At 43.8% G+C, this 72,089-nt stretch overlaps 1 protein-coding gene across 1 annotated transcript; it reads left to right on the top strand.

Annotated features, from left to right (window-relative positions):
• The first annotated feature begins 31,381 nt into the window (after positions 1-31,381).
• Positions 31,382-56,791, top strand: LOC149336370 (glycine receptor subunit alpha-1-like). The gene is made up of 8 exons (XM_089554705.1): positions 31,382-31,485; positions 35,212-35,291; positions 42,711-42,778; positions 44,083-44,309; positions 46,015-46,097; positions 47,274-47,408; positions 51,079-51,461; positions 55,539-56,791. Exons 1-8 carry the CDS (start codon positions 31,424-31,426, stop codon positions 55,704-55,706), a joined length of 1,206 nt encoding a protein of 401 aa, XP_089410831.1. The 5' UTR covers positions 31,382-31,423; the 3' UTR covers positions 55,707-56,791.
• Positions 56,792-72,089: the final 15,298 nt, after the last annotated feature.

Here is a 72,089-nt window from a genome sequence, read left to right as displayed (position 1 = left end):
CTTGCTAACGATGTGAAAATTAATCTGATTAGAACAAATGCGTTTAATGGATTGTTGCTCTAGCATCAGCACATCGTGGTTTCTAGCTGCATGCACTCACTCACGCACGCACGCACGAACACACACACACGCGCGCACACGCGCACACGCACACACGCGCACGCACACACGCACACACACACACACACACACACACACACACACACACACACACACACACACACACACACACACACACACACACACACACACAAACACACACACACACTTTGGGCCGCCACAGTGTCTCAGTGGTTATGGTGCACAGATGCTGACCCGAGAAAGACGCGGGTTTGACCTGGGCTGCGGCGGTCGAATTTCAATGGAGACGAAATTCTAGTGGGCTGTGTACTGTGCGATTCCAGTGCACGTTAAAGAATTCCAAGTAGTCGAAATTTCCGGAGCCCTCCACTACGGTGTCCCCATAGCCTGAGCCGCTTACGTTAAACCCTCACAAACCCACACAAGCACGCACGCACACACACACACACACACACACACACACACACACACACACACACACACACACACACACACACACACACACACACACACACACACACACACACACACACACACACACACACACACACACACACACACACACACACACACACACACACACACACACACACACACACACACACACACACACACACACAGACACACACACACACACACACACACACGCACGCACGCACGCACACAAACACACACACACACGCGCGCACAAACGTTCTTATTCGCAGCATCGACTCGAGTAGGGTCTGCATCAGTGAAGTGAGTATAAATTTCGTCTGAAATTATTAGCGGTTAGAGAGAAGTAGGTGATCCGGTTATAAACTAATAAAAGCAAACAAAAATCGAAATTAAAGAAAATGGGCAAATAAAGAAACAAGTAAAGTCAAAAGGCGCCACAAAAAGGAAGGCGCGAAAAATTACGATGCGAGATCCTGCTTACAGAAGCAACGTTCCAAGATATGAGTGGGTTGTTCAGGCAGGGTGATAAAAGAGAGCAAATAAAATATACACACGAAGGAATCAGCTTTCTTAAGTCGAGTTTAGACTCTACGTAGGTGACATTAGCGACTGCAATCTTCGGAGACTCCGTGGTAAAATGGTGTGAGCACAAAACCTGCAGCATGTGTTGAGAGGTATTCAACTTTGCCTTGCCGCCACCAGGAGGGAAGTTCGACCGCTACAGTCAAGCCTGCACGGGAGACCTAGTGGAAGAGGGTTGCGAAAGGAAAGCAGAACCATACGAAAAACATGTAATGGTTAAGGATGAATAATACGGTTTGAAGATTGCATCACTTCCTAGTCCCAAATTAGCCTGTACGGTTTTTTTCTCATCTTGGCAGTGGGTCGGGCATGATGCACGAGGATTAACAGGGCTGAGCAGGTAAAAATTCTACGTAAATTAAGAAACTGGATTGTTTGAACTTTTCTGAAGAGATCAACTGCTCTGTAGGCTTAAGGCTCAAAAGAAGTGTTAAATTTTCGTAGTTACCGTACTGAACGGTGTTAAAATTGAAGAATGCAGTAATTTTCGCTTTATGCACTTTCTCGTTCGTTTTTGAAGCAACTTTGTCGAACTGTAATCTTAAGTGCATCAGATTCTTGTTTATGTTTGCTTATAAAAGATTTGGAAGAGACTTGGTGTCGGTGCGGTTAAATTGACCCCAATGCCAAAATGGAATGTTGCCTGTTATTTGTACTGTTGTTTACACACTGCATTCAAGAAGCTAGACAACGCTTTTTGTCTTATTTTATCGCCGTTGATGTTCTGTGGCCAAAGCCAATGATACCCGTTTAGGGCCACTTAGTATTCCCAACTGATCAGTTTCACTTACTACAGCTGTTCTTTTTTCGTGGCATTGTTGGTGCGAATTCGCGCAGACTGCAATGTTTGTCCGTAATGATTGAAAGAGCAATACACGCAACTCCGCAAACCACGTTTCAGGTGCGTCTGCTCTGCCTTCATTATATTGGTTTACTGCATTGAGTATTGATTTGAAAACCGCAAATCCCGCACATATTTTGTGGACAAGCGCTGTGATGTACAAAAGCTGCAAGGATTCAAAGACTCGGCTGTTTCATGATTCCTGCAGCCTCTACAACAAGAGAAATGACCAACAAAAAGAATACTCATGGGGATATAAAGGGTTTGGAAGGAAACATTTATGTAGGCCGTGAAAATCTGGGCTCTATTTGCAAGACAGCAGAGACTAGACTCTTTTCCAGCTGTCTCGTCTGCCTCGACGGATGCATAAACGATGCTTGCTGTCTGCGGTTCTTGCCACTGCCTTGCACTTCTGAGCACATATAGTCGGAGTCCACTTCCGGGAGCCGCTTTTCACGCGCCTTCGGCTAACTCTCTAAGTTGAAAAAAAAAAAAATGAGCATCGAGCGTGTGCTAAATGAAGGTGGCTTTATTCAAGCAGTGCAGTCTGGATTGAACAGGCTGCATTTTCCTTTTGATTGAATGGATGAAAAACGACGCTGCACTAAACAAAGTATATTAAAAAGGAAATTGGAATTATAAGGAATCGACGTTGACATTTAATGCAAGACAAATGCTCGTAAGAAGTGGTCTTTTATTGTGCATGGCTCTGCCAAAAATTTTGCAGTTTGTTCCTTGCCCATTACTTTCGCGCCGTTTAGTTTAGAGCAGGAGGCGTGCTCTTTCTCTATCTATGGGCAACTTTTAGTTTTCTTCACGAACTTCATCTAAAGCCTGCATTGCCAAAATTCAAATGTATCTTTTGAGGCGGAACCGCAGAATACGTTTTCGTCTCAAACTTTCCTTTGTTCTAAAGTTCTCGCGTAATGTAAGCGTATGAAAATACCAACGTTAAAAATTTTGTTCTAATGAAAGCCTGTCGCTTCCCCTTTAACTCAAAGTAATAATGAGTGTTATCTTAACGAAGACCTTGCGGTTTTTTGGCTTGACTTCTAATTTTTTAATATTCTGGCCAAATCCTATCTTGCCATAGAATCCACGCTGTCTTGGAAAAATCTGCAGCCAGTATCCAGCCCTAACACTCAGACCAGCATTACGATGAAACTTTCTGAACTAGCACTAGATGTAGGCCCGAGTGTATTAAGATAGGACCGGCATTCAAAACTTCCGTTGTCCTGTTTTTTGTCAACCAGAAGGCGGTCGAAATCGGCGCAAAGGCGCACCCGAAATTATCCCCGACACTGGTGAGAAGAGGGAGGGGCGCGAAGCTGCTTAGATAGCGCGAAAGAGCCACATGCGGAACCCCAGCGAGGAACAAAACGTAGGTCATTAGGGTAATGGCGAAGCTTGCGAAATTTAGGAAATAATTCAATTAACGAAGATGGAGGCTGATTTCAGGCAAGGTCACCAGCTAACTTGTTCATTTGGACTGAATTTGATAAAAACGTTGTAGCCCTAGTTCGGCTGCTGCAGATTTCACGTTCAGATATTGAGCAAACACTCAAAAACCTAAATATTCGTTATTACTTTGCTCTTAAGAAAGAATCTGCCACTGTTGAAACCGTGATTTATTGAGATAAAGTTATGAGTAGGCCATAATGAGAGGGCATGGGAGCAATCAGAGACGCGTCAAGATTAGAAAAAAGTTGGAGGGGGCATTTAAGCTCCGCCTTAAGGGTGTGACACGATAGCGCGTCGGGTTAATTCCTATATATGCCGAAAGCCAGTCTATGCTTTACATTCATAGATCCCTGGGAGTCCTCATATTCCTCCTGGCACAGTGGTGCAGCGGTTAAGCGATGCGCCACTGCGCTGCGATGGCAGGTGCTCCCAGCGGTGGGCCTAGTGCAGCCGAGGTTGCTCTTTCGGAGCGATCAATAGGCAATGTAACTACCACCTGCCGCGATGGTTAGTTTTCTTGCTATCTTAATTCTGGCCAGGTTGTGATGACGCTGCAGGCTCACGTGACCTAGGTGGGCCAACGGCCGCCCAATTGCTCTCTGGGCAACACCTTCCAGACTCATGCTCCTGATTTCTCGTTCATAACGCTGTTAACGCCGACACCGGTTTTTCGGGACAACGTGACCTTTAACACTACCACTCTAATAAAAAGAAAACTATATTCCAAGTTGCTGCAGAACACTAGGCGGTATCTTATAATGGCACAAAACGATCTTGATACGCACTGTATGTGGTGTATAGTGTGGTACTGGCGAAAGACGAAACCAAATTGTACAGTCGAACTGGGCATGTAATGACGATAACAACGATCTCACGGAAAATGGGCAATGTCTCCAAGATTCTTCAGATATATTTCATGAAGAATCGGGTGCCTCTAGATTGAAATTTAAGAATTCTTTCAGCTTATTGATTCTTACGACTCCAGAGTTAGAGTCATGCATCTTTGCATTGCAACACCTTCAGATAGCTGTAACGAAAGCGCAGAATGAGTGGGGAAGAAGAAGGAATGAGAGGAAGGACCCCATCATATATCAGATGTAATATTTGTTGTTAAAGCGGCAATAATGTAGGCTACATCTTAGCAGCTGACGTGATGGAAGCGTGCTAGATGTGAAGTAACTCGAGGAACGTCCATGAACGCAATCATTGCGAGTTTAATTCTGCAAACACTGGCGTTTGCCTGGAATTGTACAGCCTTTTTTTATTTTTCAAAACACACAGATGCTTGTGAGTTGAGAAGATTATACGCGCATGGCATCAGCAGCAAGTGAAGCGGTCGACATCTGAAGTGAGAAATTCAGTATAAGACACATGGATGTTAAGTGGCGGGTGCCGAGGGTGGTAAGGAACCGTATTGGCGAAAAGTTCCAAGACCTCCTAGTTTGTCTTTTTTTCCTCGCGGTCCACCTGGTTATACCACCTACGCCCTACATATTTTTGTACATCGAACAGAAGGTTGCATTCCACCCGCTCAATGCTTTTGAATCTGATAATAATGTCATTTGGCACCGTCCGCGGCCTGTATGAGCAAAAAAAAAATACTGGTGAAATACTGAGAGCACCATATACCTACGTGTTTTTCGAGGTAGCTCTTGAGCACCGCAAATAAATGTTTACGGTTTTGAACATGCAATGCATATTCACTACAATCATCTTGATTGTTTTTGATATATTAAGTCCTATATTCTCTACAACGAGTCCTTTTTACTAGAACATAAAAAATATTTCTGCAATATTTCGTCCTCGTTTCCCGAATTCTTCATAGACTGAGAGCAAATCTTATAATTTCTCTTCGCTTTCTTGGAGCCCCGATTTCGTTTTGCTGGTAATATTAAGAATGAATAACGTCTTTCCAACAAACGACAGATGGTCTAGCGCTCATAGGCTCGAGGAAGCCTCATTTTGATTTCCGTCACTGAAAGAGTGTTCTGTAAGGCACTTCTTATCCGCATTAAGTGCTTTCGAGGCTTTCTCTGTTTGCGATCGGTTTTGGTGAGAGCCACAGCGTGGGACCACCACTGATGAATAAAAAATGATCGCTAGAAAGCAACCGAACTACACGATAAAGCAGAAAGGGTGATCAATTTCGTTCACGCTGTGCTAGAAAGAGGAAAAGATGCCAATGTAATTAGTGTAGTAGAATATGGATGCCCGATGCTGCTTCACAAATATGTCTGGCTCATGAATGATGCACCAGCGATGTTTCCTACGTGTGCCGATAAGTTATCATCGTTCGTGAAGAAAGCCCGGAGGCAATGTAGCTGATTGATGCTGCAGTGCCTTTGCGGTCTTCACCAGGATATTTTTGCGGATTGTTGGGAGCGAAAAAGGGGCCGCCTCTGGCAAAGAATCGCTGCACTCCCGCGATCTTTTCTTGCTGAAGCGCCGGCAAGGAAATGGTCTTCGCTCTCCATTTATTAGATCGCAGAAACGTAGGTGTTGTAGCCTGCATGGCAGTTAGCAAAAGTTTCCATTGTGCTCAATTCTATTTGAAGACAGACAACCGAATCTGTTTTTCATTAGCGCTCTGGAACACACGGTGCTTACCATTATTAAAATCACAGTCACATAAGGTAATACATCGAAAAACTGATTTAGGCCATTTGTGGGTTTAGAAGCAGTGTCCTTTATGAACAGCCTCTGCTGGAACTCTGTCCTTAACAATGTAAATCACAGCAATGAGCGGAGTGAAGCGGTATCCACCATAAAAATATGTCATGCGACAAACTCCCCTGTGTCAAATAAAATTTCCTTGATTTATATCTTCAAATACGAAAGAACATTTCCTCGATTATCGGAAAAGTGATGTCAGACAATGTCATTTTTGCACATCAATAATCCCGAGATTGTTCTGTTTATTTCGTGCCAATCAGTTATCATTGTTCGTGAAAAAAGCCCGGAGGAAATCTAGACTCTTGATGTTGCAGTACCTTTGCGGCGTACTCGGGGGATTTTTTTTCCGGTGTGTACCCGGCGCTTTATGCATGAGCATACCCCGCCATCTACTCCCCCCCCCTGTGTGAACAATGTCTGACGAATGAGCAAACTATCTCGCTTGTTATCGGGGCATTCCCTCAGGATCCCCCTTTACAGGAGCTACACATCTATAATTCCGAGCAGTTGGAGGGCGCGTTGCTCAGTTCCGAGTCTGGCTGCTCAAGTCCGGGCACTTGATCGAAAGATAGGGGTCACCACAGTACAATGTTGATGATGATGATGGTGGATTTTTATGGCGCAAGGGCATCACTGGCCAAAGGGCGCCGTGGCACAAGGTATTAAGGCGAAAGCCTTTAATGGCTCATATTCCCGTCCGCCCGTCCGGCGTTACATCAAGAGCCTGGATGACGGGTGTCCACCGAGATATGTGAGACAGTTACTGCGTAATTTCTTTTTCTCAAATACACTTTCATTTCTTTTCATTACGGCCCCTCTTTCTCTTTCTTCTTTCACTGCCACTTCCTCCCTTCCTGTACGGTGTGGTTCGGGTGTCCACCGAGATGACAGAGAATATCCAGCGCCTGGATTACGGGTGTCCGCCGAGATATGCGAGATAGTTACAGCGGAATTGACTGTCCTCATATACAATTTCCATTTTCTTCATTACGCCCTCTCTTTCTTCTTTCACTCCCACTTCCTCCCTTCCTGTGCGGTCCGGTTCAGGCCTTCACCGAGGTGACAGAGAATTACTGCGCCATTTCCTTCCCTCAAAAAGCGTTGCGTTCAAGGGGCAAGGCATCGCGCCAAACGGGTGGTGGCGTTCCGTGGACTCCTTGGCAGCGCTACAACACGCTGTCGCGTTGCACTCCTAAAGGCGAAGCTTAAGCATCATTAATTAGAATTTAATTATTATTTGACCATTAATAAGTAATCAGCCATTAATTTGTAATTTCTCATTGCTTAGTAATTAGTCGTTAATTAGGTGTGACGTCATTCAGTGACGAAGTCACCAGTGCCACGGAGGCAGTCAGAGTGGCGCAGAAAACGCTTTCGCCTCTACGCACTTTAGACAAAGTGCCCCTGAATTTTTTTTTATTCCACTCAAGGGGGGGTCAATGACCCCATTTCCCAAGCATTTCACCCTAATTAAGCCGAGCACGAGACCAGAGGAAAGCTTGTACCTGTTGTTTCACCGGTGGATACCCGGCGGGATTTGGGATCGAACCCCCCTCCTCCCGCATGCGAGGAGGGTGCTCAGACCATTAGGCCACCGCTGCGGTGCAGAGGACGATGGGTCTTGGCCACTAAGTGGGGCTCTGCCCCCGCACTTGTAACCCTACACTTAAAATAATATTCTCCCCCTCCCCCTCCAACGGTTTGGTTGGTTTGGTTTGGTTGGTTTATGGGGTTTAACGTCCCAAAGCGACTAAGGCTATGAGAGACGCCGTAGTGGAGGGCTCCGGAAACCTCGACCACCTGGGGTTCTTTAACGTGCACTGACATCGCACACTACACGGGCCTCTAGAATTTCTCCTCCAAAGAAATTCAACCGCCGCGGATCGAACCCGCGTCTTTCGGGTCAGCAGCCGAGCACCATAACCACTGAGCCACCACGGCGGCACCCCCCCCCCCCCTCCAACGCTAACGAAGCAAACTATAGGAGAAAATCAGGAAATATCGTAACACTAAAAAAATTCAGGGGGCACTTTGGCTCTCTAAAGTGCTGCAAGGCGGAAGCGTTTCCTGGCGCAGTTCTTTAGTTATTTACTTTTTATTTTTCATATCTTATTTTTCTTATTTTTTATTTTTGTTTCTTTTCTTTTTAATTTTGTATTTATTTTTCATGTTATTTTTGCTTTATTTATGTTTCTTTTTTTCTTATTTTTTTATTGAAGTAGCAATGAAAGAAGAAAGAGAGGCCGTAATGAAGAAACAGAAAATTGCATTTGAGGAAAGGAAATTAACGCAGTAACTGTCTCACATACCTCGGTGGACATCCGTCAAAACGCGGACACATTTCTCGACACGGCTGCCGACACTGACGCAGACACGGCTGCCGACACGGATTGCTAACGACAGCATGAGGCATTAAAGGCTTTCGCCTTAAAACTCGTGGAACGCCTTTCAGAGGCCTCCACTGGCCTGACGGTTCTCTCTCTATGGCATAGCACCGTACAGTAAATGTAAGTGCGTTTCACTTCAACGAATACTGAAACTCCTCTTAAGCGTGAGAAATATCCCCTGAGCTGAGTGTGCAAACATGAGCTCTAGTTAAGGAAGGGAAAACTTTATTTACACTAATGGTTTTTCCTGCGGTTTGGGGGCATCTTCAGAGACGTCTTGGTTCTACCCCCAGGAGCCTTCTCTGTCGAAGTCGTCCGCCTCTAATCAGTGGTCGGTTGCCCTCAGTCCAGGGCTCTGCTGGCCACTGCCGCCCGTTGAGCTCGCTGTACCAGACCTTGTTGGTCTTCGCAGCGGTCGCTGGACAGCAGAGTCTCCCACTGCTCCGCACTCGGGTTTTGTATTTTGGGGACCACGTCTATGTTTTGGCAGGCCCATGTGATGTGGTATAGTGTAGGTTTTTCGTCGCACCAGGGACATTTGTTCGTGTATATCGTAGGGTGCATTTTGTTTAGTATATGTAGGTTTGGGAAAGAGCCGGTTTGTAATTGTCTCCAAGTGACAGCTTCCTCTCTGCTGAGAGATTTGTGCGGTGGGGGATATCGCATTCTTCTGCCTCTATAGTTTTGTAGTATGGCCGAGTATTCCCTGGGTGCTGGCGCGAGTTCCGCGGTCTCGTCGGAAGCTCGGAAAGTAATGTATCCTCGAGCTATCCTGTCGGCCTCTCGGTTCCCTGCAACCGCCGTGTGCTCCGGTACCCACACAATTTTGGGTCGGATCTTTTCGTTTTGTTCTTCTTGGTTTTTAATTCTGTTGCTCGCTGCCGCAACACCGCTACCGCAGTGCCGCTGTCTGATTACGTAATAGCAACGCTCAGTGTGTCACTATGCACAATTTTGGAAAAATGAGAACGGAAAAAAGACTTCAGCTCTAAAAGCGGACGCTGCTTTAAGATACGGGATTAGTGTGCGTAACGCACACTTTTCCGTCCTTGTTCCCTGGTATGGTGATGACATAGTAGGCTATAATTTTCATGTAGGATGGGATAGCTGCTTTTTCAAACAGATTTTTCGGAGACAAGCGCGTAGTTGAAAAGATTTAAACAGCTTGCGCAACTGCAGCATATTCACGCTGAAAAAAAACTTTCAGCGAAAAGCACTTAGAGCCAGCAAAGCATCAGTAATTTATAGGGTATTCAGTTAGCAGCTCTTTTTTCCATCTGACTCTCTGACGCATAAAGAAAGATGTGGAAATGGTCTCGCGGCGTTTAGGGACAAATGCTACGCTTTTGTCGCCGTCAGACAGCTTGAATTATTCATGCACCACCAATGCTGACAGTACAAAGCAAACTTTCTTGGTGCCTCGGCAAGTCATTTTTAACTGCTGAGACATACCCCGCCTGTCTCCTCACGTCAGGCAGCGTCAACGCGTACGTATGGGGACGCTGCCGCATGTTATGTCTTGTATCTGGCATTGGTAATGAGTGAATCTGAAGCAGGTAGGCACTGTAGTTGTTTTAGTACTACGTAAGAGCACCCGCCTGAAAACAGGGGTAACAAACGAAATTCCGCTCGCTATTGTAACACTTTGGGTTATCATTCACACCGCTTTGAAAGATTGCGGTTATGTTCTGTTAACTGCTGTTCCTTGGCTTGCATAACGAGAAACACACAGCCTCTGTTAAGGCGGAAGCCTCTAATGCCTCATTGTTGTAAACAGGAGTTTTGGACAGAAATGTCACGCTTTTCGATTGGTCGAAATGGTCCTGACGTCACAGTGCGCGAATTTCAAATGGGGCCAATTGTACTTTGGCTAGTAACCATGCAACCAATTAAAGGGATGGTATGGTTTGGTTTGGTTTATGGGGTTTAACGTCCCAAAGCGACTAAGGCTATGGGAGGCGCCGTAGTGGAGGGCTCCGGAAATTTCTACCACCTAGGGTTCTTTAACGTGCACTGACATCGCACAGTACACGGGTCTCTAGAATTTCTCCTCCAACGAAATTCAACCGCCGCGGCCGGGATCGAACCCGCGTCTTTCGGGTCAGCAGCTCAGCACCATAACCACTGAGCCACCGCGGCGGCTAAAGGGATGATATAGTGATGCTCCAAGTAAGTGGGACTGAGTTTAGTTTCTCGTCGAGTGTTACGTATGGCCGCTGTTTTGTCAGAACTGTAAGCAACGCTATAGAAGTGGTAGTACATTCGTGTGTTCGGTACGTGTGTTTCTTAATGATGCCAAAATAAGGCGTTCGAATGATTCAATTCTTGGAATGAGAATGACACTTCCACCCCTTATGTGCCTGTTCGTATTTTTTTTTCGGTTAAAGCAAGCAAGCAAAAAAACAAAAAACAAAAAGAACTACAGTGCAAATATCAAATCTAGTGGAATATGAACATATTCGCATCAAAGGTAAGCAGAACCTACCTGCCCAGCTTCAAGTTTTACATTGGTGTTCGACTCGCGCGTTTTGAGCTTCCCCAGGCTAGTTGTGTTTACTTATCTAAATTTACTAGGAATTGCTGATGCTTCATATAGATTTGGAGCAAACGGTACAACACAAGCATTAGAACTGTATTAAACAGATTTATTAACATAAATAAACGTAATGTCCTGTATTTATTAGCGAAAAAAAATTAGTGACCTTCAAAATAGTGCAACAATGTACAGCAGAAAGGCTTGCAACTCATGTACCAGGGCATACAAAACACCCGACATTCTATGGAGCATGAGACGCCTTGCAGTAAATTTCTAATTGTTTTTTTGCGTACCTTAATGTCAAACAAATGCGTACAAATTGCTTGCGCAAGTCTTAATTGACGCAACTTGCACACTTCCCTTTATTGCGCCTACCTCCATAAATATTTAGCTGTCTCTAAGCGGCTCTTCTCATTTATAAACAAACACATAACCTTCTCATTAAATGGTAATCCCTGTGCCATAGGCGCTAGGAAAAAAAAAAGAAAAACTACCCCAAAACTATCAAGGATAGTGCCCGACAACGTGGAACCAAATGCATTGTCCTAAAATATGAGGCTGTTTGATTTATTATGTTTTTCTTATTTGTTTATTTACAAAGTTTCCTTCCTACCGAAAGTCTGCACTTACCGAAAGTATGCTTAGTGGTGGCACTACCTTTGTTCGGCGTTGCCGGAAAAGAATAGATAAAAAAGCAGGCGAAGACGAGTTGAGGGCGGAAACGGGAAGCAGCGCACCAGCGAACTCATCAGTTCTAATTCCGGCCCTTCGAAACGACTGCCGGAGTAGTCTTTGTCTCTCTTCCCGTCATTCAATGCCACTTCGGCCTGAAAGCTTCCACGCCGAAACGCATAGACGAATGCGTAGGTGCGGGCTTTGGCCTGCAGAGGGCCTTCAATTGGACTGAAGGGGCCGCTGAGGAGAATGCATTATGCTGCAAAGTTTTTTTCTAGTATTTTGAAGAACAACGAAGAATCTGTGACTGGATTTCCAGCCGCGATTTGCAGCCTAAAATTGGAAAGCGGGAACAAGCCTCCTGAATTGCGATTCCCGTGGCAAACACTGATAATATTGATCTAAAGAGATATTTTCAGTGCGCTTAATAAGAAATTGCTGTGTTTTATGTACAGAAGCAACAAACAAGTACTTTAAAACTTCTGCTCTGGTTCTTCTTGTGGGCAAAGAACGAAAACTTGAGTAAACATTATCGAATTTCAGCATTTTTTGCTTATTTGACTGACATAATATAGAGTTCTTTCCCTCGAAGCAAAACAAAAGGAGCGTACATTGGATTCTTACTTGTCCCGGGGCTCAGAGGGCGCCAAGGGGGTAGCAACAGTGGCGCGTGAGCAGTTGTCATCCACAATAACAATTACACACAGACAAGATGAACATTATACTTAACGTTGCACTGTAACTAGATGTACTGTACGTAAGAAAATGGGATGATATTTGTCACTTCAGAAGTGCAGTTGCAAATATGTAATGTAACACTGCTGTGATAAATACAAACAAAGTTAAAAAAGGTTCATAAACATATTTAACGGTAAACAATGAAGACCAGTGCTCTGTTTAATATGAGAGTAAGGACAAAATAAGAAAGACCACAAGACCGCAAAAACCACACCGTACAAAATCTTGCATACATTGATATGAAATACGTGCAGTCATGCCTCAAATTTGCGAGCCGTTTTCCTTCTGGAATAAAAATTAATTTACGGTGAGAATTAAAATGAGCATAATTAGATATTCCACAGTTTCCTTCACATAACTGGAGCGAATATGATTTACTACAACAGAGGTTTGCCGTAAAAAGTAACTAGCAACACTGCTATGATATTGGCCGGAGAAGTTATTGTAGATTTCTGCTATTTTTGAGTGGACCAGAAGCCATAGCTTGGTACTGTAGGAGTTTGTAATAAGTGGTATAGCATGTTGCTTCATTAGGCCACCTGAGCTGATGTAGTGTCTGCAGGGAAAGAGTAATTGAACCGTTTTACGTTGGAGCGCTGACCATTTCTCCGTGTCAGTTTGACAACCTGTACTCATAAAAATAAGCAGTAATTGAAATATGAATGAATAGGAGTAAAATACGTTTGATTCTTGAACCTGCTGAGTACAAGATAATTAAGTCGATATATCATGCCTATAGATCGTGCTGCTTTAAGGGGAGCATTGTTTATAAGATCAGACCAGGCTAAATTATTTCGAAAGGCAACACCTAGAAATTATTGGTTTTTCACTTCTTCTAGTGTAGTCGAAGCATAGCACGGAGTGATATCTTTGCTTGTCGGCTTATTTTTGGAGCATGAAAAGAACAAATATTGTTTCCCTTCTATTTAGCTGAAGTCAGTTTAAACACAATCAGATATTTTGTTCTTGAAACCAAGAGCTTGACACTGCTTCTATTATTTAAGGTTAGTGCCACAGAAAAAAACAAACAATACTGTCGTCGGCATATAATATAATCTATTGAGTCATTGAAATGTTACCTATTATATTTATGTATAGTAAAACAACCAGAGACCAACAACAGATCCTTGTGGTTGACCGTATTTGTTGAGCAGTATGTTATATTTATAACCATGTAATACAAAAAAACTGAAATATGGAACTGAGGTAGAAGATCTAGGGCTATGCTACTCATACCATATATTTCAAGCTTCTTAATCCAAATGTGATGCTCAATAGAGTCGAACGCTTTACTGAAGCCTAAGAAGCCCCCAACTGTAAATGTTTCTCTTGAATATGAGGTCCCGTTGCTCCTACAGGGTATTGCTGGTCAGCTGCACCTACCACTGCTCTAAAGACATGTTTTGCGGTGGCAGATAGTTTAGTTACGTCCCACATCCCCACAAAACGCGGCACTGGAAGATGGCCAGGAACACTCTTCCACAAGACCGGGAAATATTTTGGCGCTTCTGCTTCAGAGGACTAATTTTTCCTGTGCGTGACCTCGCAGCTGCCTTCTACCATCTCTGGAAACAGGTACATTGGCTTCAGTTTGGTAAATATCTTGAAAAGACCACCTCTACAATAATGTCAGAAAATGGTGTGAATCCGCAGTATAAAGGAAAACTTGACGCTTTTACGATCTGCATCGTATGCGGTACGACATGCATGAAAACAGACGACAAGCGCGGGCTCGGGCTCTTGAGAGACAACACGGCTCCCGACCCGGTGTATACTATGTAGACGTAGCAGGGCCATCGCCCACGGGATTTTACTCGGCCGCTGTCGTTCACCAGGAAATGCACGTTGATGGACTCTCCTTTCGAGCCCCGAATTCAATGCGGGCCGAGGAAGTAGCGATAGCGCTTGCTGCCGCCCAGGCCAATTCGAGAATAATCATCACGGACTCCCGAAAAGCATGTGAACATTACTTGGCAGGGGAGATCTCCCCCTTAGCTGCTTGTATTCTACGACGGACTGCCACTGATCCAACACCCAAACGAATCATTTGGGCTCCTGGCCACCAGGGCTTACGAGGTAATGAGGCCGCTGACGCGGCTGCCCGAGCGCTTACTCACCGGGCTCCTCATCCCAGCTCTTCTGGCTCGGAGACTAACCAGCCGCTGCTGCGATTCAGGGAAATATTAACACATTATAGCGACAACCACCGCCTTTTCCCGGCCCCGGCAAAACGGCTGAGTAAGACGGAGGAGCGAACTTTAAGGCGCCTGCAGACAGGTACTCTACTCTGTCCTGCAATAATAAAACATTACGATCCTAACACGGATGGGCGATGCCCGAACTGTGGGGAGACCTGTGATATCTTCCACATGGTGTGGGCATGTACTCAAAATCCCCACCTTCCCCCTTCCCCTACCCCTTCCAGAGAGGCATGGGAGACTGCCCTCCTCAACTGCTCCTCGCTTGAGTCCCAAAGGGCTCTGGTGAAACGGGCGAGAGACGGGGCCTCGTCATGCGGTGTCCCGGACTAGGGACGCCGACCATGTAGCGGGGCCACTCTGTGGCTCCCAAACTCTTTTTCACAAAATAAAAGTTTTCACCACCACCACCTGTGGAAATTACGGCGTTAACACTAATAAATATAAAGGACTCTGGTGCTGCTGTGATGTCGCATGCTTCGTGCAGATATAACATTACCTGTAAAATAAATTGAGATGCAGGGATGCAGCGTTCATTTATCGTTGTTCTTATGTCGAAGTGAAGTAAAAAAAATGAAACTGCCCACACTTATTCTCGAGTGAAATATTCATGTTTTCTTTTGGAGGAAAAGAGAAATATTCCGCAACGATACAGTTGGATGTCGATTTGAAATGGCAGAGCTTAAGGCGAGTGAAAACTTTATTTGCACCAGGACGCCATTGTAGTCTGAATATATTGCACGATTATTCCGTAATGTTCAATCGGATGTTGTGAAATAGAGCTGATGAAACAGGAAACAGTGGACTCCAAAGGATTTACTTGCGATGCCGCTCCGATAAATAAACTCATCTATTACTTCTTCTATTACTTATCTATTACTTGATTTTCCTGACAGAATGCGTGTAGAAACAGATTCCAGGTTGCAAAAAGAAGAGTGAACCCGTTACTCATTTGTACCTTCATCTTGTAGGAAAAATACGTGTGCAAACTAGTAGCTGTACCAACAGAGGCAAAACAGAAAGTGTAATGTGAAGGACCAAATGAAACGCCCCACCTGGCGGTTCCTATGCATTTTCCTTCCGCTGTATACAGTAGCACAAGGTACAAGTAAGCAAACACAAGATTTCATTAAGAATTTATTTTAAATCTCTCTTCATTTTCTTTCTTTATTTCTCGGACCCCACCCGTACTTCTAATCATCTTCAATTCAAGCCGTGCAGATGAGCTATGTTTTCAACAAACCGCCTTTGTCGTCACTTGCTAGGAAATCTTTACTCTTCCATGATACGCACCTAGAGTGCATACAAAACTTCTGTGCGGTCAAAAAGCCTGGTGAAGTTCGGCAGACTTAAGCATGGGGAGAATGAAAGTAATACCCTGAATACCTTAATATCCAGATGCAGCAAATGTACCAATTCTAGACTACGTGTTACCATTTGTTAGACGTCGATATACATCATTGTTGTGTTGGTGAACGTGGGTTTCAGAAATTTGTTTGAAGTGAAGCAGCAGTCACGGTAGATTTTCAGTCTGAATACAGTAACATAAAATCCTTAAGTGGGGTACAAAAAAAGTCGGAGAGACACTGAAGATTGTTTATGTGTTAGAAGATCTAAGCCCGCCCGCTCACTTCTTGGAGGAAGTCGCCGCTCACTGCAGCATGATGTGACCCGATGTCAGGCAGCCGGCAATCCTACCTCGGCTTGGCTGCAAGCCGCCGCCGCACCGCTTCTGATCTGCGCGCTAACTTCGAGAAGGCAGTCGCCGCCGTACCGCGGCCCGCGCTCCGCCTAAAGCGCATGACGAAATACCGAATAGGTTAATGCCCAGATATGCAGCTATGTTCTTGCTCTAATTGGTAAAGACCGATACTTTAAAGACCTGGGTAAAGACCTGGGTAAAGACCTGGGTAAAGACCTGGGTAAAGACCTGGGTAAAGACCGATACTTTGCGTCGGAGTTAAGAGTGTTCCAAGATGCTGAGTACGATGCTGAGAAGTGCACAATTAAGTGCCTCCATTAATTAGGCGTGTCAAATGTAGTTAAATGTGCCTCTTATCCTGTGTGTATTCGCGAGATCTTCCCTCCCATTACACTCGTGTTCGCAAAGCACGCGTTTTCTTAAGCGAGCCATTGGCATGTATGTAACCGCTAGAGATATACGTCAGTGTACCTAAGACTAACCTAACCCCGCTCACGCATAATCGATTTCAGCCTCATCAGCGGTACTAATTAGTTAGAGTGGAACTCTGAAACTTAGCCCTTCGCGCAAATTGATCCGCGCTCCGTACAAATCCCGACCTAAATGTACACTGAAGGCTTACCTGTGTAAAGTGGCCGCCTGTTTGCGCAAATTGCCGTCGACAGCTCGATGGATTAGAGAGGTCGAGGTGAGCGCGGAAATTATCGAAGCGTCCGGTGTACCCCGAGCGGGTTCCCATCTCCAGTGATTGTGTGCCTGAAGCTGTTTAAATTAGAAGCGTCGTTACGAACGAAGCTACGCTACACAAGCGGGCGTAGTCTTAATCCACTTTCGCGCAGCCAGTGCACAAATGCGTGACAGACTCGATTGAACAAGTCTGTTGGGCCTGTGCTCCGTAATTAAAGCGGCAGGGTTTAAACGGCGGCTTGTGGGCGGGCTTTTGAATCCTCGCGTGACGGAAGGTGTGCAGTTTGATCCATCCAATTAATTAGATACGAGGACTACTTTTTTTTTTACCAGTCCTCCACATGTGTAACTCGCATCTGGTAGTATCAGATCCTGCTTAAATTAATTGCTACGAATGTTTAGTTCAAGACGCAGAAGCCTTTGGATTCAAGCAATTTACAGATTTATGGTTACTCGTTTAATCTCTATATTCCTCGCTTAATGCAGTAATTTATATCCGTGATTCTATTTTGGGCTCAAAGAAGACATCCATGCAATTCTGTAAAATATACTTCAATCCTGAAACGATTTCAGTTTAGATTGCTACTTAAGCTAATTATATTCCTTGAAAAGAAACAAACGTCTATATTACGCCTAGCCAGATAGCGTTTTCATTCTCTGTGCTGTTCTGTACACGGTGGCAGACACATGGAGTGATGTTAATAAGCATGAACATAGAAGAGAAATAAGAAAGAGGACGCCGTCAACTCACATATGAGAATATGGGGAGACAGAGCGTTTAATATGTGCCAATTAAGAAAAATGTTGACTTCAAATTGCATTATTCCTCAGCAAGCTTGCGAATGTTCTTTGAAAGAGGCTGTACACTTTTATAATTCGACACATTTCAAAGGTTGGAATGTACGAATCATCTGGCAGCTTTATCCAGTGCAGATGACACTGACATCGGATAAGTCATGCAAGTATGAGGGAACGAGTAAAGCAGCCTAGCGCAAAGCTTGCACCTGGACGCCAGCCGTCGAAAGACTATGAAGAAAGCGATAAACAGTCATGGCGTAAAAAAAGGTTGCGAAGGTAGAAGAAAGATTGGTTTTATGGGGTTTAACATCCCAAAGCGACTAAGGCTATGAGAGACGCCGTAGTGGAGGGCTCCAGAAATTTCGACCACCTGGGGTTCTTTAACGTGCACTGACATCGCACAGTACACGGGCCTCGAATTTCTCCTCCAAAGAAATTCAGCCGCCGCGACCGGGATCCAAGCCGCGTCTTTCGGGACAGCAGCCGAGCACCATAGCCACTGAGTCACCGCGGCGGCGGTAGAAGAAAGAAGGCTTTGATACGAATGTTTAGTTCGAGACGCAGATGCCTTTGGATTCAAGCGGTTTTCAGGGTTATGGGTACTCGTTTAATCTCTATATTTCTCGCTGAATGCTGCAAATTATATCTGTTATTCTATTTGGGCCCAAAGAAGACATCCATGCAATCCTGTAAAACATACCTTAATCTTGAAATGATTTAAGTTGAGATTGTTACTTAAGCTAAATATATTCTTTGCAAAGAAGCAAACGGCTATATGGAGAAAGCTATAGAGAAAGCTGTATATACTGAGCACAGCTAGTGTTGCTGCAGCCCGAATACGGGGCCCGAAATCTGGGGAAACTGCTCACACTGCACACTGCTTCCACGAATATTGCCGTTGAGGCGAAGTCATGCGCAGCTTTACTATTTGCAAATTGCTAGAACGCGCTTGTAGTGTACACAAAGACATGCGCGTCAGTGTTCGTGCTCTGATGGAAAACCATACGCAAGGAGAGCAAAGGAGCCCTGGTATACAGGGGATTGGAAAGACAGCTAAATATTTGATCCGCATAATTTCCGATTTAGAAGTATGCCGAGGTGGGGGTGCACCTAAAACGAAAGCTGCAGTGATGAACGACACGTCATACACGTAAAAACACAGCGTTTCCGACACTTTCATACTGGGTACATGAGCTCTTCAGTTGTCTTTTGGCATTTGGAGGGGAGGTATCGTGCCAACAAGATTCTTAGCTGCAGCGCGACTTCTAAGGAGCGAGCTCGGGCGTTGGTTTGGCGAAAACAGCAAGCACCAATCAGGAAGGCAGAATGTTCCGCGGATGCTTTGTGCGACCGCATCTCTAATGCACTGCCTGGAAACCTCATGGCTCGGGCTCGAAAGCACTTGCTACAGTGCCAGACTGGACTCATTATGTTTGCTAGAATCACTAATGTTAAAGAAATAGCTCTTTTTCTTTTCAGTAATATTGACGCGAAGAGTTTTATGGGATGTATTTTTAAGTGTGTTTTGTCTACCACTGCTACTGCGCGACCTTTTCGCACTCTTTCTGCCACTCTTTGACACTCAAGTCGCATGATAGCTAGGCGCCACCAGTGTCTCTAGAACGATCATGGTCTTCTTCTTCTTCTTCTTCACCATATGAAAATGGCACATACCCACGCGGGGGGATTGGCCAAGTTACGGTGGTGAATGCCAAGGAAAAAAAAGCGGGGAAAAAAAAACTAAGTGAAATAGTCTCGTCCGACATCTTCTACTGCGTTTGAGATCCTGACACCTTACGGGCGATATTTAGGTAATTATAAATCGCATTTTAGTAGAGTGCGGTCTAAAATGAGTTCCGGCTTCGGTGATATGAAATGATAATTTCAAGCTCTACGGAATCGTTATTACATGTCACCCGCAGCAGTGACTGTAGATGCCCTAACCGTCGAATTGCGTATTTATTAGTGCTACTCTTAAAATTCTGGTTACCGCAGGTTTTTGAGTATGTGTACGGAAAGAAAAAGGAAGGAACAAGGTAAGTTGAAGCAACCGGCGAAAATTTACACAAGAGAGCCCGTTGGACATAGTGCCATAAGCGGCACTTTTTCTGAGCCTTGCGCCCATACATGTACGCGGTCCTGAGCGAGCTGTATGCATATGATGATGAAATATGACGAAAAAATTACCGACGATTACGTTACTTCCTAATGCGAAATTTGAGCGCAGCAAATAAGCTGTTTCACCTTTTCGATAGATTGAGGCAAAGAAATCGAGCAACACATGTATGCGCTATCACAGAATTTTTTTTTTTAATTTTTCACATGTATTCCTTTAACAAAGACTCCACTAACAGTTCTTGACAGTCATGAAGGAAGCTTTGTGGTCGGAGAAATAGACTGATATATGTTCGACTTGGTACACCAATGCTTGATTCTCAAAGACGAGATCTATACAAGTGCCTCGCGAGGTTGTCACAGCCGTGGGACGCGTTACGAGCGAGAGGAACGGGATGTTCTCCCGCATAAGTGTTAGGAAATTGCTGTTTGTCTTTATGTCAACATTAAAGTCCCCCACTACTAACATCGGTGTGGATCGATGGACGGTTAATGCGAGTTGCAGGAAGTGCACGACGTCTTTCGTGAGTGCGGTAGGGGCGAAGTAGGCAGCTACTACCAGCAAGCCGTTGGGCAACTTTGCGGCGCACAGTTCGCCAACTTCATGTGACGTGCCAAACATTTCGACTGGTATTGCAGAGAGACCTGTGCGCAAGTAGATATCGACTCCCGCCGCTCTGTTGTGGTCTCTGCGAGCACCACAGCAGTATAGGAAATCTATGATTTCGAGAGGCTCTTCGGGATCCATCCAGGTTTCAGCAAAGCAAAGTACAGAGGAATGGCGCAGAATGTGATCGTGGTGTACGTCCTTGGCATGTGCGGCAAGGGAGCGTACGTTAAGAATGTGGTTGTGAATGATGAATCAAGTGCTGCCAGCGAATGACGCGTCCATTGGCTGTCTGCGTGTGTTACTGGATGGATGGATGGAAACAACTATATTACTGATGTGTGGTTAACATTTAAGCTTCGCCTGTAAGAGTGGAACGCGACAGCGTCTTGCAACGCTGCCAGGGAGTCCACAGAACGCCATCGGCAATTCGGCTGTACGCCTTGCTGGACGGTAAATTTATTTTTTGAGGAAAGGAAATGTATCTCTCTCGCTTATCTGGGTGGACACCTGCACCTCGCCGTAAGGGAAAGGGGTAAGATGGGGGTGAACGAAGACGCCGTATTAGCTAGACGCGCCTTTGTTCATTCCAAACCATTCAGCTGGCATTACGGAGTGGCTAGCGTGCTCGTATCGCACTCCGGAGACCCTGGTTCGATTCCCCAACTCGACCAATTTCGTTCTCGGTTTTATTGATTTATGCGGTCTAACTAGAAAGGTTAATTAGGCTATTTCATATTTAAATTCTTGCATTTCTATCCATCGTGTTCTGTCATTAACCTGTCAATTGTTGGAACTGTCTAGGATGTTCGACACAACGTATATGAAACGAGCAACGTCTTACTGAGTGGGGAAGTGCGTGGTGGTGGAGGGAACGCGGCTTGGTACTTATCTGTTTTTTTTCAGCAGCGTCTCCTTCCGCGGACGCTGTTGTCGCTTCGGCGCGCGTCTTTCTTTTCTTTTCTTCTGACCTCTTCATTCTCCTCTATATAAATTAGGGTAATTGATTAATTAAGCAATTAACTAAACTCAGTCCAACTTAGTTGCAGCATCACTATACGATCCCTTTGATTGGTTGCATGGTTACTAGCCAAAGTACAATTGGCCCCATTTGAAATTCGCGCACTGTGACGTCACGAGCATTTCGACAAATTGAAAAGCGTGACATTGGGGGCGGAGCTGGTTACGAGGCCGACGCCGACGACGACGCGAAACCCAGGAACGGACGCCAAAGAGCTGCGCTCTAAAATGTCCTCTGCACTCAGTAAAAATCAAGAAACACTAGTATAAGGTGCTGGGTGTCTGTATTTAGAATGAGAAACATCGTCCGGATCGTTGCCAGAAGTTGTGGTCGGCTTTCAAGTAGACATTTAACCACTCTCAAAACTACTATAGTCACACAGGTTGATAGCAAATGGCCTACAGCATGGGAATACTACAAATCACTTCGAAGGGACGAAAGCACTTCGGAAACACGCAACACCGTAGGGTCCAAAAACCTGAATTTCTCTCAATTAATTTTATCTGTTCACAATGCTTTCACATCAGATCTTTTGACTCATTTCATTCACACCAATGATAATTGAAGCATTTGGTTCCAATCCCCCATGGTTCAGTACGACACTCAGAACGCTCGTAAAAGGGCCCGAGCGCACCCGAGCGCAGCCATACGGCTACAAAGGAAAGCTATACAGCTTTCTCAGAAACTTCGTAGTTAAAGAAAAATGCGTCGTCGTCCGGGGTTTGAACCCGGGACTACCGCTTCAGCGGAGCAGTCACTCTACCAGTTGAGCTAACCGAGACACCAAGCTTATGGTAGGGCGAGAGCGAATTGATCAATAATTCGAAGTGAGAAGTGTTACTCAACTGATAGAGGAATCCCCCAAGGTGGAGAAGATTTGTAATAAGGGAGTAATTACTCATTGGCATCCACCCAAGCGCAGCCATACGGCTACAAAGGAAAGCTATACAGCTTTCTCCAAAACCTCGTAGTTAAGGAAAAATTTACACACACGCACACACACGCGCGCGCGCACGCACGCACACGCACACACACATGAGACAAGCTCTGTTATCTAACAAAACGTGACTACAGCAAGACAGGAAACTCAGCTGTGAAGCACATCGCTGCGATGGCGTTAGTTGAAGCCATCATTGAACAATGATAACAGCTTTGCTTCACAGAGCAGAGGGCGTAACCGCTAAGCTTCTAACCGTTCGGAGCTCGTCGGGGAAAATAAATGGATGCTCTTGCTGAGCTGCTACAGATAAAACCAAACGTCTTCTTTTACTCGCAAATTCATCCTCAGCGTATATTAACTGTGGCAAAACAAAGACTAAGATCGACAAGTCCACCTGAGACAACCCAAGCACACCGATTTACGGCCGTCGACATCGGTGAGATCGCCGCCCACACAGACCTTTATAAAAATCTTAGAACCACAAACCAGCCGAAGTGCTTTGCTGGTGTGTCTAGACAAGTGGCCAGGGAATGAAGCGCGTCTGGGATTTACTCTCTCTTCTTAACACGACTATACAGGGTCTGTTCTGAAAGTAGTAGGACTGGTTTTTTTCCTGGGCGAACGGGCGGACGAGAGGCTGTCTGCGCGTGCAGGATCGTTGATGGGGGATATTGGGAATACTGGGGAAAGTCGGCAGTAGGCTCTCGGCCGTTGAAGAGAGGAGGCGCTTGTACTGTGAACCCCTGTCGAAACGTCTCGTCACGCAGAATCGTCGAGCGTTTTCCTGGATCTGCGACACGCGACCAAATTTTGAGTAAATCTTGGTAAAACGGGCAAAGAGACTCAATACATGATTAAGGAGGCCTACGATGACGCTTCCATGAGTAGATAAGGTGTTTTTTGAGTGGCACAAGCTTTACCGAGAAGGTAAGGAAAGAGTGGAGGAAGACGACCGCTCCAGACGCCCTTCGACCAGCAAGACCAACGAAAATGTGCAGCGAGTGAAACATTTACTCAACAGTGATCGTAGAATGAGTATCAGAATGATTGCTGATGACTTGAGCATTCCTCAAATCCAAGTTTTTGAGATCGTGACAGAAAAATTATCCATTAGGAAAGCGTGCGCGAAGTTGATGCCGGGAGTGTTGTCAGAGGAGGAAAAGGCCACCCGGTAGGATCTTCATCATGTGAATGAGGACCCCGATTTTTTGCCCAGCACAAGGCGGCAACGCTGCCTCAGCACCCTTACAGCCTCGACTTGGCCCCGCCAGACTTTTTTCTATTCCCTAGAATAAAATCGACGCTCGAGGGGAACCATCACGGATCGGTAGAGGTGGTTCAACAGGCCGTGACGAGGGAGCTAAACAGCATTCCGGTCCAGGCGTTCCAGGAGGCGTACGAAAACTGTAAAACTCATTGGCAGCAGCGTGTAGGTGCGGAAGGGTGCTACCTTGAAAAATTGTAATCGTTTGTACTATTCTCTTCAATAAATTTTGTTTAAAAAAATTGAGTCCTACTACTTTCAGAACAGACCATGTATGTTTACCATTCCCAAGAACAACGCAATCGAAAAGACGTTGAGATTACTGACTGCGTATACACCCTTGAACAAAAGTGGAAAGCTTGAAGTCTCGATTAAAGCACAAAAAGGTAGTTAAGAATATCATCAGAGCACGTTTCTCATACTGAGTCACCAAACTTCTGCGAGCTCGTTGTCTTCCTATTCAATTCTTCTAAGATCGCCGTAAATCAATATTTCTGAACTGAAATGAGTAAATTTAAAGTTCCGGTCCTAGAATACAATACTTCAAAAAAAATTCAATATGAATAGAGTTTAAGAATAAAAGGGACAGCCTTTAATTGAATTCTGGCAAATGCCAGTATTAGGCTCCTAGGCCCTAGTTTTATTCAGTTGTGGTTCGCGGGTAGTGTAAGTTGTGCTGCTGACAAAAACAACAAAATATCGTTTAAAATGTGAAGAAGAAGTACTATTGCCCTTCTTCTTCTTCGCAAGTCTATTAACGGTGTCATCTGACGAAAAAAAAGAAGGAGCAAATGTGGAATTGTGTGCGCTATCCACCCTGGCCAATCCCCCGCCGTGGGTGTGTTCCTTAAGCCTGAGGACATCACCATCATCATCATCCCTTCTTAAATGACAGACTAAGACGAGTAAAAGTATGCGCTACGTAGTTCTCTGTCTGCTTTTACTGTCTTTTTAATACAAAAAGTGCAAGTTTATGAAAAACAGACGCTTGAACAGTTCATATGGCTCAGCGGCGTCAGGTTCTGTGGTCTTAATTTCTGGGAACAGGCACGGCCCTGCTTGAAAATACCGTGAGAGGAATACAATGAGGTATACTGAATAAGTATAGGGCCGAGAATATTTAACCATTTCATTCCCCTTTTTGAAAAACTGAAGTTTGGTGTCGGTAAATGGGAAAAGGGAGTCCTAACTCGCAGCTCAGAAAGGAAGGCGTAGCCTCGTCTATATGCAACACCGAGAAAAGGCATTTGCTTTCACCACCTGTGATCATTGGCAACGCGACAACTCGTCGCCTTTTAAAATTTGACTACGGTTAATAGTTTGTGATAGCTGCCAAGTTTGTAGTTACCAGGTAGTCAAACACGCTGATCACACGAAAACACTCAAAAGCTGAAATTATACAATTCTTCAAACAAAGGTTTACGATGTTTATAAATTAGAGCTAGGGGTCACCAAATTTTAACTAAAATAGCCATTCATCGATATGAACTGCCGGAAAAAAGGGCATTGCTACCCACTTGATAAGATGACAGTCAGGGAAGCAGACGGGCGAAGACTTCAAAACAAGCTGCTCCTTGCGTCAACCGGTGCAGCTTTTACATCCAACAACTTAATAGCTGTCAGGATGACAATGACTGCGTGTAACACTCGGAGATAAGTGGTTCAAAGATGACCGCATTCTTTTGACCAGATGCATGCATTTGCATCGAATGAACCCAGGTAGATATCTCGCGCACTGTATACTGCTGATTCTAGGAGATAATGTAGCAAAAAATATTCTTTTGGGCCTGTGTGATCAAATATTTTTAGCCTGGTTAGAGGACATGCATTATGCTGAAAATTCGCCCGAGAACTAATACTCTTTGCGCGATAGAAAAGTTAACCAACTTGTGGAAGTTTGAAGTCAAGAACAGTTTACTGCGTGACTGACCATTGCCATACTGTGAACCTCTACTAATCTGAAATCGACATCCAATGTCACAACTAGTCTGCAGTCCTGGTTCCACGTACCGTAGAAGCCGACTACTGAGCGTTAGTTATTACCTGCTCGGGCAACACTGCACCACACATGGATAAGAGAGTAGGCGGGGGTAGCCGGTCTGCCAGTGAACTTCGGAGGACAAAACTGTAAGTAGTGTAAGAAACTTGATTTTCAGTTTGAACAACGAGCAAATATAGGAGCCAAAGCTGTCAAAGCATTTGCAATATATTATTTACTGACTGCCCATATTGTAACTAAAGAACACAAGTTTGCATTAAAAGGTAGAGTTTGTAAAAGCAAGATAGCTTCGCAATGTATGTAGTGGCTTAGTTGTGTTTTTCCAACTGTCAGGATTTCTCTCAGCAGGCGGCGCTATCCTTAAGCATCAGCCCGTAGCAGGAACCAATGAAGTACACCTAACAAAACTTATGTTTGGGCTAGATGGTGCATAGCTATTTTTGAAAAGAATTTAGGTGCACAAGAAAACGCACACAAGTCCTGTCTGTTTCCTCCTCTTGTGTGCGTGTTCTTGTGCGCTTAAATTCATTTAAAAAAAATGAAGTATAATATATATAAAAAAGCTGTCCATACTTCTGAACAGTTTCATTCGTCTTATGCTTTAAACGGAAACAAAAGTTTTCTCTTAAAATATATGCCTATTACAATGTCGTAAAAGTATCTTTTTTTCCGGGGCACGGCATCAGATAGACCTATGATAATGTTTCCTCATTTCCCGTCAGATGTGTATTAACATGACGCACAATTCACATAATTTTTATGCGGCTGCTGTTTTTCACATTTCTTGCCCTTATCGCACGTTTGCGTTTTAACCAATCTGTCCTACTTCGTATCTCGAATGACACTGGACTGTTTTTCTGTTCAACAAAATGCTGATCCGTTAGGCTCTCTTGCAGGAATTTTCTGCGCTTGTATTTTTTGCTGCGGTTCGCCTTATTTTTTTATACGTGTTCGAAGGCAAAGCAACCTCAGCAATGTAATCTGCAGGGACTTAACAAAATAAAAAAGTTGGTATAGTAAATAGGCATGCTATAATAACTGCAGCACGTCGAAATACGCCTTAAATTTCGGTTCCTTCTTTGCAAGAGACATAATCGCTCCATTTATTTCTTATGTTCCGATGATCGTGTAGTTTCCAACGTACTCGAAAACAACGGTGTCAGGTGGCTTGGCCGTTTGCAGACAAACACTCTTGTTTATTATGACTGCCTGCACTTCCTGCTTGCTTTACGGAGCCTTTGCTATGAAACGTGGCCTTTAAAAAGAATTGAAGAATGACACGCTTTCACTTTTAATTCCTCGCCAAATAATGTAAATTATTTTTCAATTCCTTGCAAATACAAAATTCCGGCTGAATTGTTTACACATTTCGATCCTACAATTATCGCGTGTAATAAAAATAATAAGGTCCTGCAGACAGCCAAACAGAATGGCCGATTATTGTGGCACTGCCTAAAGCAAATAAAAGAAAAAAAGTAAAAGTTATTGAGGTACAATATTTTTTTTGTTTTATGCTGATTTTTCGTTTTGCAGTGGTATATCTTGCAGGTATTAAATGCATCTTTACACTACCAAACATGGAAAAGAAAATAGTGCCTATTTTACAGGCTAAGTGGCAGCTAACGCCGGAAGTTTACTTCTCCTGAATTCGAAATGCAAGCATTGACGTTTCCCACAAAGGACTCTGGAGTTGCCCAAAGGTCACGCAGATATCTTAACGGACAGGTTGATGCGGCTTTTGTGCGCCGTGTGACATGTTTGAATCTGTATGCACTCAATACAATAGTCATGGACGTTTAATTTCCGGGGTTGCTGAATAGCAATACTCGCTTTTCCAGTGTCTTCTAGTGCTGCTATGGGAGGACACATTCGTCTCCGTTTCCGGCGCTCCGATTTTTGTTTTTCGCTTCCGGCATTCTCTCGTATTTTGTCTGGACATTCTGTGGGCGTTCCTTGTGAAGCTGCTAAAGATTCCAATGCTTGCCGTGCTCTTGCCACACCTAACTCGAACTCGAATTTAGACGCTTTCAATGTGCTGACAGGTTCGGCACCAGCGTTTTGTGAATTTTAAGCACGAGTCGCTGGCAAAAAAAAACAACATAAATGTTCACTTATGCAAGAATTCTTCGTCTGAACGAAGGCAGGTATTTACAGTTGCGCACAACGCGCAGCCACTTCCAACGCAGTTTTTATTGACATAGCGCCGGAAGTATCTACGGCGACATTTGTTGTAAAACCGTTGCTATTTTAATTCAAAGTGCAAAATAAACTCCAATATATGCTAAAACGCACTGAAGACAATGCTTTACTCAGTGCAAAACTCTGTGCACTTTTTTAAGCATTAAGATGCATATTATTGGCCAGTCGTTTTCAAGATATTACAAATGCTCTTTTTGGTGGTTCAGTTACACTTAAGAGTGAATGTGTTGTACCTAACGGTGAATAAAGAGTTTATATCTCGCCAACTCAAAAGAAGGGTTCATTGCTTTACTTTCATGATATAATGGTATTGGTTTTAACGTCTCGTGCAGCGTATGTTTTCACTGAACCTTTTTGTGGCGCTCGCTGTTCAAAGGGTAAGTTACCAACGGTTAGATCACAGGATACTTAAGAAAAACCAGGGCTGAAAGAAGAAAATTTGAGGTGATGCCTTATCTGCATGGGGCTTCCCACAACATCAAAAAAGTTGCTGCAAGACAAGGTGTCAATGTTGTCTTTTCTGCTCCTTGCAAACTTTCAAGCCTTTGTTCACGTGTCGAGAGTGGCAGAACTAGACCACCTGTTTGTTCGACGCGGCATCAAAACTGCTATGTTCCTTGTGCGACACGGGTGGTTTATAGGATTCCGCTGACATGCGAAAAAGTTTACATCGGCCAAACTGGCCGGTGTATAAATGAAAGGCTACGAGAGCACCATAACTCTCTGACTCCGGCTGACGGAGCAAACTTGCCTCGCCATTGCCGCGATTGCGGGTGCTACCCGTTGTTTTCGAATGTCACTTTTCTCGGTAGAGGCAAGGGTAAGGTTGAGCGGGAAATCCTCGAAGCATTTCACATTAGCAATCATGGAGATAACTGTGTTAGCACGGCTTCTATCACGTTGATGCAGAAAGAATTAGGTTACTTGTCCCGTTGACACTGCAGCTTGACTATCTTACGAGATCGCTGTTGTTGTTTTTTGTGCTGGTTTTGCGGTGCCGTTGTGCTGCGCATGCTCTGTTGGGTTTTCTCGGAGACTGGCTGTTTTTCAATAAAGCACAGTTGATAGTCCAGTCGTTGTGTGTGCCTCGTCTCTCCTTTGTCCCCGTGTTTTTGGCTGGTTTTTCTTAAGTATAATGTACCAACTAACCCAGATTTCAACTCTTCAGATCACAGGAATCTTGAGAAAAGCATACGACGATTCCTAACCACCGTCCACATGCGGATGCCCGAAACAATCGACATACACAGTAACATAACCTTATCAAACCTCAATGCAGAAAATTTCGCACATGGGGAGAGATACTTCCAGTACCGAGGAACTTATTGGTGTTTTTGGCTTCTTACCTGTCGAAAAATAAAAAACACGGCCACAGGGATGATGTGCAGGTCATGCGTAACTGTGGTGTCCTCAACCGACTGAAGGAACCCACCGGTAACGTAAAATAAGCCTGTGCTGTGTACTTGCTGTACCGAGTGCACGGATATAAAGGTCAATGTTGCAGAGCGGAACCCTTGAACTAACCTATGAAGAGCGCATTTTTGAATCCGCAAGGACTCCAACAGGTTGAGCGCTAAAATGCCTTAGCTTCCGTAAGACGGCCCTAATGGTAACGGTTCCAGCCGCAGTGAAAGAGACCACCCTTGTAAGGCGGGCAGACCAGCAAGTATTCCGCTCTTAATTCTCCTCCTTTCTTGACGCTTATTACCTTGTATATTGTTTTTGTTTTGGTAATATTGCAGTTAAATGCCTGCGTTTATTTAAAACTTTGCATCTTGCAATAAGTGTTATTCATAAAAATTTTGAAGTTTCGGAAAGGTAATTCTTTTGGGAGGCCCAGAGCAAAAGATACCAAACTTTTTTACTCAAAAAAGAGCACGTGTTTTTTTTTAGCCTACCACTTTGTGCTCAGATATGGCCCGACCGCACAGAGAGATCATGTGACACGCGCGCCGATAAATGACGTGCGCAAGTAGGCGTGGCTGCATGATCTCGTCAGGCCAGAGCATTCGCTTTCTTCCCTTAAATTGGCCGAAATCTTTCGCTCCAGTACACCGATGAAAGACGCGTTTTGTAAATCCAGAAAGTCGTAAGAGTACTTTCAAGGAGCCCTATACATCTCTATTTAAAGGCAATGTCTAAATAAAATAGTCAAAAGGTTCACGATTAGATTTCATTCACCAGGACATGCTGCAGAAAACACTCTTAAAAACAAAGAAGCCGTATTTAAAATTTTCACGCAATCTTTCATGAAACGTCATGGATATATTTGATCTCAAGTGCCAGTGAAGAGCGAGACGTCTGTGTGTTGTGGGATGTCAGCACAGGTGAAAGAACCCCAGGTGGTCGAAATTTTCGGAGCCCTTCACTCTGGCGTCCCTCATAGCCTGAGTCGCTTTGGGACGTTAAACCCCCATAAACCAAACCTTTCTTGTTATTTTCTTTCTGTTCCTTTCTCGCTTTCTCCCTTTCTTTTTTCGAATCCTCCTTTATCTCTCTCACTATTCTTTTCTGTCATTCTTTCTACCTTTCTTTCTTGGTCCCTATCATTCCTTCCTTTAATTATTTCTTTCTAAATTTATTTTTTCTTTCTTGCACTCTTCCTTCTATTTTTTCTTTCTTATCTTCCTGTCTTCTTCATTTCTTCTTATTTCTTTTGCTTCTTTCTCATTTCTGCCGTTCCTTTTTTCTTGCTTTTCTCCTTCTTCTATCTCTTTGCTCTCATCCCTGACGCAGCCGAAAAAACGCAGTAGTGAACGAGAATCGCTAGGACTTTCTATAAGCACACAGTGAGCTTGTTCTTCGAGAAGGCGTGAAAGTCGGACAAGTTACCAGAGTTGTTGTAGTGCACAAATGTGATGTGCTTTTTCTAAACGCACGCGCATAATAACTTCAGTATCAGTCATTTCAAGACCATACTCTTCAACTAAAATAAGCATGATGAGCTGTACAAAAGCGCTAACATAAATCTACAGTACTTCGCTCAATAATCCAGGTTCTACATTTGTATTAATAAGGCAGGCGAATATTCAGAGAGGGCACTTCTTTAGCACATTCATATTGTGACGTGGCGGCAAGCCCGATGAAGACAGTACCACATGAAATATGGTGATGGAGCTATTTAATCTCGGCGGGCCTAGCGAGAGCACTCCGTACCGCCCCACTGCCCACCTTGTCATCTTTAGTCCGTGACAATATGTTTAACGAGGCGTGCAATTTGAGAGTACGCTTTTTTTCGAAAGACAAACGTTCCGTGTTGCTTTGTTAGGGCTTGTATTATGGTGAGGTTGTCTTTGCCAGTGCGCTTCGCCCAAAAGGGCCGCTTGAAGTCATCGCACGAAAGAATGATTAGTCAATGCTGGTTGGAAATTTTACTGCTGTACGTTTCGGACATATAAGTGATGCATAACTTCGCCCATGGTTCATCTGCAGGGCACCGCACCTGTGGGGCCAATGGAACCGGTCAACGGTTAGCCTCGCTATGAGATGCCTGCGAGCCACCCTGTTCCATTGTATGCTGTTCCTCAGCGTGAAAGTCACCAGGTAAGTAGAAACTCCACCCCTGATTGGAGTATTCGGTACTAAAGGAGATTCCCCTGTCCTTTCTTGCTATCGCTCCCCTCTATACTTCTTCCCGCTGTACTCTCCCTTCCCCTGTCATCTCCACCGTCTGCAGCTGGGGTGCTTAACATGTTAGATAGGAATTGCCGCGGCCGGCAACATTTATTTACCTTCACTTTTTACTTTACTGTTATTTAATATAAACCACTACCACCACCTATCAAACGAGTAATCCTCATCTGCATCCATCCAAGCACCGCCATACGGCTACAAAGGAAAGCTATACATCATTCACAGCAACTTCATAAAAAAAATTCTTCTTGGTCAGGGGTTTGAACCTGGTACCACCGCTTCACCGGAGCAGTCGCTCTACCAATGGAGCTAACTGGGACGGCAAGCTTATGGTAGGGTGAGAGAAAACTGATCCATAACTCAAATTGGGAACAGCGCTGGTCAAAAGTTTAGGGGAGTCTTGGGTACATTTTCTAATCTCGTTCTGTAGAGTCAGAATTTTATGCCGTAAAATCGAAGAAAGGAAATTAAACTTAGTAAATTTTCTTAAGAGGTAAGCCTCCACTCAAACGTGCGTCTCCGCCTCAGTTTTGCGACAAGATTAAAGATCAGCCCACGTCGCTGCTGTCTCATGTGCCCTACAACATTCAATTCCCGAGAAAAATTTTCGAGCTTTCAGCGAGTTCTCTCGTGTGAGGCCGGGAGGTTTGTAACATTAATGACCACTGCAGCACATCATCATCGGACGTTGCATTATTCCTGAGCGTTTAATGCGCTCAGTTTGAGCTTTACATGGAAGAAAATTCGCCGCATTTCCTCGCGTTGCAGGGCTTCGAACAATGACTTTATTGTGCTTTTAACAACTGATCTGGCTTCGACTTGTTCATAGCTTCGAGATCTTAAATGGCCGTAGCCTTCCGATTGTGTAACTAAAAAGATAATTAGAGAGTTTTAGTTAATAACTGTCTGGTCATAATTACTTGAGAAAAATAAGCCCGCGCCGCCTCGAAGATTTCATTTCGATTTCAAACCACTTAGTTTTGGAAGTTTTTCAAAATGTTCGCGGAAGCATGCGGTATACACGTGTGTGATTAAAGGTACTGCAATTTTTCAGGCTTAGTCACAATTCTTTTTGTGCCACTTTCATGAAATATTTACGGGACTTTTGGAAGGTGATCAGTAAGCGTCGCCTTTAAAAGCATCCAAAACTAAGGCACATTTGCGCGGGATTAAATTTAAATAACAGAACAATAAATTTCGGAGGTAACTGAGTCAAGAAAACAGGCTAGTAAGTGGAAACTTGTTTTTCTTGTTTCGCTTTTATTCAACTGACAGCAATACAAAGACCGCCTTCCCGGTCCGCTTTTAGACTAAAGTGCTGCTGTTATGTCTCTAAATACACACCTATGAATAATCTTATTACTAGTACCCGGCAGCAATAATGATGGAAGATCCGACACTAGAAACTGAACTTTTGTCGCCATAATTTACGCTTTGAAAAATGTGACAGCGTCGTCGGGCGCCGCGCATAGTATAACGCATATCTGTCTTTCACGGTCAATAGCACCGACGCGAACAATACTGATAATAGGCGTATACACAACAAGAAAGTAGGTACGTTCTAATCACCGTATATACCATATAATATGTTCAATTAAACTGTAGTAGTGACGCGCATTATAAATTAAGACACGCCAGTTACAGAGTACCACTCGTAAGGACTAAGTATGGAACCGAAATGCTTTCATATTTAATTCCCAGTCTTCTAAATAAACATACACAGGCCATAGAAATTATTCAGAAATCTGTTTCCCAAAAGTCTTTCAATAGAGATGCTAAAGCTTACCGCCTTTCTCGTCCGAATGATTAAAGGGTTGTTCACGTGTAAATTCTTGATGTCCCTGTTTTTCCGTCAACTCTGTGAATTCTCGTGTTTTTCTTATTGTGATGTGCCTTGTAAATATTTATTTCATATTTATGTCATTGCAAAAGTTGCACCTTCCTCCTAGTTTTACCTTGCATAATTATGTGTTTTTTTTTTTTTGTAATGAGCACGTATGAAGTTCTTGCTTCTTCTGCCGCTTGTCCTGAGCATTGTGTCGGGTGCTTGGGCCCCGTCAGGCAGAGTGCATCTGCCTTTTGCCCTTGTATCCGTGACCTTGTTGTCTGAAATAAAGATCTATCTAACCATGGGAGCCAGCAGTGCGAGCTTTCACAGAGGCCCTTCCACCCACTGTTAATAACTCTTAGGGCGTGTTCGTGGGCACACGGGAACATAAGAAGTGTACCTGGATCAACGCTGAGAAGACAAACATTTGCTCTTATCCGAAGCAAATATGGCCGGTTAGCCTGTTCGAGAGGCTGCTTTTGCATTACAGGGCTCCCTCTAACATTTTCTGTAATCGCCTCTAAAAGATTACTGAAATCACTTTATCCGAACCTGTGTCGCTGCCTGCCCAGCCGCTGAACAGTATTCGTCGCAAATACTAGCTTAATTTAAGCACCTTTCAACGTTACATGTAAAGCGGCGATCTGCCTCTATTGGTCGCCAAACGACGTTAAGTGAAAGGCAAGAGGCGGTCATACGGCAGTAGCTGTGCGGGTCTGATACAGTGAGTGGCTGTATTGAGTTTTTACAGCTGCATCCATACATGAACTAACGGACTGTATAGGAATACTCAATTAAATGCTTTACACCACATTCCGCCTGTGAAAATAATCGGATGTCATCAGATATCGGTAACTCACTCCACACGAAAAGAACTCGCCATAAATATTTTTGGCAAAGTTTCGTATCCATATCAAAAAAGAAACGCGTACCTGCAAAGCTGCAACTGCTGCAACTGTTGGCAAATATGCTCTTGCCTATTGCAACTGCAGGTATGAACCGTCAGCGATACCAGTACAGACAGTACTCGTTCCTTCGACCTAAAAAACTTACAAATGGGAGTAGCGCTAGTCTACGTACCTGTTTTTGTTCGTATGCCTTCTGCTGCGATATTCATTAAAGGTTAATTCTTGCAGTCATGTTGCCCTCATCTCGCGGCTTCTGATGTGCGTCCTACTATTCATAACACTGCATAGCGTTTGTAGAAAGCGTTGAATAAATATGTCGGATCGAAGGTTCCTCATCCATGAAAAAAAAAAAAGACGACGAATAATAAAATCTAAGACAATCACTCACCGCTTTTCCTGACGCGAACGATATAGTGCGGACTTCTTATTATAAAGAAATATATTTGAAAAGAAAAGTACCCCTGTATCTCAGAGAGCAAATAGTTTTTCTGCACTGTATTCTTGGGTATCTGATATATCACTCATATTCTGAAAATGAATATTTATCTTGCCAGTCTTTAGGCCAATATTCTTAGTGTCATTTCCCACTTAGGAGCAAATATAAAAAGCACCACGTGAATTGAAAGCACGAAGAGGGATGATAATCCCTTAATAATCTTGATTCATTCCAAGCTTTCGGGGAGAATATAGTTTGCTTTTACTGTGACCTTGGAAGTGTCACGACGCGATATATTTACAGAAATAATTTTTAAAATTGCGATTTCTCACTTGTACGTCGCTCGATTAGAAACACTTGAGTAAGAACTCAATATTGTTGTATTAAATTCAGTGCAAGGCGCAATATCCCGTTCTTTTTTCCTAAGATGTATCGGTATAATTCACTACCGCTCTTTATTTCAGGCAAGAACCTCTCGATCTGGAGTCGATTCTTCCCGAAAATCCAGCTGACTACGACAACCTTGAACCTCCCAAAGAGAACGGTAAAGTTTACGTGTTTTTCACTGTTTCCAACCAGCTCTGGCGGGTTTTTAAAGCACATTTCTCTGGAAGAGCATTAAGGCGACGAAATGCTTCATCAGCGTTATAGTTTTGTTCGTGAATGTCACGTAGTGTAATTTCCTATTGTTTTCAAGCCGAAAATAACCATATAACAACTGAAAACCTATATCATACCACTTTTACTGTCTCGTACACTTGTTGGAAGACGTACTTAGGAATTCTTCAATGATTAATCTCTCTCTGCTTCTTTGGCATGGTATGAACGTGGAGTAAAATGACTTTTTAAAGAACCATGTAACGAACATGCATGTTATGACATTACTATAGCGGGAGAGGTCATTTAAAGAATGTCTGTCATGGGACATACCAAGAGATGCGAGAACACTGCAGTGTCACTAAAGGAAACCGTGTCCATAATTAATTTTATTACCTGCGCTTTTTGGTCCCTTACCGTCGATGTGCTATACTTTTGATCTCTCATACTGCTAATGGGTCGGACCGTACGCGGAAAGCTTTTAGCTTTTTTGTACACTCTATAAATGGAGCAATTCTCCTATAAAAATTTGCGATGACTACGAATTATTGAATTCAGGAAGTACTTTAAAACGCTGCTAATGCAGGTCATTTCTTTTTCGGTGGGTGTGATTTGAATGAGAAGAAAGATCAGGTGTCCTCACTATAAGTAGAACGACAGAGCTGTAAGCCTCAGCTGTCTCGAAGCGGAATAGAGAAAACACATAAAAGAAGGAAGGAAAGGTTATGTGTTCTGGTGATTTCGCAATGCCAGATTACCCCTCCCCCCACTTTTCAGAGAGAGGATTCTTAGAAGCGCAGGCATGGGCTGTACCAAACATGCTTCTATTTCCGATAGTATCTTTCGGCACCTTTTGCGTGCCGTTATTAAGTATCGCTTTCCAAAAAAAAAGAGTATCAAAGTATCAATATTGAAAATACATTCTGATGGTATTGAGCATTTTAGTGTTACTTGATACTCAAACAAAAATACAATTTGCCGCAAATTTTGAGTCTTCTTTGAGGCGGATTTTGGGTTAGCAGCGGTGGCTCATGTGATAGCACTCTCAAGAAATCCATGGAGTAGACTTAGGAAAAAAAAACAATGCCAGTGCCTTTGGCGCGGTCAGTCACTTTTCTTGCTACGTTCGTTGTTTAAAATACGGACGACCTACATCCTGCGTTTCTGCGGACTCGGTGAAGAAAGGATGAAAAGACAGGCTCACTGATGCGGCAGAAAGAACACCCCTTCATGGGTATTTCGTGTTGCGGTAGTTGTCGACAGACGTGGACGACTTTCGCCGTCATTTTCAGGAGCCTACGGTCCATATCTTGTTTAGTTTGTCAGCATGTTAACGGTCGCTCATTCTTGCACACGGGGGTCAATGGGGTCGTTTGTGCTGCCAGCGTCAAATGCTTCAGCCGACGCAATCGTTTGTTTTGAGAAGAAAGCGCTACAGTTCTCAAAGAGGCGCTAGTGAGACTTCAATTTCTTGACTTTGCCTCCGAGATGCTCCAGCCGACGGGCTCATCCCTCTCATATCCGCTAATAAATGGCACCTTCTTGAAATACAGCACGGGAATGTGCTTGGCTGGTATGAAGAAGAAAACGAATAAAAGTGACCGATTCAGAAGAAAATATCCTGAGCATTAAGCTATTGTCTAGTTAAAAGATTCCGCGAGGGCCGTCACTGGTCGCAGATTAAAGTGTGGGCGGCAGCTGTTTAGCGCTCACCGTGAGATTCCCACACCCTCAGTGCTGCACGTCCTTACCTGACTGAAATTTCCGGCTACCTGACTTTGATTTAATTTGATCTCTTTGTTTCAAGTGCAATTTAAATATCTCAAAACATGGCTTTGGAAAGGAAGACCCTTCCCCAACTCCACAAAGTACTACAAATTCTTCTCAGCAGTTTTGAAATCGCTGTCATCTCTTATTCTGTTGATACACGCTGTCAATCATTGCAAACGCACTCGCTTCCCACGCAGATAATTGTTCCTCGACGCGCATACATCTATAAGATTCCATCACGAGTACGAACTTTCTCTAACAGGAGCATTTATCGCCGTTTTTTATTCATGCGCCTCAGTACCAAAGCGCAAATGATATCCTGAGCGAAAACCGTAAATATCTAAAGCGCTGGAGCAGCAAATTCGAACAAACAGCCATTTGAACTCGCAGCAAGCCTGCCAACAAAATCATCATCATCATATTCCTGACTATGCCCACTGCAGGGCAAAGGCCTCTCCCATGTCTCTTCAATTAACCCGGTCCTTCGCCAGCCGCGGCCACCATATTCCTGCAAATTTCTTAATCTCATCCGCCCACCTAATTTTCGGCCGCCCCCTGCTACGTTTGCCTTATCTTGGAATCCACTCCGTTACCCTTAAGGACCAGCGGTTATCTTGCCTTCGCATTACATCCCCGCCCAAGCCCACTCCTAAGGACAAGCAGGCTAAGGAGGACATGGTGTACTTGTTGCCCCCTGCTTGAATCAACGCAAGAATGGAATTCGATGAAAGAGCCTGACAGCTCCAGACGGCTCATTACTTCCCCGCGCAATGTCTGCGAACCAGCCAGGCTATTCAACTGGAGTCGGAGGAAAAAAAAAAAAAGGCCGCCTTTCTCAATTCAGCCGAAGCATCTACTCCGGTCGTCGAAAAACACTGCCTTGCCTTCTCAGTGTCGAGAGTCATCGGTCGCGACAATAAATATCTCATCCGTGCTGTTGTCATCAAGATAGACAAAGATAGCTCGCAGGCAAGCTGGCACAATAACGACCGACGAACTTCATCGATACCGTGGTTGGGTCGTCAGCGACAGGTGCGTCCTTTTCCCCAGCCTCCACCATTTATATTATAAAAAGAAACAGGAGAGGGAGGAGAGAAGGAAGAGATGCAACTTTTCTTCAGCTCGAAAGTCATACTCTTTGATACAAGGGTGTTCGTAATTTAGAGCAACCGGGGCAAAAATTGCTTTGGAATGTGTTTCGTTCGTTACCGGAAGTTAACGACTGTTCAGAAGGCACCATATTTTTCGGAAGATAAGCTGAGAGCTATAGCCTCCTTCTGCGTAACTAACTCGGTCCGTTTTATTGTTTCAGTATTCTCTGCTATCACTTTTTCTTTTTATTAAAGCACCAAAAGTGCAGAACTACACGGAGTAATGGCATACTTCTAAATCAAACGGGCCGCTGCCGCAGTGCGCTCAGTTTAACTGAACGAGGGAGCAACATACTACTTGCTGCAAAAGAAAACAGTGTCTCCAACGCAAAAGCGGCGCTGGCCCACCTAGGCACCTCACAAATATATGCGCATGAAATGCAGCATCTTTTTTCTGCGAAAGCTGTTCCTGCCAGATCACCGGATTTCGGTGCGTAATAAATGGCTGGCTGGAAAGGTAAGGCGCAGAAAGCGTCTCATTCCCGATGGACACCCGAAGTGCGCCGTAATAGAGGGCTCCGGATAATTTCATTTCATTTCATTTAATTACCTTAAAGGCCCCTTTCGGGGTATTACATAAGGGGTGGGTTAATCAAAAATTGGTACATTTTTTCACGATGACATATGAAGTTCAATGTTGGCGTTGAAGAGTGACGGGCAGGTGATAGCAGCAGCGGAGTGGGAGAGCCCGTTCCAGTCTGACGCGGCTCGTGGAAAGAAGGAGGTGGAAAAGGTTACGGTACGGGCACGTGGACGAGTAACTTGAAGGGGGTGACCAGTGCGATGTGATATGCGCGGCGGAGGTGCGCAGATGTATGGTTCATGGCCGAGTGAGCTGTAATAAAATTTATGAAAAAGAGATAGGGTTGCGACGCGACGACGGCAAGAAAGACTTCGTAAGTTGGACAGTGATTTCAGGGATGACACACTGACTTCGTATGAATATTGGGAGTGAATGAAACGGGCGGCGCGATTTTGCACGGCTTCAAGTGCATCGATTAGATATGCTTGATGGGGGCTCCAAATGGGGGATGCGTATTCTAGTTTTGGTCTTACCAATGATGTGTAAGCGAGCAATTTTACCTCTTTTTTTTTGCCTGACGTAAATGGCGCTTCAGATATCCAAGGGTTCTGTTTGCAGATGAAATAACATTAGTAACATGTTCCCGTTCGTAAACCATTCGGGGTTCTTCAACGCGCGCTGCCATTTCACAGCACAAATGCGTCTTTTGCTTTCCGAATGGACCGAAACGTGGCCGATGCGTTAGGGATTGAATCAAGATCTTCTCTAAACTCATGACTTTTCCGCTCGCTCCGTGCAGTCTCTCTTGGAAGCGCGTAAACGCTTTCATTATATCCGTACTTTCGTCTTGCTTATCCGCTTGTTCTGTTTATTCGATTTGTAGGCTATGGGACACCGATGGTATTGCCTGTAATGGCTGTGCATTTTGTGCATCTGTGTTACTGCTAATTACAGAGCACTCCCCAAGCATTGGTTTCCAAATTTTGAAAGACAGGTTGTGAGAACCAGCATTGCTGTCTGCACCGTTTTTTTTCGTAAGCTCTTTCCAATAAGTATACATCAAAAGCCAGAACATTCTTCATTAGATTTAACAAACTAGGTATATAAAATCAAGCGCCGAAGGCTCCCTCTTTTAAAATATGCTTTTTTTCTAAATAAGGCAATGACACATCAACTAGATAGATATATTAAATAAGAGCTTCATGCACTTTGAACTTAACATTAAATACTAAGCTAATATTTTGTTGCTTTCGGTACCTCTTTCTCGCTCTTGGCACAAACAAGCGAGTTCGGTTTTCAATTTCTCAGAGATATACCGCACTCCTCTGTTCTCCCGTTCTTGTCTTGCTCAAGATCTCATAATTTTATATTTGAGCTGGATTTGACATTAGACATTCCGTCCTCCAAGGTGTGTTTATATTTTTTTTTTTTGGGGGGGGGGGGTGTTAACGCCACAAAGAAACTCAGGCTATGAAGGACGCCGTAGTGAAGGGGTTCGGTCACAACTCATCTGAAAATGTTAGCGACATTGATATTTGAGAAATGCATATACAAGTAGGTCCACCTTCGCGATGCTGCTATAGGCTCAGGAACACAGCATCTACACTTGCACGGCGTGAATATTTAGCTCTTAGTGGCATAATACTGTTTCACGCAAAAGTTTTAAGACTTCTGCTTCCTTCTTATACGGGCGAACAAGTGAAATTAAATAAATGAACGGGCTACTCCTAGGAGAAAAGAAAGCATGGAAGGGAAGTTGTCGCTCCGCGTGCTTGGTTTTCTTCGCCATAAGCTTAAGGACGCACGTAGCAACTGCAAACTATTAGCCTACAATACTCTTATAGGACCAAACCTCGAATATGCCGTCATCGTTTGGGGCCCACATGCAAAAAAAGACGTAAAAGAATTAGAAAAAATACAGAGGCGCGGAGTACGTTTTATATTTATTAAGTACCACAGAACTGATTCAACATCTTCTTAATGGCAGCAAATGATATTAAACCTCTCAACGTCAGACGCAAGATAGCCCGCCTATCCTGCCTTCACCAATTAATCCATGGAAAACTAGGCATCTCTCCAGCCCCCTATGTGCAGTTTTCTGAAACGGCGTAGAACTCGTCGTCATCATAATCACACTTTAGCACCATACTTCGCGCATACTAACACTTTTAAATTTTCTTTTTTCCCGATAACTACTGACGAATGGAACGCCCTGCCTCTACAAGTGATATCGGCTGTTGATTTTGACAACACACTTTGTGAGCTATTTTAGATTGTATATGTGCTATACTGTTCTGTGAATGTGTTTTTCTGCCCTCCCTGCCTGGACCCAAATGAGGGTCTGCAGTATTGTGCAAACAAATAAATAAATGTTCACCTAATCACAGGGTGGTCGCCAGCAGCGGACGCAAGACGGCTTGTGCCAGGCACGCGCTGGGCTATCTGTAGGAGTGCTGAGGCATTAACATGACGTAGGCCGTGGAGAGAGGAGGCAGTTAGCAAGCCTTGAGAACACATTTGAATTCAAATAATTTCATAGCGGTGTAGTAGCAGTGAGATGTCAGAAAGTGGAATAAAGCGTGAGGGAAGATGCTCCGGTGGAGATCGCCATTCGTGGGTTAGCGCTAGCCTTTTCGTCTTTCTCTTCTCCAGTGCGGAGTGCATCGATCCCTATGATGACGATACCCGCATTTTTAGGAGCGCTGTAGTGGTTACTGCCGTGGTAATCCCTCCAGCGGCGGCGTCTCTGTTGGATGGAGGTAGTAAGAAGGAGGGTCCCCTTAATCCGCTAGTACACTTCGACCGTGGCTCGCCGGAATCCAACAGTGTGTTTTAGCTTATGACGAGCCAAGCTCGTCATGCGTTTTGTGGTACTGTGGGCCCGGGTTAAAATGGCTGGGGCTCATCCAGTGCCAGTTTTTAGCTTTGCTGGTAGATGGAGGCGGAAGTACTGAAAGGCTGTTTTCTTTTTCTTTTCGCCTAAATTTCGAACTTTTCAGTCGCACAAGAACAAATCAGAACACAAAAGGGGTGGTGCCACAGACCGAAGTCAGAGCAATGAACAATACTTTGGATATGTTTTATTCTTTGAGTGAAGCATAAGACGATTGTGGTGACTTTCTTGATCTTAGGTGAGAAGATGACAAAGATGGACGCGTTCTGAAAAAAATATTATGCTGTCAGAAAGCCCTGTGTGTTGTTTCCTACTCTGAGCGCAGGCGCACTTGTGACAACCGCAGTAGCGGAATTTGAATGTTCTTTTTCGGAGTACATACAGCAAGAAGCGCTTTCTTTCTCTTTTGAGCCACTTTTGCGATACACGTGATTTCAAGGAACAGAAATCTACGAAGTAAAGATTGCTTCATTGTAAAAAAAAAATATTCGTGTTGTTTTTGAGCTTTTTATAAAATATATTCCAAGTTTCTGAAGTCAAAACAGGAACCATTCTGTTACGTTTTATTAAAAAAAAAAGAATGGCTTCTTAGGAGGTCATAAACAGTGATGAACTTACTGGAGGCACTTGGATTCAGCCAAAGCCGAAGTGGCGCGTCGTTCCAGAGAAGCTGCACCCAAGCTCGAGACAACAGCCTCTAAACACGCGGTTGGGCAAACGCAGAACAAGCTGCTTGGCAAAAATCACTGAAATTATGCTACGAAAACAAATCCCTCGGCCCGGTCCCACTTAATGATCAGATCAAAGGCACTCTTTGTATTCTTTAATAACGTAAACACAGGAAATTGTGCCAGCCTGCATGATGGCTTGATGTAAATGATTTCGCGAACCAGCCAGCCCTGATCGCTCGTCGAACCTTTGTGCTATACATAGTTTCACTAGAAACAAAGAGGCAGTCAAAAGAAGTTACTTGGTACTTTGCTAATTCTCAACGTAGCATCTGATTCGTAATTTATACTTTATGCGCAGGTAAGCCAACTGTGGTGAGCTTTCACGTGACCGTTCTCAGCCTGGACTCCATTGACGAAGGATCAATGGTGAGGTCATAATCTTCCCTTTTCCGGTTTTATTTCTTAATCTAATTCATGACCTGCAACAAACCTCCAGTTGCAAAAGGGAAGAGCCAACTTTTTATGGTGTAATGTAGATAAAATATATTACGCAATCTGCTAGCGCTTCTGGTAAACCAATGTAAGCTTACGCCTCCAGGTGGTGATGTGAGAGTAATAAGCCCACAAGCAGCAATATACAGGCTCTGTTCTGAAAGTAGTAGAACTGGTTTTTTCATGGGCGAACGGGCGGACGAGAGGCGGTCTGCGCGTGCAGGATTGTTGAAGGGGGATATTGGAAATGCTGGGGAAAATCGGAAGTCGGATCTCGGCCGTTGAAGAGAGCAGGTCGCTTGTACTGTTAACCCTTGTCGAAACGTCTCGTCACGCAGAATCATAGAGCGTTTACTGGATCAACGATATGCGATCAAATTTTGTGTAAATCTTGGTAAAACGGGAAAAAAGACTCACTACATTATTAAAGAGGCCTACGGTAACGCTGCCATGGGTAGATCAGGTGTTTTTGAGTGGCACAAGCTTTTCCCGAGAAGGTCAGGAAAAAGTGGAAGACGACGACCGCTCCGGACGCCCTTCGACCAGCACGACCAACGAAAATGTGTAGAGAGTGCAACATTTACTGAACAGTGCTTGTAGGATGAGTATCAGAATGACTGCTGATGACTTGAGCATTCCTCAACCCCAAATTTTTGAGATTGTGACAGAAAACTTAGCCATGAGGAAAGTATGCACGAAGTTGGTGTCGGGAGTGTTGTCAGAGGAGCAAAAAGACAACCGGAAAGCCATCTGCCAGGATCTTCATCATGCGAATGAGGACTCTGATTTTTTGCCCAGCACAAGACGGCAACGCTGCCTCAGGCCCCCTACAACCTCAACTTAGACCCGGCAGACTTTTTTCTATTCCCGAGAAAAAAATCGACGCTGAAAGGGAAACATCACGGATCGGTAGAGGCGGTTCAAGAGGCCGTGACGAGGGAGCTGAACAGCTTTCCGGTCCAGGCGTTCCTGGAGGCGTACGAAAACGGGAAAATTCATTGTCAGCAGCGTGTAGGTGCGGAAGGGTGCTACTTTGAAAAATTCTAATCATTGGTACTATTCTCTTGAATAAATTTTATTAAAAAAAAATTAGTCCTACTACTTTCAGAACAAACCCTGTAAGTCTTAATGATACATTAGTGCTTAGCGAAAATGGCTGCAGCTGCAGTGGTACAAGCTGTTCTTCTTGAATCATACATATCTTGCCCTGCTTTTCGCCCTTCCCCTTGTCCATGAAGACGTACGTGGCAGACATCTTCATGTCCCAGACGTGGCAGGACCACCGGCTTCGCCTTCCTCGCAACATGACGGCCAGGTACCGGCTTCTACCGGTTAGCTGGCTGCAGCGTTTGTGGCGGCCGGACTCATTCTTCAAGAACGCCAAGCGCGTCACCTTCCAGGAGATGACCATTCCCAACCATTACATATGGCTGTACTCGGACAGGCGCATACTGTACATGGTCAAGTGAGTGAAAGTACACATCTCCACTCATCTAGCAATGCATCAATGCAATACTGCCACTCAGTGAGAGTATTCGTGCTTGTGCTGAGGTACTCTGTAGCTTGATCAACTAAAGATTGCTGAACCTTATAATTACGGTTTGATTAGAGTGCCTAGTGTTTCTAGCAAACATTAAGCTACTTGTTCCTAGAAGTTTTACATGGTTCATACCTGTCTTTCGCAAAACATATGCCTGGGCTATTTAAAAAAAACGCCGCCACACTGCTGTAGCTTGACGGGCTCATCTTGTTACCCTATTCCTTCCCCAATGTGCATTTAAATTTGACTTCTACTTCTTATTCATTCCGAAGGTGCCAGGAATGCTCATGTCGTTCGACTTTAATGTATTAACATGAAGACGTTTCCTAACAAACTAAAGGACATCTCTGTACATACCTAACGATCTTCAGTCAGCATATCATCAACAAGAGGTCGAAAGAACTGCTACTGAGCTGCAGGAATGCAAATTAAACTTTGATTTAGTGCGAAAAACGTGTTCCTAAGGACTTCAAAATTAATTATAAGCAGAAGGTTACTCAAATTCAACTCGACTTTTTAGTTTCGGGCATTTGTTTTTCAGTGGCATCGGCGCTTCTGCTCTAAACGAGGCATGCTGCTGGATGCTCACGTACGAGGAAGCTAAACATATTTTTAAACATTTATTTCCAGTCTGAGCTCTGACGCCCTGCCTATATTAAGCGCTACATTGTTCAATGAGTACATTCGCTTAACGCTAAACTGTGCAGTAGCGACAGAAATAAGTTTCCGTTAGCAAGCAAATAATAACACGTGTACCTCTTGACTAAGCTTTTACAGAACGCCCGTTCGTACTTTCTCCACATTGTTATTTTTTGCGGGTCACACTTGGCTCAGTAAGTTTATATTATATATATTACGCACTTGTGAAGCCCGGAGCAAAACTCAGTATATTAGTCTCGAACTTACCTTCCCATTATCAGAGGTGCACTAAACGATAAAAACGACATATGAACGTGAATTAGAGAAAAAGTGCTGAGGCATTAGACTCGCGCTGTAGAGCTCATAATATTTTTAACCAACCAGGCCAAGCAGATAACCTATGTTCGCAAATTTTACCAATGATTTCCTCCGAGAAAATGGGCTCGGAGAAAAAGGTGTTTTCATATGGTTGGCTTTATCTCATTTTTCCTACGCTAGTTAAGAAAGGTGTCTACCACTGGATTAAAGTGATTGGTATAACACGATGTATGCGCAATGAACCTTGAATATTGCTTTACTTGGTACTTTTTCGAAACGCACCGCACGTGTTATCATTGTTTTTACTGAATAGAAAATGTTTATTTGTGTAAATTAGCAGTAAGCGTAGTGACCATATTCCTTTTCAGCCCTGAGTTGCTGCGGAAAGTGTGGAATTTGAACGTCCAATATGTCTCTATTGCGCTTGATCACACGTGCCAAGATATGCGATAGAATTTCTTGTTTATTTTTGTATAGTTTTTGCACATGGCTATTCACTTATCTCATTACTGGTTATACATCTGATGTTGAGATCAGATTTGGCTTCTAGGTGCAACAGCAATTTTAACCATGACCTCATAAAAAACGAAAACTTCTCTGGAACTGAACCTGTTTTTTTTTTTTTTGCGATGGAGCTCTCTCTGCGTCTTCATGATGGCGAATTTTTGCGCAGGCTGACTCTACTTTTGTCTTGCGCCATGAAGTTTGAGACGTACCCCCATGACACGCAGATATGCACAATGAAGATTGAAAGCAGTAAGTACACTGTTTGTCCTGCCTAAAGATAGCGTTGTTGAAAAGGGCGCAAAAGCAGCAACTGCCGCAACGCTAACTTCTGCAGATTGCGTTCGTACGCTAACGCTATTTCCCCATTACCGTTCTGCGCATGCGCACTCTGGACCTGGTATTCCGCTATGCACGCAATTACGCAAAGCCCGCAATACTAAAACTCTCTAATGTTCAGTTGTATGTTTGTAAAAGTCGTCACATTGCTTTAAATACTCTTTGGCTCCTGCAGACACTGTTTCGTTGCACTAACGTACATTAAGACGCCTTGAAAGGTCATGTAGCCGCGAGCGAAAGCGCTGCAAAGGCCATCTCGTCGCAGCGGGCAACGTCTGCTTCGTCGTCTGTTTACGACGATGCAAAGTAATTTCGCATGGCGAGCGACAGCCCGGCTCAGCAGACGGTAGCTACAGTGCTGTGCTCTTCGGCAGCCGGTAATGCCGCCGAATACATTCGTCGGGCAAGGCAAACTTTTTCGCGATGTCCGCGGACTCGGCATTCTTCTTCGCGGCTCAAAAACCAGGCAAGGAGAGTGGGATCCATGGCGGCTAGTATCAATTTCCTAGCCCGTCGCCGGCGCGAATCGCTTCAGCGCATTCCGTTGTTCGACTAAGCGTAGTAAATTAGGGCAACGTCACGATGACGTAGTAGGAAGGCGGATCCGTGTCGTCCCACCACCGTCACTGCGGCTGGAGCCAATCAGCGAAGAGCGAAGGTGACATGTCGCAAAAGGCGACACCGGGAGAATACCACCCCTGCCATCGCAGGGCTATTAATAGCGCATCGCTGAACTGCTCCCGGAGAGGTATGTGGACTCGCTGCGATATGTGAATGTAAAGCCGAGAATTACCAATTCCCCATATATGGTCATTAACCCATTAATGCTAGCACATCATAACCTTAAGGCGGAGCTTAGGTTTCCTCCAGGTTTTTTTTTTTTCGAGTACAGGCTTTATAAAGGCACAAGATCCGTTTTCACTTATTTCAAGCTTGAGCGGAAACAAGAGTGAGTTTTGCTTTTGAAAGAGAGCAAAGTTTTTCTTTCAATATTGTAAGTAATTGTACCACGCTAAACGGCATATTATTCAAAGGTAAAAAAAAAGGCAAAGTAGTGTGTTCTGCAAGCTTTTCGAGTGCTTCTCGCAGTCTCGTACACGACGGACGACCTGGTGTTCGCTTGGGAGGAAGAGGTTCCGCTCGTAGTGGACCAATCTATCGAGCTGCCCCAGCATAACCTCGTTTCCACTACGATGGGTGACTGCACGCAACTGTATTCTACTGGTGAGTATGTCTGGATCGCAGACCCTCGTTCGTTCTCGGCAAACAGCAGTGGGCTAGAAATAAGGTTTTTAATGCCACCTATCGTGTCACCACATATTTCACCCCTATTTTTTTTCGCTAGGCTGTCAATGAGTGATATATCAGCTAGCCTGAATCTCACCGAGTGCTCTATATTACAGCGTTGTTTTAAGCATTTTATGGCCCACCAGACGATAGTCTTTGCTCAAAATTATTTCATTTTTGTACAGATCATTTTATATTGTTTACTTAAACTTGAAAATTTATGCCACTTCTATTCATTTATTTATTCATTCATTCATTACAGATACCTCAAGGGCTCTCGGGTGAGGGCTTTACATGAGGGGTGGAATAGTAACCTGGTGTTAATAAAACATTGTTTGGATGGCTTTCTTGAGATAGTACGGGTTTGTATGAAGGATGGTACTTGTGGGAAGACTGCTCCAGTCACGCGCTGTTTGGATGAAGAAGTAATGAAGATGGGTAATGGTGCGAGCAGGTGGTGGGTAAACGGCCTTGTGGTGGCTTGTGCGGGCTGAAGAACGATGAGCAGGCTGGATAGGACAGTTGTAAGAAAAGTTGTGATACTTTTTCTGATGCAAGAACAGCCTTGCAACTGTGCGGCATTGCTTCAGGTTAGGTAGGCATGCATCATTTTTTGAAGGAAGTAACACTGGTGGAGTATAAGTAGTTTGAGTAGATGAATGAATCGTACGGCGCGATTTTGAGCAAGTTCAATACAGTTGTTTAGGTTAAGTTGAGCAGGGTGCCAGATGGCAGATGCGAACTCTATAGTTGAATTATGTTTTATAAGCTAGTAATTCAAATGCTGGTGAAGCTAGACGTAAATTACGACGAAGGTAGCCGAGAGTTTTGTAAACATTGTTAATTACCTGCGTTATTGGGATAGACCAGTTAAGGGTACCCGAGATGTCAACACCAAGATACTTAATGCAATTACGGAGTAAGACACTAGAACTGTTCAGGAGCTAACTTGAGGTAGGGTAATTTTGTCGTCTGTGGAAGGAAACAAGCGCAGTTTTTTCAGTGTTTAAGACAGTCAGCCATCTACAACACTACTCCTCCAGCCTTAATAAATGGCTTTGAAGAACATTATTATCTGCTGCACTATTAATAGAACGGCTAATGGCACAATCGTCGGCGAATAAGCGGATGTTTGATGATATATGATTAGGCAAGCCATTGATGTAAATTAAGAAAAGGAGAGGGCCAAGAACTGTGCCTTGCTGCACACCAGAGAGTACGTCAGAGAGTGAAGAAGATTTGTTGTTGGCTTCAACAAATTGCTGACGGTTAGTGAGGAAACCATGCATTCAGTTGAAGGGGAGCGGGTCAAGGTTTAGTTGTGAAAGCTTTAGTAGAAGGCGTTTGTGAGTTACTTTGTCAAAAGCCTTCTCGAAGTCGATGACGAGAGCGTCAACAGGTATGTTGAGGTCTACATTAGTACTTATGTCGTGAAGAAATAGCACAAGTTGGGTGTCGCATAAAAGCCCTTTTTGAAATTCGTGCTGGTTAGGGTGAAAGAGTTAACAGATCGAAGAAAATTTGTGATTTGCGAGGAAATAATGTGCTCTATAGTTTTGGAACAGATGCCGGTTAGAGATATGGGTCAGTAGTTAGTAGGACCTGGATTAGGAACTGGGCCTATCTTACCCACTTTCCTCTCATGAGGGATGCTGCTGGATAACAATGACTGCTGAAAAATGTGGGACAAAATACACTGGTGATTTCCTTGGTACGTTTGAGCACTTTGGCGTTGATGCTGTCGACGCCAGCAGATGAAGTCAATTTTAAATACTCGATTCGTTTCAAGCTTCCTCGGAGTGAAAATGAAGTTTTTTCTGATAGCTGATCTTCATAAGGAATACAACATATAGAGTTACAGATATGAAATGTTAGTTCTGTATTCACTCAATGGATTTGCAGTTTCTTAGTAAAGATTAATCACCATGTGGAATTCATTTGCGATATGCGAGTAAATTATGATTGTCTTTTATCAAGGCGACGATAGCTGTAATCTCGAACTGAATTTTAGATCACTAGGCCCTTGAAAAAATCCTGACATATTCGAGCGCTTATAGATACTTTATGATTACAGCGAGCAGGTTGGCGTAAATGCTAGAGTTAATTAAAACGATCGAGGAGCCATTCTGGCTCTGCAATTATGCCTCGAAGCTCCTGAAGCCGGCTTTGACGCTACATTGCCGTTCGCCTGTTGCAGCCAAAACACAAATCGCATGCTGGGAAAATATGCCATATATTATTTACCTGACCTAGGCGAAATTATTTGTGTACTACAGCGAGACACAGAAATTAGAATTATGCGAAGTGCATGCGAAGTGTCCTACCGGGAAAAGTTCTGTTAGCGACGGCGCTAGAAGTAAGTGAACCTGCTCTGTCGACTTTTTTATACCGGTGCAACCTATATTTAGGGAAAGCCATCGCACGCAAACATCTATACGTGTAAGCTTATTTGCGCTGAGTAATGTTCTGTGGGTATGCATGAAGGTGAGCATGGATTGTGACGACGCTTATGGCAAAATGGGGCATGCTGAACACCTTACTTTCCGTGCGACTTCAATTTTGTATTACTCTCCTTTCTCTTCAGTTTTTTATCCTCTCACCCCCTTCCCCACGTGTAGGGTAGCAAGCCGATTATTCTTGCGGTTAACCTCCCTGCCTTTCCTCTTATTCCCCCTACTCCTTGTCACCTCCTTGTCACCTTGTCACCTCCTTTGCGGTGTAACTAGGCGACAGTTTGGGAGTTCTGTTTTTGTTTAGCGTAGAACGCTTTACGATTAATGGACGCAAACAGGCGTGCATATAAAGTGCACCATTCTTTTACACAATCGTGCAGTTTCTATAACTTTACGGCTTCCTTTTTTAACACCGACAGCTACTAAGTGCACATTTCACGGTTGCGTGCTCTCGTCGTGGTCTGCATTGTTTTCAATGAATGAGTGTGCGGAAAAGAGGCAACCGGTGCGGCTTGCCACGCTGCTGGCTCGCGACTCTCGCCACTAGTGAAGTACTATTCGCTGAGCACAGTGCTGATTGCTTCTGCTCGCCATTCGCTTCATTGTGTTTGTTACGGCGGACGCCAGTCTAACACAGATGGATAATCGATATCTGTGATCAGTAATTCCCCGCAGTGGTCACAACACCGTGGACAACACACTAGAAATCTAAAGTGACCCAGAAACGGCTAAGTTATAGCGCTGGAATGCGGCCACACAGAGTTGGAAAACTGGATGGCAGCGATGGCAGCAAGTCTGTTCTCTGGTCGTCGAAGGACAGAATTACTGCCCCTTTCAGCCGTGCTCAATCGATAGCTGACGAAGAAGTTTATAGATACACCGCATAAAGCACTCACAATAATCAGGAACGATGTAGAACCAGTTGGCCCGTCTAAAAATCATCGAGATAGATCTCATCGTTTCTCTTATCACACCGTCACGTGCCCTTGGTTTTGCCCATAAACAAACATTACAAAGTCTCGCGGCAGTATCATGAAATACTCCGACTGATATCTCAATATTACGTCAGCAGACCTCTCATAGACACTATCATTAGCGCAACGCGGAAAATCGAGTGATTTTTTTCCAATTTCTCTTTTCTCATTCCACAACAGGCAACTTCACCTGCATCCAGCTGGTGTTCACGCTGAAGCGGCGCCTGGGCTACTACATGTTCCACACGTACATCCCCACCTGCCTGATCGTCATCATGTCGTGGATCTCCTTCTGGATCAAGCCCGAGGCCGTCCCCGCCCGCGTGACCCTGTGCGTCACCAGCCTGCTCACCCTCTCCACGCAGCATGCGCAGTCCCAGAAGTCACTCCCGCCCGTGTCCTACATCAAGGCCATCGACATCTTCATGTCCTCCTGCACCGTGTTCGTGTTCGCCTCGCTCATGGAGTACGCGCTCGTCAACATCCTCATGGGCGAGGCACAAAGCGATGATGGCAACCGCCGGAGGAGCATAAGGGTCGTTGCCATTTCCCCGCGTATAGCGGTAAGTCTAACGGTGCACCAGAGTCCTGCATCTGGCATCTTTGTTCCCAGTGATAGACTTGTGGTGACTTTTGGAGGGAGAACAGCGTGACCATAGGTGTTGTAAAATGACTGCGCCTAAATATCTCGCATCCAGCGTCTCTCTTACAAAAATATTATCAGGGAAACAGAAAGGGCGATGGCAGGAAATAAGGGAGCGGCTTCCTCGGTAGCGGACCCTTAGTGTCCATGTGTTCTTAGGGTCCAGTTGTTTCTCTTTGATCCTAAAATATTGCGCTAACTTAGAGATGGATGTAGGCATGTAAAAATTTTGATCAATTTCAATGCTGGGAAAACCAAGCAAGAAATGTTATTCCCGGAAATATCGAAAATTTCGCAAAAATACTGAAAATAAGAATATTTCATCCATTAATTGCAATATACGCCCGGGTTTAGACAATGAAGATGTATTTTTAACAATTCGTCTTCGCCTTCATTCAATACTCATTGCTGGTTGAGCTTCGCAAGAACTGCCGTTGGCAGGAATGTGGCAACTTGAGGAGTATACGTTTGTCTACGCTCCCAGGCATAGTTGTACACGCGGAATTTCATTCGGAGCAGCACTGCAACGTATAAAAAGTGGACACCGAAAATTGGGTCATCTTCTCGATTTGTAAAAGACAGCTTTCGTGGATTTCTTCTGGTAACTGTGATTCCAGGTGACCACTTAACAAAAATGATAGAAACAGGAAGAGTTCATAGAAAGCTAACAGCACCAAGACTAAGATGGAAGCTGACAAAAAAATTCGATCAGTATACTTTGATGGAAACGTTTGTTGAGCTAATTGCACCAATCCACCAAAATAAGTGTGCTGAGGTGCCGTCACGGCTTATACACACAGTCAGACAGCTTTGTTGCTTCAAACCTATGCCAGCCAGAAGCCGTCAAGCATCTAAGGCTCGAATTCGTGCCGTCGTGAATGTACCGTCTTTTCCTAAATTAACGAAGCTATACGCCTTGCTTCTCATTATAGTAGAGCCCATGTTACTTGTACAAGGGCTCTTAGCCAAGGGCTCTTAGACCACAGAGATTTAGAGTTAGACGGGCGGCAAAGTTCTTCAGTGTACGAAACAGCAGCAGAATATGCTCCCTGGTTACTGCTGACAAAGGCGGTGGCAGCTAGGCGGTTGAATTCTGCAGCTTCAATATGAAAGGGTGATGAGGCAAGCCAATAAAAGCCCTGTGCTTTTGGGTATAGTCATTTTGCGACCACCTGCCGCTTTACTAACGAGTTCTGGTCGGGTGTTTTGAATTTTCTCTGGGTAGGCCGTTGAAAATCCTCTCGAGTTGCATGCAGACTGGTGATTACAGGCAAATAGCTCATTATTCACTTGCAGGGAATATAAAGGCTATTAAAAAGATGACCAGAGGAAAAGCGTTTGTCACATTGTCAGCGAAAAAATTTGAGCGAAAGAAAGCGGTCATAACGCAGAATTTCTCCATATGGAAGTCCCAGATTTCTGCGCTTATCCGCATGACTTACTTCTCCAGAAATAATTAACTAAAATGCCTCAATAAATCGAGCTATCGAAATACATAGTTAAGTACATGAACAGCCGTTGCGTAACTGTGCTCTCTTTTCAGTGAAGAAAAGTGTTCTGAGAGGCATTCGCATTTTTTTTTTATCCTCACGCTTGGCTGCGAGCCACGTTGAGCTTTCGTAGAAAGAAAAAAAAACAAAAGTGTCGCAGTGTTTTAAGGCGCAGATACGACCACAATGTATTCTTTGTGAGTAACCAAATCTACAGCATAAAAAATGTTCAGCAACGAAATTGCGCCTAATTTAGAAATGCAGTTTTACAATCTTCACCACGCAGACCAAGTCTCATTTCTCATATCGTCTTCGCTCTAACTTGGTTAGGACGGAAACCGGCAGACGAAGTACGCGAATATAGCAAGCTACTACATCCTGTCCCGCTTTTTTCAGCCTTTCTTAGGTACTGATAAGTAAGCCGGATGTCATGTTTGAGCGACGAATTATTTTGCAGCTGAACCACAACACAAAATAAAGCGCACATATTCGAGTCCCTTTTTTTTTATTCAGCCGACCCTCACATTTCAGCCGATCCTCACAATAGCGGTTGAATATGTCTTTTAGCAGTAACTGCATCTCAGCTGCCACTTTATATCTCAAACCTTCTATTTTTCGCGAAGAAGTAGGAACGACTGTTTTTTTCCCAACGTGGTCTGCTTCTTCTCAAGCACTTCCATTACCAGTTAGGAGTGAGTCTGTCCAAACAGTCGATTCCTATTGCAGGACACTGAGAGTCCTAAACTACTTGGTATTATTGGGTAGAGCTGTTAACAAATAAGGCCTTGAGTTTAATTTGGTAGTTCCCGCGCTCTAGTCGCACTTCGCCATTCAAACGTTCTGTATGACGTCCACAGGCAAAACTTACGGAATAAGGGCCCAGTTACAGAAAAGTTGTTGTTCGTATGGTTACCGGACAATTATTGTAACATCTTGCGGAGTCTGTATATATTCCAACATAAAAACTGGTTTTGTCCTCATATCGTGCATTTTCATACGTCCCGTATGAGCCTTGCAAGTAAAAGTACTGATGCCATTTGAAATTAGGTTTTCCCTGTGCAGAAGACATATCGAATTTTGACAATCGACGTATAAAACGCTCCACAGAGGTTCCTAGCCAACTACCCATTAAGCTAGAATGAAGCAGCCGAAAAAGATTGCGCCGTCCAGTTTTTTGCCGCTGCACGCAGCTAAGTGAAAATGTGTATCCTGGCTTCTGTGTGTATCCTGGCTGACACGTGGAATTAAATTTCTCAGCCTTGCTCTAAAGGTAACCACAACCCCTAGGGGCACCAATTTCTCGTTGCACTATTGCAGGAAGCAAGAAATAGGCTTCGAAAGCCTTTCATCAGAAAGAAATAGACGCGCAAGTTATTGCCGTCCCCGGGGCGTTATAAACAAATATGATGATTGTGCTTCCAGGATAACCTCAGGGAGACCTGAACAAAAATTAAATAAAGTAGCCACATCATTGGAACTCAACTGACTCTTAAAATTGGAGGTGTAGTGAGAAGTTGAGCTCAGAGCCGAAAATACACCCATCAAGACACTCCAGGCGACGACAATAGGAGCAGAGATGCCAACTTGATGCGCCAGAGTTTGCCAGATTAGTTTCCAGAAACTGCGAATTATTGGGAAAAAAAATATATGGAAGCGGGGCATGAGCATCACACGTGTACAAACGTATAGCCAGCAAGCCCGCACACAGGACGCAAAAATGTACAGTTACATTGATTGCATTCACACGATTAGTCCTGAGGTATCATGCAAGCTCAAATGACCTGGATAATTGCTTTTAAATTGGACGCCTTCCCGCATGTACTGCATGGCGCTAAACATTTTTACGCGGAATTTTAAACCCTGGTGCACTCTCTTGATTTTGAATGGCTGTGAGGTCTAGTCGGTGAGAGCCTAGGATCTATTTCATAGGTAAGGTTTCGCAAAGCTTATTAAGTTTTCAGTCATCACCACCAACATTACCACCACCAATGTCGAGGAAAACTGGGCTTACATATTGCAGTCATTTCCTGGGAGGCAAACACCAGTCCGGTATGTTCATTGGCAAGAGGAATGATCACTGGGCGAAAACTTTTTCAGCAATTGTTACAGTCGGCTCTCGGATAGGGTCATGGGAAAAAACACACCGTATCGCAGAAAAGAGCAACCAGAACCAAAAACTTTTGGGCCAGTGCTACCTGGTCACAATAGTGATTAAACTCGGCCGATGCAATGCAGATGTTCTAGGAAAGTGAAAAAGGCATGAGCAAACACGACGTAGAATCTCGCACCTTTCTAAGAAGTGAATGCATGGACCATTCGCATCTTGACCTGCTGCCGTCAATGGCGGCTTGCATTTCACAGCCAGAAAGCTTCGAGAGACAGCGCACATGAGGAGACGAACTGCACATAGGGAACGTGCGAAGCAATTTATATTGCATTGCACTTGTGAAGAGAAAGCTTAGCGTTGCAGACTGCCGAACGCTTTGCTTTTTTTTACTTGATCGCAGGAAAACAATGGCCTACAGAACGGAAAGAAGCTCCCGAAGACACCCGAGGAGGCAGCCAGCGAGTGCCGGCAGAGGGCCATGCTCGTGGACAAGATAAGCCGAATCGTGTTCCCGACGTCTTTCATTCTGCTGAACAGTGTCTACTGGTCCCTTTACATCGACTCCTGAGCCGCGCCTCAAAGCGATCCAGTGGTTGTGACCGCGTCAGTCGCCGGACTCCTTGACTGATCACGTCAGTGGCAGCATCCACTGGCTCTGCTCGAAGCAACCGTACACGAAGAACTATCAGGCTATAGCTGCACACCGTATCTTGTAAACGGGATGCTGGGTGAAGCAAAGCAAGTTTCGGCACTGTGTGAGGGACCTTGTCACCGCGAGGAAGTCATGAAAATGGCAATTCTTTTCACACTCGGAGTTATTCTAGGTCATAAGAAATTTGGAAACTTACTGCATTCTACTACAGCAGCTTCTTAGTGAATATGTTTTTACATAGACATACCCTCTATAAAGTCACTGGTCGCCAGGAACTAAATACTAATGTTCTGCATAAAGACGAATTTTCAATGGAAAGAAGCTTGCCCGAAGCAGGGACATCAGTATCTGAAATAGGCGCATTCATGCAGCTCAGCATACATACACCGCATCAGGGCAACAAATTGAGCCAATTTCCCGAATGCAGAAGCGACATCTTAAAGCTTAGAACCCTAAAATCTTTAGGGAATGTAAAACTGCTGTATTATGAATTCCCAGGTCTCTTTAGGGATGAGGCGTGATTCCCGGCCCGAAGATACCTCTTTTGGGAATGTGATATTGCAGTAAAGTTAAGCGTGACGTCCCCATTAAAAAACTAGCGCTTTGTCGCAAAGCGTCTGGTTGAGCAGCTGGTATAGGAAAGCTAAGGAGCTAATGCTACAAGCTCTGACTCAATAAATTATTCAAGTGGCACGTGCCCTCTAGGTACCCCCTGCTGTGAGCATTCCACGTGCAAAGTAAAGAGCGAGAACGTTGCCGTTGAGCTAACTACTAGTTTAATTATTCCAGTTAAATTAGATAGTTAGTACACAACACTGGAACATGATGTGTCCAGTCATCCTGGTGCTATAAATAAGCGCGTAAGCTGCACGTGCAGCTATTCGATAATGCCTGAGACCACTGCATTATACACGGATACAAAGACACCGACACACGGCAAGATACGCATGCGCGCACGCATGATACTTCAGGGAGTCAGTTCTTATATTAAAAATATAAACAGCGCAAAATAAGTTGCAACAATCCCTCCCTTGCGGCAAAAAGGGTGCATTATCCTTCGCTGAAGTCGTGCCCGAAAGAAAAAAGTAAGATCGGCGACAGAGTTTCTTCTGCATCCCCACAAAAAGTGCGGCTCTGAGGTGACAGAACAGTTTTGTCCGCCCGTGAAGGAGCCTATGTTCAACCATAGTGCTTGGATACCTTGGTGCGCGTGGAAAGTTCCATACTCCGAAGAATTTCCTCAAGATGGCGCCCATCAATGAAGCGATAGCCTCTTGAAGAACCGAGAGAAGAAATAAAAACAAAACTAAGGAGCCGACCAACGCACTGCGGTTGCAATTGAACCATAGAGGGAGGGAGCGCCTCAGAATGCCCAACAGAAGCTTGTCCCGTCACTCACAATATATGCACATGATTTTCCGCCCATACTACGAACTCTTCAAGACAGACCTTTCGGGAACTGTCGCAACATTACTGTGATTTATTTGTGCTTCTGGAGCAGATTGTTCATGTGAGAATGTTCTTGTATATGCTTGTATAATATGTGTACTTTCGGCTGTCGAATTTCGAATGTTTCCTTCAATTGCTTTCGTCTGCTCTCCCGCCAATCACTTTTGTGTGCTTGAATCCTTCTCACACTCTTTCTGAACTCTTGAGCCAGCGCGAAGGCGATGACCAAAGAGGGAAATACTCCAAGCACACAAATAGCTCTCTCTAGGTAGCGCTTAAAACACACTTCAAATCAACTTTTGCAACTCTTCAATTGCGCGGGTTTTAGAGAAGTTTCTCTATCTGTCATTGCCATCGCAATGTTTAACAATTTTAAAGTGAATACGCATCACCCAGCTATGCTCACTGTTTTCAAACATTCGTTTGCGCTGCGCATGACTGGCTTTAATGAAGACTTGGTAACGTGCACACTGGGAAAGCGGGAACATTCGTTTTGATTTAGGAGTCCGCACAACAGAAGTCGTTGATTCTTTTTAATAGTGATAAACACTTGAACCGATATTTTTGTATACATTTATGATAGCAGTGAACTGGTGACAACCTTATCTCGTCAAGTGGGCTGCAATAAAACAGTTGCCTCCCAGCAGTTAACACCCAAAAAGGAGAAAGTAGGAAAGTACGAAAAGGAAAACCGCTCCTTTGATGCCGCCTATGAACTAATTATGTTCTCCTTCCGCTTTCGGTGTAGCCAAAGTGAATGAAATCTGGTGATAGTAGATAATACTACTGTCGTCTTCCACAGAAAGACTGCCAGATCACTGAGTTTCAAGTAAGATACACTGAGGGACAGGCCGGTACCGAACTCTGAAGACATAAAAGGAGATGCAGTGCGGATAGAAAAGAAAACGAGAAGCTAATGGCGTTCCATTGCAGATGCGCCAACTTTAAGCAACGGCCTTGTCCTTGTACCCTTTGTCCATAGTTTTGTTGAGAAGAAGGTAGCGTACAGAAGCATGACTCAGCTCCCACAACGTAACGTATTCCTTTGTGAAAGCGGGTGTTAACACTGCACACTTGGCTCCTTTTAGTGCTGGCCTTAATTTATTTCCTTAATAGTAGTCCTAAGGCATTTGTCTAGTTAAGGTCAAAGCTTTCCAAGTATATAACTTGTTCAAGCTATTCGCAGACAGCTTTAAAAGATGTTATTAAACACTTAATTTCGCATGAGATAAGATGTAAAGCACACATGATTAAGCAAGCTTCATTGGGATAGATGCTTGTTGTGGGTTATATTTAAACAACGTAAGCACTTTAGTATTTTTATTTAGTGGAGCAGTTGCTGTTTTTCAGGGTTTCTGCCGTACTGTCACAAAAAATTTAATGCATTGAATTTTTTTTGTTACGGTTACTGCACATTGTCACTAAGAGCGTTCAGAACTATCTCTACAGTTATTTTGAAAGAAGCAGGAGGATGGTATGGAGATTGTTTGTGTCCTTTCTGTGATAAAGTCAGGATCTAATGAGGCTACTTCGAGTTGTAATACTGGAAGTTACAATGCGGTGAGAATACAGTCAAGAAGGACGTGGGACGGCTTGAGGTCTGTTCATTGCAGCAGCAGGTTTTGTGCAAATATTTAAAAAGAAAGGAAGCAAATTTTAATACTCATTTTGGCACAGCCGCCTTTACCTTTGCTTTGGGATTGCAAGATGACTCTCTCATGAATGTCAGTGGCCATTTTACTCAATTCAACGTCTCAGTTCTTCATCTCATTTTATTGATATCATTGGAGTCCTGCGATATAATTAATTCATTCGATCACAAAACAGGCCAAAAAAATCTTTTTCGCATAGTTACAGGTAGTAGGTGGCTCCGAATTGGCATTGAATGGCAGTACATGACGGAATGCTGGACTTTCTTGCCGAAATTCCGTTAATATATCGAGTTAAATGAAGCGAAGAAACTCAGCCGCAGAGAAGTAACCAATAAAGGAGGGTGGAAAATATTTTAATGGACAGTAGCACAACCAGCAAGCTGTTTATTATGGGAGGCAATAGCTAGGACAGGCACTCAATGAGAAGTAATGGAAACTATTTTATGACCCGGTGTCTCTTGTTGCAAACATGGGTACATGAGAAATATTTTTAACGGCCCGCGAATAAGCCTCAAGAAAAGATTTTGTGTAAGTTCTTCTGGAAGTGCGTAAAATATTTAGTAGCCGGTTGCTTCAGCAATTGCATTCATGTCAATAATTGTAACCATCTTACTGCTCCTCTTATATGAGGTTACTTGCGGCGAAGGAACCTTAGAAATTAAAAAAGAGCTTTATTAGCAGCGAAAGTATTTCGAAGTCTCGGCAGCCTATTCGGGATGACTTTGAACTGGGTTCAGTTTAAGAAACCATGTTTAAATTGCTCATATCATTATTTCTTAAATACTTTTGTGTTGGTATTCCAGCTTCGCGATGTAAATGACTTTGAAGCTGAAAAGTTACCTTTTTAAAAGTTTCCTGCTTTGAATTTGAAGCTAACGTTCTGCCCAGTGTACGCAAAAATAAATTAACTTCCTCATGCATTTAAAACTTATATCAGTAAATATTGAATAAAATGCGTGTTCAGAGACTATACTTCATACTGAAATAAAGATTCCAAGCGACAGTGATTTCGGAATGCTAAAATAGTGACAGAAGAGTAGCAATTTATGCTTGTTGATAAGTCATGACGGGGAGCGCAAAGTCTTCTCATTCGTAACCGCAGTGAAACTGGAACTTAAAGGGCAAGAGTGGTGGCTTGCGCAACGCACTGCGTTTTTATAACGGTGTGTGTATTGCGACGAATTCTACAGAATTGTAGAAAATTATTTTTTTTTTCAAAGTAATGAGTATTTTCACAATTATGGGCGACTCTGTGTTCGATGAGATGCGCACAGCTTACGGACGTGAAGTATGGTCCGTGATTTCCGCTTTCCATCCCCTGTCAGTGGAGTGAGAGTCTACATACTAAGATTTCAATTGAAGAGACTGACTTAGCGCTATTTTTGGGAATAGCAGTAAACCTTCAAGAGCACTATTTCTGGCACATTTCACTAAGTAGACATCAGAACGCTCTCCGCTGAGTTTCACTACTTCTACAATTTCAACTTCTCATGCAATAAATGTCTGCATCTCTTGTGAATATATAACAAAAACTTCAGCGAACAATCGAAGAAAAGGTTAGCTTTACTTGCTATAGAGTTCACAGGAATTTGCGAACCTACCTCGCTGTTAAGACTTTTTTTCCCTAACGTCTGCACTCTACTTCTTTGAACCTTTCTGGCTCTTGTTAATTCAGCATAACAAATCGAGAGCTGCAAGCAAGTAAATGACTTCACGAACAGTCAAGGTTGTAGAAATACTTGACGCAAAAGCGGTGTTAATGCAGCGTCGTTGGTTTACTCAAACGTATTACTGAAATAAGTGCTTAGAGGTGTTACGCTTTTGCAAAATAGACCTACTGCATAAGTAGAGATTATAATATTCGCTCGATATCACAAGTCCACATCTCAACTCTGTGCGAAGATTTCAAACTTTTTCTCTTCACTTGCTCTGTAAGAATATACTTTTGAAATGTAAATAAAGGCAGTCTTCAATAGCGATGTGTTTGTCGTGCACTCCATGTTGTCTCGTTCACTATTCTTTGAGTTGCGTCGAAAATTTACTGCCGAGCACAAGTTGATGCCTGCTTGCATTGAGCAGTTGGGACACTAGGAACACACACATTCTTCTCGTTGCGACCTGAGATATTATCCGGAGATTTGCAGAGTAAATTAGAGGTCTTAATTTACTTTTCTCTAATCATTATTGACGACACCCTTCCCTGCTACCAAGGTTGGAAGATAGGGTACTGGAAGTTTCACTGCCTGTGCCCGTTTCGCATAATCAGCTGCTCAGAGAGTTCAAGAAATGCGATAACAGCATCCCTCTGATCAAGCACATAACTTAAATCAAGTTGCCAAAACACTTATACACGTAATAAGTGCGTATTACAGAGACAATGAGCACAACACCATGCAGTTACTCTTATCCAGAAACATTTATCTCTCTAGCCATAAATGAGCACGGTGACGCTTCTCAATGTGCAAGACACCGAATTATCATAGAGGCGGTCGGACGTAAATAAATACCCACCATGCTACTTAAACTCGGGACGTGCGTTCCGGAAAGCCTTGGTTGCTGTCGTCTTCAAGCATTTGGTGGTGTAGCCTATCGTCTTGAACTAACGCCTAAAGGTAGGCGTCGACGGATTCATTTCGCTTGCGCAATTGACGCGAGATGAGAAATTATTTTGTTCTGAGCTGTCTTTCACGTTATTCTCTCTGGGAGTGGTTTCTCTGAGATAAGAACGCGGTATTCTATATTCACGCCAATTTCAACTGGTTCTCAGTGTCTCTCAAAAACACCATGAAGGGCCAAACGAAAGTACTGGTTTAAGAGTATGAAAAAATAATTACAAATCTCAAACCTAGCATGTACCAGTACTCAGTAATATACAACATTTCTGTTCATTCCACTCTGTTCTGTTTTAGTCCATCTCCGTGTGGTAACAAGGCACTAACTGTGCCTCGATTAATGACAATGGCCAAAATGCATACCTACAAAATCATCTTCAAATGTCAACCCTGATTGCCGCATATAATGCTGTTCGTGGAGACTAGAAGCAGGAAGCAAGGAGCTCAGTATCAATAATGGACACCTTTTTAGAATAATGTATGGCTCCCCAGTAATTTCTGTGCCGCATACTAGGCTATTTCATCGTCCAATGGCAATTGCGGACCAGTTAGGTACTACAGGGATACTGCAATACAACTGCTCTTGATTCGCAAGCGAAATTTCTAGTTAATTCTCACAAAAGCTATGAACCAAAGTATTGGAAATTTTCCTGACCTAGAGCGGCCGCCTCAGTTAATCCAACTCGCCGGCGTTACAGACGACCGCTCCCCGAGTAATCCTATTTATATTCGCACCTGTTTACTACTTTCATTTTTCGCATTGATTCCATAGAGGGAGCCAAACCGTTTCGTCTCGCGAATATGTAAAACAAATATTTGACAAAAAATGAAAATTGCTGTCTGGTGTTTGAATGCAACTGACGTGAAAGCAGAGCTTGGCCGCTCGATGGACAGTTTGCAGAAAATTTTAAATTCATGATATTCATAGGGAAGACATTGCACAACGGCTCAGTTACCAAACCCTAACGTCAGGTAAGCAAAACCAAGGCGTTGTCAATTGGTCGCAATGGTTCGTAGAAAAGAAGTACGAAAATTTTCTATCTACTATCTCTACACTCTGAACGTATAAATCTGCGCGATTTTTCTTTTTTCCGCGCTAACAATTTCATGAGGCCTGCGCTACTGCGAGTCAAATATAGAGTAATAATCGTGTATTTGGGAGCAAAGCTATGGCAATGAGGTCGCCTTTTTCTGGCTCTGTCTTCTCGGAGCAGTTCACCGGTCCTTGCACTCTAAGTTCTTTAGCAAGCAGGGCATGGAAAGCAGGCAATGCACGTGAAACCGATTTCATTGAACGGTATTCGCCTGATTTTCACTACTCCTGCCGTGCGCCTGTCTGTCTTACCGATTCAAGTGAGAACAGGGGGACAGGAAAATTAAAGTGCGAAAAGATTTACAATCAAGTGACATTCGGATGAAATCTTTATGTCACCCTCGCCACATTTTGCATGCATAACAAAGCGCCATATTACCATACGCATGTGCCACAATAAGAGGCGTTTTCACGTTTGAAATGTGAGCGTTAGTCATGTGTGCTTATCGATGCTGCATAACAAAAGCTCGTGGTGTTTTGCATAGCCCCATCTAATGCAGGAGTTTAACATACAGGATCTGTTCTGAAAGTAGTAGGACTCATTTTTTTTATAAAATTTATTCAAGAGAATAGTACAAACGATTGAAATGTTTCAAAGTAGCACCCTTCCGCAGCTGCACGCTGCTGCCAATGAGTTTTCCAGTTTTCGTACGCCTCCAGGAACGCCTGGACCGGAATGCTGTTTAGCTCCCTCGTCACGGCCTGTTGAACCGCCTCTACCGATCCATGATGTTTCCTCTTGAGCGCAGATTTTGTTCTCGGGAATAGAAAAAAGTCTGGCGGGGACACGTCGGGGCTGTAGGGGGCCTGAGGCAGCGTTGCCGCCTTGTGCTGGGCGAAAAATTGGGGTCCTCATTCACATGATGAAGATCCTGGCAGGTCGCTTTCCGGTTGGCCTTTTGTTCCTCAGACAACACTCCCGGCACCAACTTTGCTCACACTTTCCTCACGGCTAAGTTTTCTGTCCCGATCTCAAAAACTTGGGTTTGAGGAATGCTCAAGTCATCAGCAGTCATTCTGATACCCATCCTACGGTCACTGTTCAGTAAATGTTTCACTCGCTACACATGTTCGTTGGTCGTGCTGGTCGAAAAGCGTCCGGAGCGGTCGACGTCTTCCACTCTTTCCTGACCTTCTCGGAAGCGCTTGTTCCACTAAAAAACACGTCATCTACACATGGCAGTGTCACCGTAGGCCTCCTTAGTCTTGTTGTGAGTCTCTTTGCCCGTTTTACTAATTTACACAAAATTTGATCGCGTATCACTGATCCATTAAACGCTCTATGATTCTGCCTGACGAGACGTTTCACCATGGGTTCATAGTACAAGCGACCTGCTCTCTTCAACGGCCGAGAGCCGACTGCCGATTTTCCCCAGCATTCCCAATGTCCCCCTTTAACGATCCTGCACGCGCAGACCGCCTCTCGTTAGCCCGTTAGCCCAGGAAAAAACAAGTCCTACTACTTTCAGAACAGACCCTGTATATATATGAGATGGGTGCATAGAAGAACTCTTTCATTGTAGTGCGAACGTTCCACTACTGCGTAAAAGCTTCTGTTCCCATTCCATCCTGATTGCTTGTGCCACAACTCTTACTTATTGACGTTAAACGGTTCTTCAGGGTAATAAACCTGTAAACATCTACATCTCAGAGCTCTTAATATATCTCTGAAAGCAAAACTCTGATATGTGAACATGACGGCTAGCCAGTCAGGCAAAGGAGCAAACGCGTGCGCTGGTCATTCTTGGATTATTTGGCGACGCCTCCTGAGCGTGGGGTCGACTTCCCGAAATTCGCCAAAAGGCAGTTCAGTGCCAGTCATCACTTTTGCAAATGAGACATCTAGAGAAGAAATATAGGCGCACAGAGAATAAATACAGCCGTATTTTGCTCTCTACGCTTTATTTCAAAAACGACGCAAATGTAGTGGGAATAGCAGGAAGACTGAAGAAAAATGTTCGATCGCCATGTCGTCTTCAGTGTGCTTCGTCTCTGCTATCATTCCTTCGTGTACTTTTCAACTTTGGTCTTCAAACTAATATCGCTAGTTTCCTTGTACCACGAAGCAATAACTAGGCAACCAGCACAAAAGGAGATAGATTACACTTCACACGGTTTTAGTATTCCTCTCTGATTTAGAGCGAAAATTGCTAGAAATGCAAAATTGAAACCCCGTAGACTATTTTCCATATATTCCACGCGCACATTAATGGCAGACGTGTGCGGTGCAACGTGAAATAAATTGCACTTTGGTTCCGAGGAAGCGAACCAAAGAATAAATATATTGAGGCGCTAAAGATTCGTAGGAATGTTTTTGTATCTTTGGTCCTTTTTCGCCACTCTAAGCCTAAAGCCTCATATTTTTTCCGCCAGCCGACACCGCCGCTCAGAGGGCCTAAAGCTGCGAAACCGGAGGCCTCCAGTCTGAAGAAAGCATCTATAGGGATAGGCATGTGCGAGGCTTAAGACTTCGGAGCTGAGACGTGAGCAGAAAAGATTGGCTCAGAAGCGTCGTGTTGCTCCGGTTTGCTCCATCTTCATGCGATGTGCTTGCCGCCTGCTTTCCTGCCTTCCACTTCTTTTTCACCAGCCAGTAGAATAGCGGACCGGAATTCGTATGACATAACATGGGTTCCTGGTCCACTTCAGAATGCCAAGCGTAGTCGAGTTGAACGTCCTTATCGCCTCCTCATGGCGGTGAGGCAAGCGCAAATTCCCAGCGACACCGCAATAAATTGCTAGGCGTTTTGTGCGGAAGGAGCTATATAAGAGGGATATATAGGCAGCTGCGAGATTAACGCTCCTACGCGAAAAGACGTTCAAGTCACGTGGAGGTGACGAACCCGACTAGGGAGTGATCCTTGGGTATTATTCTCATTTTCGTTCTTGAGAGCCGTCTGAGTGTGCATTCATGCGCAACGTGTATTTTGTTTCAGGAGCCGTAGATTTCACGACGTACTGGCAAAATGAGAGCATACGGGTGCTCCACTCAAGTTGGAGCATTGCTTTGTATAGCTGCATTCAGGTTGGGCAAGCATAGGGAACTATTCGCTGTTGCGTGTATATTCACCATGGAAAGGGCAAATGCATATTGGCTACCGATCCTTCGGCCTGATAACTTCAGGACCAACTGGTGTAATGTGAACGCGTTTCGGTTGCATAAGTCAATCGGAAGGCTTTTGCAGGAGTATACCATGAGCCATGCTGACATATAAAAATTGAAATCGAGCTAATATGTTCTCGGTCTATCGGGCAGCAAGAATGTCGTTAGACATACGGGAAAAGTATGCAATTAAAACATCCACAGTCTGCGTGATAATATTGAGTTCCATGTAAAAAAGAAAGCGTTCCCTCAATACGGTAACTCTTCGTTCGAAAGAGGGTCTAAAAAGCAACACGATTACTGACCAGACGTTAGCGTAAGTGGTCGCAAAGGGCGGCCTCATGACTAAGAAATAGCAGGAGAAGATTCGAGCAGCCCTTAAAATCTGAATACTGAAACCAGTTATGCGATCCTCTACTCATGCAGCTTTGTAACAGCTGAAGTCCTGATGGGAGTATTTTGCGAAAAAAGCGCTATACGATGCGATATGGTGTCATCGAATCTTACAAGGTCAATACAAATTGAAAATAATATTATCTAGAAATGAATGTTTGAGCGCGACATGCTCCGTAAGTCCTTACTAAATTCTTTCCTTGCTGCTATATGTAGCCCACTTTAATATCTGGTGGCTGCAGGGATTAAAAGCATACTTACCTCTCCAAATGAAAATAAAAAGAGGAAGTGAGAATGAAGTCACTACAATGTAAAACTAATTGAAAAATACATGTTGTAAAAGTCAATCTAGCAATGCACCTACCTTTGCTAGTAGCACCTCAAACGAACAGACAACTTGGAATCTAGTCCTGCATCCTTAAAACATGCATACTTTGATATTTATCATGTCTACAATGCTTCGAGTGCTTCATTTTTGTTTCTGTCTTAATATATCCGTTCTGTGATTCGCGTATATTTTATTGTTGCTTTGGAGTGGATTTTTTTAATACATAATCAGTTCAGAAGCAAGATAGATAAAGATTGTCTCTACTTCTGCGTGAAATACTTTGCGAAGCTATCCGCAAAATCAAGGGGAAAAAACGCAGAGAAATCCCTAATTTAAACCTTCTTCACAGTTGCGACAGGTTAGGAGATTTTGCGTCTAGATACCAATTAGAGGTGCTTGCTAGTTTAGAAAATAAAACTATCCCGATTAACTTGAATACACTGGCTGCAGTATTTATTGAAGGGAAATTTAAAATTTTAACCTGGTTCTTTCTCGTGCAGGTATACCACAAGCTACTAGAAAGCACTGTGTCTTCTCCAACTATGTGTCTTCGCCAACTAATTCAAGCCGAAGTCTTGCTAGTGGTTGTCGTGTTGCAATGTCTAGTTTCGCCACGTGTACGACGCATGGCGAAACTGCACCACTCTGTATTAATAGGGGCGGTGTTCTCTGCTGCTTCGGTCGTGGGATTATGTTATGTACTCGGGGGTGTCTATTATTCCTGCAAATAGGCCAAGCTTCTTTGGCGTCTGGGAGCTGCCAAGCCAGCCCAGTCAAGGTGTCGGCCATTCGAATACAACATCTCTTTGGGTAATAAATTAGTCTTGATACTTCTCTGTTGCATAAGATGATAAACTTTCATGGTTACTGAAACCTTGTTCGTAAAGATGTTTATATTTTTGTAATAAAAAATCTATTTTCATATCCCTTTGATCCAGGGTGGTTCTACCTCAAGTTTTATAGTTTAGCCTTGCAATAATTCCTCTTCTGTAATATACTCGGGTGGAAGACTTTAAGAATATATTAATAATTACTAAAAGGTAAGGTGATGCGTTCCTTGCAGGCAAAGTAACCCACGGTGCGTAAGCGGTGCAAAATTGCTCGCGAAACCAGAAGCATAAAATTATTTAATGCGGGGAATAAGAATTAATGATTTTAGCTCGTATTCTCCTATGATGAACAATAGCTTATTGATATCCGCGGAAAGTCCTTAAATGTTGCACGATGCAAGGAATAAGCTTGTGGGACAAAATTTTGCGCTTAACCAAAAAGCTCGAAATGCAAATGTGGACCACGGAGTCAGCTATAAAAAAACGAAAATTACGGGACTAACTTACACTGACTACAGAAGAGCTGCATAGCTAATAGAACAAACTACTGTTTTGATATTTCAGCTCAACTAATATTTATTAGGCATAACAAATAACTAATGGTACATTAAAGAGACAATGAGGACGAGTTGAAGTAAACCTGGATAAATACAAATACATATAAGCATTTTAGTAATGCAGTAGATACTTTCGGTTTAAACGGAAGCTTTTAAGACAGAAGAAAAAAAAACTGATTATAGTAATCAGCCTAACAGGCCATTTACACATGTAAACTGCTTTGACTAGTGTGTTTATAGCTGCGGTTCCGCGAGGCAAGGTAGACAGCAATTTACTGCCAAATGGTAATCACCGAGTCTTCGTCGGTGCTTACCTCACAAGTTTTATTCGATCGCTCAGAAAAATAGATGCTATTTGCAAATCCAATTTTTTAAAGAAATTAATTCCTGTTCCTTTTCTGGGCAAACAGTTATAGAAATATTCAGTTTGTTTTTACAAGAAAAAGAGTGGACAAGTAATACTCAGTGTTTTATTAAGGTAAGGGAAGCTGAACAATTGGAAAAGAGTGGGAGGTTGAGATGAAAAAATGTGGATATTTTCAGGAAGAACGTGGTCGCAGCTAGCCAAGTGATAAGTGAAGTAAATCGGCAAATATAGTCACCCTTCTATTGTTAAAGGTGCACTGAAGAGGAATCTGAACTTTTCTTTTTGCCGCGGAAACTCGATCTACACGTTCCGAGCTTTCTTAGAAACTTCGATGTATTGTCCTGTGTGGCCGATTTCCGTAATTAAATCGAATTGACGTCCGGCTCCCGCCTTTTTTTTTTAATTCTCCCGCGTACGGTGGGCGGAGTCGACCAAGGCGTGGAGCGCCTTTCGCCCAGTCCCGTGGCGGCTTGCCGCTCTGCCATCGGCGGAGTAATACGTAGTAGTCCGTAGTAGGAAATAGTCCGCGTGTATTTTTATTTCTACGGGCTTATTTTGCGGCTATATTATCTGCTAATGAAACTATTTATTCATGGAAACCTAAAACACAAAATAAAGCGAAAGCAAAGCCTCCACGGACCTGGCTGAAAGGCACTTCACTCGTTGGTCGACTCCGCCCACAGTACGCGGAGAATTAAAAAAAGTAGAGGCGGGAGCCGGACGTTGATTCGATTTAATTAGAAAAATCGGCCACAGAGGGCAATAAGTCGCAGTTTATAAGAATGCTAGGAACGTGTAGAACGAGTTCCCGCGGCAAAAAGACAAGTTCAGAATCCTCTTCAGTGCACCTTTAATCACCTTGTAACTTACAATGAAGATTCTGATGAGCACTTATATGAAACCAAGAAAGAGCGCCACCGCTCTATTGGCGAAGCATGAAACAAGGACTGGTAATAGACTACTTTCCAGCGCAGTGCCTGACAGCATGCAACAAGTGTTTCCCTACTCTTTGTAGGAACTTCTCTTTCACAATAAGGATTACATTTCAAGCTTTCTGAACGCATCTGATGTCACATTCCTTTATATCCAGGCTTCTTTTATATAACGTGGACGGGTTCGGTCCAGAAACGCACCGCTTTATGAGGAATAAGAAGATACTAAAAAGCAACAATCATTAACATCTTGCAGCCGGCTCTCACCCGTGCAAAGCGAAGGGTTCGCCAATATATGACAGAGTCAGAGTGTTGTTTAAGAACTTTGGCCAAGCCACGCGAAAGGTGCTTGAATCTGATTATATCGCAAAAGCTACAAACATGTATCATTAAACACACCAAAGCTATAAAAAGTAAACAGACCGCCTTCCTCGGCATTGGTCAGTCTCCTCGCGTTGATTTTTGTTCTCCTGTATGTTATCTATTTTTCGCTTCTTCGCTGACTGTAGCCACACCTGAGTATAATTTAAGAGTGAGTGTCCTCCCATGTTCACCTTTTTCTGTGTTCACCAACTCGGACAACTGGCGATATTTCACGAGATGCAAGTGGGCGTTGTTTCCTAATCACTTTGAGCATAGGGGCCCGCTTCTCTTCACTAAAGCAGGAAGCCGACGTCACTTGAAACAAGTATTTCTTTGTGAAAGCGTAATTTATCAAAACCGGTTGCTTTCCTTCATTTGAAAAAGGAATCGTGTAGCTATCGTTGTGGTGATTTCGTTAAAGACTTTCATTTCTTCTCAGCCGGAAAGTCAGAACGAAGGAAAACATGATGGCAACTCTCACTCATGTGAGTTAACCTCCCGAAAACATTTCAGATTTTGCTCCAGTAAAAACATAGCTTAGAAAATTGAATGCATCAAAAAGAACAAAAAACAAGGGGATGGTGGCTTTCCGCGGGGTGTACGAAATACAGTGTCGCAGAAGTATCTTTTTTTTCATATTTCTCTACTTCGAGCATTCGTCCTCAATATATTACGTTATATATGCCCGAAATACCAATGCGCTCACATAACTCAAACGTTATTTCACCCAAGTATCCAGATACCTGCTTTTATTTTTGTTTTGAGTATTGCCCAACCATTGCCAACAATTTTTGCGCCTGTGCGCAAAATGCCAGCATAAAATTCATCCGCCTTCTTAGCCTAACTGCGTAAAGTACTCTCCAAATAATGTTGAAACAAATGTCACAGCATTGCAGCATTCGTTTGGAAGCACTAAGTGGTCGAGAAACGCTACAGTTTGGAATGCCCTGAATACATGACGCAGAAAATGCGGCAGGTTGCTTAAATATGTTCATTGACTGCCAACGGTACACACCCACTTTGCATCTGCTAACACAGTAACATAATAGCAAAGTTAGCCTCTCCGGAATTGCTCTTCTCTTTACATAAGGCTTGAAACAAACCACTGATATTAGGTTACTGATGTTAACTGAGAGCTATGTCAAGCTGGTGGCAGATGAATGTATAATGCACTAATAAGAACTGTCATTTAACGAAAATAATTTATTTTTTTGCATAAGCCTAAAGTGTTCGCACTTAACGCTAATTATCATAATTTCCAGCTTTCGCCTACTGATGTGGTGAAGTAATAACTACTGATAACTTTGGTACCTTTTCAAGCCTATACGTTGGCTTCAAGCAGCACCTGCAGAAACAAATTATTTTACATTGATTAAGTAGGGCTACGTAAATAAATTATTCCTGAATTGTATCGACATGAGAAAGCAGCAACACTCTGAAGAAGCAGCTCGTAACTGTGTTGCCTTCAAAAGAAAACCAAAGTTGCCAATTTTGGGATTCCGTTAACTCTGGTCTGCTTAGGTTTCCTTGAGAAACCTTGTCACAGCGCCGCGTGGCTTCTTTAGGCAGCAGGCACATGGAGGAATCGCTACCATGCTAGACAGCCATTTTGCAGTTATTTTCGTGTGCGTTAGCTAACAGAATCAAGAAAATTGTTGCACACCAACAGAATCAATGTGCAGATCATATCTTACGCCCTCAACGCTTCAAAGGAAGAAGACGAATAGCACAGAAAATGTGGCCAGAATTGGCCCTCCATTTCTATATTTTGTTTTAAACAATATTTTAACGTTTTATAGGCATGTCCTTCCCGTTTTCTGCCTGCGCTAACACAGTAGATAAGGCTCTTTGTTGAATTGCTCCGACCAAATGATGTTTGCTTTATTTGTAGTGCTGTAATTAGTGGCTTTTAACTTATTTGACTGTTGCTTAGTCTGGGAGATATAAGGAAGAATTGATAATGACTTCGCAGTGACACATGAAGAAAGCAGGTCTAGTAAGCTGCAATTAAGAATCGCCAAGCGCTGCAGGGAAATTCCCTTTCGCGTGCGTCCGTGGTCGACTGTTAGCCAGAAAGAAGATCTTCATAGGCTACTGTTCTGCGCCCAAGATTGTATTACGCTTTCGTTTAGACGTCTATGGTATCTAGCACTCCAAGTCTTCAGGCAGCGGTCATCAATAATGAGGACACTGATATTTTTTTCGTCTGGATTTCACTGCAGAATCTGAGAATCCAGAGCTGCCTTTACAAGCGAACATATTTGCACCCACATCAGCCATCCTCACAGCTTACTGGCAATCTTCATAAACATTGCTCAGTTCGAGATTGACCTGCGCGGCTGTAAGCTTCCTCTAAGATGCTTATGGCAGAAAAAGACCCATCTCTTTACATTTTTTCTTCCAAGTGGGGATTTTTGCGTGGCGTAAATGTCTTGTACCTCCCGCCGTGGTGGCTGAGTGGTTACGGCGCTCGGCTGCTGACCCGAAAGGCGCGGGTTCGATCTCTGCTGCAGTGGCCGAATTTCGATAGAGGCGAAATTCTAGAGGCCCGTGTGCTGTGCGATGTCAGTGCACGTTAAAGAACCCCAGGTGGTCGAAATTTCTGGAGCCCTTCACTACG

Source organism: Amblyomma mixtum, chromosome 7 (assembly GCF_055824585.1).
Source record: "Amblyomma mixtum isolate Tamu chromosome 7, ASM5582458v1, whole genome shotgun sequence".
In the NCBI taxonomy this organism is placed as follows: Eukaryota; Metazoa; Arthropoda; class Arachnida; order Ixodida; family Ixodidae; genus Amblyomma; species Amblyomma mixtum.
Note: the sequence above shows the minus strand (reverse complement) of the source record. Positions and strands in the feature narration are given on the sequence as shown.

Coding starts and splice junctions, on each gene's coding strand:
- LOC149336370 (XM_089554705.1), top strand. CDS start 31,424: ATGAGATGCCTGCGAGCCACCCTGTTCCATTGTATGCTGTTCCTCAGC. Junction 31,486..35,211: donor CTCAGCGTGAAAGTCACCAG/GTAAGTAGAAAC, acceptor TCTTTATTTCAG/GCAAGAACCTCTCGATCTGG. Junction 47,409..51,078: donor CACGCAACTGTATTCTACTG/GTGAGTATGTCT, acceptor ATTCCACAACAG/GCAACTTCACCTGCATCCAG.